Source organism: Amblyraja radiata, chromosome 28, assembly GCF_010909765.2.
Source record: "Amblyraja radiata isolate CabotCenter1 chromosome 28, sAmbRad1.1.pri, whole genome shotgun sequence".
In the NCBI taxonomy this organism is placed as follows: domain Eukaryota; kingdom Metazoa; phylum Chordata; class Chondrichthyes; order Rajiformes; family Rajidae; genus Amblyraja; species Amblyraja radiata.
In genome coordinates this window covers 23,861,398-23,933,486 of record NC_045983.1, presented here as the reverse complement: position 1 = coordinate 23,933,486, position 72,089 = coordinate 23,861,398, and the positions used below count along the sequence as shown (strand labels likewise).

General features: G+C 42.1%; 3 protein-coding genes across 4 annotated transcripts; all 3 read left to right on the top strand.

The window, feature by feature from the left end:
* Positions 1-9,392: 9,392 nt before the first annotated feature.
* On the top strand, positions 9,393-14,118 carry LOC116988997 (fibrinogen-like protein 1-like protein). The gene is made up of 4 exons (XM_033046099.1): positions 9,393-9,446; positions 11,848-11,906; positions 12,045-12,121; positions 12,912-14,118. The coding sequence occupies exons 3-4, from the start codon at positions 12,049-12,051 to the stop codon at positions 13,520-13,522; spliced, it is 684 nt and encodes a 227-aa protein (XP_032901990.1). The 5' UTR covers positions 9,393-9,446; positions 11,848-11,906; positions 12,045-12,048; the 3' UTR covers positions 13,523-14,118.
* A 15,284-nt stretch (positions 14,119-29,402) lies between these two features.
* On the top strand, positions 29,403-35,112 carry LOC116988996 (fibrinogen-like protein 1-like protein). Of its 2 annotated transcripts, none has more exons than XM_033046097.1 (4): positions 29,403-29,482; positions 32,911-32,969; positions 33,108-33,184; positions 33,929-35,112. In XM_033046097.1, the coding sequence occupies exons 3-4, from the start codon at positions 33,112-33,114 to the stop codon at positions 34,537-34,539; spliced, it is 684 nt and encodes a 227-aa protein (XP_032901988.1). In that variant the 5' UTR covers positions 29,403-29,482; positions 32,911-32,969; positions 33,108-33,111; the 3' UTR covers positions 34,540-35,112. The 2 variants fall into 2 exon arrangements, with proteins under 2 accessions (XP_032901988.1, XP_032901989.1); XM_033046098.1 differs by lacking the exon at positions 29,403-29,482 and adding an exon at positions 32,502-32,519.
* A 6,997-nt stretch (positions 35,113-42,109) lies between these two features.
* Positions 42,110-67,956, top strand: LOC116988995 (rRNA-processing protein EFG1-like). The gene is made up of 3 exons (XM_033046096.1): positions 42,110-42,300; positions 50,475-50,548; positions 67,497-67,956. Exons 2-3 carry the CDS (start codon positions 50,497-50,499, stop codon positions 67,802-67,804), a joined length of 360 nt encoding a protein of 119 aa, XP_032901987.1. The 5' UTR covers positions 42,110-42,300; positions 50,475-50,496; the 3' UTR covers positions 67,805-67,956.
* Positions 67,957-72,089: the final 4,133 nt, after the last annotated feature.

Sequence of the window (72,089 nt, the reverse complement as noted above, 5' to 3'; positions counted from 1 at the left end):
TATTTTTTCCCCCTACATTCTTCCTCTATTTGCGAGGCCTCCCTTTAACTGAAACACTCCACTTGATCGCTCTCTACCGCAGGGATTTGCTCCCACATGATGTAATTGTTTAGAATTTACAGCATGGGAACAGGACCTTTGGCCCACCGAGTCCACGCCAACCATCGATCAACCGTACCCAATTTCTCGTTCATTCCACTTTCGCATCCCACACACTAGTGGCAATTTACAGAAGTCAATGAACCCACAAACCTGTACGTCTTTGGAGGTTTGCTCCTCTGTTCTGCTGGTCACAATAATTATGAATTAACCACGCCCCCCCCCTTCGGTCTCACGCACATGGAATTAGCTCTTCTATATACACGGTTTAAAGACCCATATCAGGTTTACCACTTAATTTCCAATTCATCTCACCCCCAATCCAAAAGAAAATCACTCCACAGTTCATTTTTTAAAGAAAGCTTGCCTTAAGGGGACTGCAAAGAGTTAATAATGTTTGCTACATACACTCAGTAGTATATAAGTCTGTATATTTAATTCAAACATCAACATAAAATGGATTTGACGCAAATGTTCACTGTCACCATTTTAATATGGTAGTAAAAACAGACGAGAAACATGTAGAGAGTTTATAATAATGTCGACATGTTAGTGAACGACAGTCTTGTGTTTGAGTGATGTAAGCCAACCTGTGCCCTGACAGGGATTACACCAGGCACCTATCTATTCCATCCTACCATTGACATATTATTTGAGGAAATTCACACCATGCCACACATTACCATTGCGGGTCAACCTAATTTCAGTGTTTAATTACAACAGGCAGATTACTTAAACAATCTTAAATATTGTCAGATAATTTATTAACCTGGGGGCTGTAAGTGGAAACAAATGGAAAGTATATTTAGAACATAAACCATGAAAAGTAATTGCTTTACCCAAAGAGTGACAAATGTTTGGAATAATAGAAGAGTCCAAATGAAATCATGATAGTTGTAGACTCACGAGTCACTAAGGTAAACGCACGGGCGACTACGTTCTTACAACGTGTTTTAAATGTCTCAATTTTTAACTTCAAGAGTACATTTTACTCGTGGAAAACTTTAAACATGTTTGAATTTTTTCAAGAGTTATCAAGTTTCACGGGTACCTGCCGTTAGCGCCACGAGTCGCTAAGTTGCTTCCACGAGTTCCGACATTCCCGCTACGTTAATTGTACGTGATTACAAGTTAAATTTGTTTTAAACTCGGGGTACCTCGTGGGTCAGCTCGCACAGTGTGACAGGGGTTTAACTCAGCGGGTCAGACAGCATCTCTGGAGGAAAGGAATAAGTGATCTTTTGGGTCGAGACCTTTGTTCAGTTTAGCTTAGTTTTTATAAGCATGAAAACATGACCTTCAACCCACTGAGTCCATGCCGACCAGTGATCACCCGTACACAATGTTACAGTTCTATCCTACACGCTGGGATATCCAACAATTTTACAGAAGCGAATTAAGCTACAAACCTGCATGCCTTTGGAACGTAGGAGGAAACCGGATCACCCAGGGAAAACATCCTTAGTCTTGTTGGCGTTGAGCTGCATGTGATTCAGTCCACTCCACTCAACAAAGTGGTGTGTTATGTTTATGCTTGTACAGAAACATAGAAAACAGGTGCAGGAGTAGGCCATTCGGCCCTTCGAGCCTGCACCGCCATTCAATATGATCATGGCTGATCATCCAACTCAGTATCCTGTACCTGTCTTCTCTCCATACCCCCTGATCCCTTTAGCCACAAGGGCCATATCTAACATCTAAATATTGCCAATGAACTGGCCTCAACTACCTTCTGTGGCAGAGAATTCCAGAGATACACCACTCTCTATGTGAAAAATGTTTTCCTCATCTCAGTCCTAAGATTTCCCCCTTATCCTTAAACTGTGACCCCTTGTTCTGGACTTCCCCAACATCAGGAACAATCTTCCTGCATCTAGCCTGTCCAACACCTTAAGAATTTTGTAAGTTTCTATAAGATCCCCCCTCAATCTTCTAAATTCTAGCAATGCCAGGAAAGTACTTTCATTGACTCAGTCAGGCTCCACCAAGCTGCTTAATTGTACTTATCTTCTACCTGCACTTTCTCCAGGGAGGTAACGTACCTGAACAGTTTCTTCCCAAATGTTATCAGGCAACTGAATGGTCCACTCACCAGCTAGAGTGCATTCCTGACCTGCCAGCTACCACATTGGAGATTGTTTAACTATCTTTATTTGGTCTTTATTGAGCTTCAACGATATTTCTTGCACTAAATGTCGTACCTTTATCCTTTATTCGCTGTGATGGCATTTCAGTCTCAGTCACAGAGGCCGATGTCAGGAAATCCTTCGGAGGGGTGAACCCCCGAAAAGCACCTGGTCCTGATGGTATACCCGGTCGTGTTCTAAAAACCTGTGCGGACCAACTGGCGGGAGTTTTTACGGACATTTTCAACCTCTCACTTCTGAGGTCTGAGGTCCCCACCTGCTTTAAAAGGGCATCAATTATACCAGTGCCCAAGAAAAGTAAGGTGACGTGCCTCAATGACTATCGACCAGTGGCACTAATGCCGGTGGTGATGAAGTGCTTTGAGAGGTTGATCATGGAGCAAATCAACTCCTACCTCGACAAAAACCTGGACCCACTGCAGTTCGCATACCGCCACAACAGATCAACGGTGGATGCGATCTCGCTGGCCCTCCACTCCGCACTGGACCACTTGGTCAACAAAAACTCATATGTCAGGCTGTTATTCATTGATTATAGCTTGGCATTTAACACAATCATCCCCTCCAAACTGGTTAGCAAACTCGCAGAACTGGGTCTCTGCGCATCCCTCTGCAACTGGATCCTCGACTTCCTCATCCACAGACCACAGTCTGTTCGTATTGGTGGAAATGTGTCAGCCTCAATAACAATCAGCACGGGAACACCTCAAGGCTGCGTGCTCAGCCCCCTGCTGTACTCATGACTGCGTAGCGAACCACAGTGCAAACTCCATCATCAAGTTCGCTGACGACACCACTATTGTGCGGCGTATCATTGATGGGGATGAGTCAGAATACAGAAGAGAGATCGAGCAACTGTCCATATGGTGCCAGCGCAATAACCTGGCCCTCAACACCAGCAAAACCAAGGAACTGATTGTGGACTTTGGAAGGAGTAGGAGGGGGACCCACAGCCCCATTTATATCAACGGGTCGATGGTTGAAATTCAAATTCCTGGGCGTGCACATCTCTGAAGATCTTTCCTGGTCCGAGAACACTAACGCAATTATCAAAAAAGCACATCAGCACCTCTACTTCCTGAGAAGATTACGGAGAGTCGGATTGTCAAGGAAGACTCTCTCTAGCTTCTACAGGTGCACGGTCGAGAGCATGCTGACCGGTTGCATCGTGGCTTGGTTCGGCAATTTGAGCGCCCTGGAGAGGAAAAGACTACAAAAAGTAGTAAACACTGCCCAGTCCATCATCGGCTCTGACCTTCCTTCCATCGAGGGGATTTATCGCAGTCGCTGCCTCAAAAAGGCTGGCAGTATCATCAAAGACCCACACCATCCTGGCCACACACTCATCTCCCTGCTACCTTCAGGTAGAAGGTACAGGAGCCTGAAGACTGCAACATCCAGGTTCAGGAACAGCTACTTCCCCACAGCCATCAGGCTATTAAACCTGGCTCGGACAAAACACTGATTAATAATAACCACTTTCTGTTATTTGCACTTTACCAGTTTATTTATTCATGTGTGTATATATTTATATCATGGTATATGGCCACATTTATCTGTTTTGTAGTAAATGCCTACTATTTTCTGTGTGCTTAAGCAAAGCAAGAATTTCATTGTCCTATACAGGGACACATGACAATAAACTCACTTGAACGTGAACTTTATGTGTGCACTGTGGATGGCTTGATTGTATTCATGTAAAGTATTTCCTTCATCTGGATAGCACTCAAATAAAATCTTTTTACTGTACCTTGGTACAAATGACAATAATAAACTAAGATTGTAGTCATGTATGCTAGGACTCTCCTGTATTGCAGCAAAACAAAGCTTTTTGTTGACTCTCCGCACATGAAACAATATGCTATCATGGCCTGGGAGATACGTGTCCATGTTATAGAAGTGTTCAACTCAAGTTTAAATTGGGAGAAATCTAAAATTGGCTGCTATTGACAGTCATAATTTAAACCTAGCAAACAAAATATCCCCAAAGAACTTCTAATTCAATGCTGGTAAAAAGAACTATTTTCTTCCAAATAATATTGCTGTTTCTTCAAATTAATCAGCAGTTTAATATTTGAAATATTTGAACTTGTTGAGTAACTTGAATCCTTCCTGATACCACAGAGCCTTTTTTCATTGTCCTCAAAAATGTAATACGTTGAGATTTTTTATCAAGAACATCAATTTATTATCATTAACGCCCTCCTGCTTATCCGGAAGCATCTTGATGTTTCATGACCATGGCAGAAAGGAATTTGCTCTCGTTTTTGTGGGGATTTTAGAATCTAACAAATTTGCATATAAAGGACATCAATTGTCAACTAATACATAAATAACCTGATCTTTGGGCAAAAGTTGATTCACAATTGGCTGTGCTATGCATTGTTAACACTTGTCTTTCACTGAGTGAAATGGTTTGCACCTAAAATACTTAGAATTGTACAAAAACAAGCGCCATCTTCCTCTTATTTAGAGATGTGGAGGTATTTGAATTCCTCTCTTGGAACCAAGAATCTGAATGGAAGCAGTTTGGACTTCTATCAGAACTGTAACCAAACTGTACTGAGGAGCTTGCTCCAGTGTGTACAGATATTACCACATGCTCCATAAAAGTGATTTAGTTCAGACAGAAACGAGGATGTTTAATCTTGATAAAGCAAACTACAAAACCATGAGGTCTGAGTTGGTTGTAATAAATTGGGAAAACAGTTCAGATGATATGACAATAAACCGGGGTGGAAAAGTGGTACAGCGGTAATGTTGCTGCCTTAAAGCCCTGTCCCACTGTATGAGTTCATTCAAGAGCTCTCCCGAGTTTTTAAAAAATCAAACTCGTGGAAGCATGTAGAATGTACGTAGCGGGTACATCAGAGCTTGGGACGTCTCTTAGCGGCTCGTAACGCTAACGGCAGGTACTCGGGAAACGCGGTAAGCTCGAGAAGGCTCGTGAAGATTTTTCAACGTTGAAAAATGGCCACGAGAGCCCCGAGTACCTGCGAGCGGCCATTACCGTAAATCTCCAAGTTCGAATCAGGGCAAACTCGGGAGAACTCTTGAATGAACTCGTACAGTGGGACAGGGCTTTTACAGCACCAGAGATCCTGGTTTGATCCTGACTACGGGTGCCATCTGTATGGAGTTTATATGTTCTCACTGTGTCCGTGTGGGTTTTCTCTGGTTGTTCTGGTTCCCTCCAACATTCCAAAGACATACAGGTTTGTAGATTAATTGTCTTCCATAAATTGAATTGTCCCTAGTGTGTAGGATAGTACTAGTGTGCTGGTGATCGCTGATCAGAACGGACGCGGTGGACCAAAGGGCCTGTTTCCATGCTGTATCTCTAAACTCCAAAGTAAAGTCTAAACCAGCAATAATTAACTTTAAAAAATACATTGTTTATGGCTAATATGGGGATGAGTCTGGCCATAATAACAAGACAACCATTTTAGGTGCAAGAATGGCACAGGGTCTGATCCTATATGCATTCACTTGGCGACTGGCCTTTGCGTTTCTTTAGCCTGATTTGAACATCAATCAGATATTCAATTCAAGCCATTCCCAGTTGTTTTTTCTAATAAATGCTTGGTGCCTTAAATGTGATGAAGAAGGGAGCGTTTGCACCCATCAGGTCCAAGCTCAGAAATACCTTAGCAGTCACCTTTGTTTTCTATAGTCCAGCAGGTTAATATCTTTCTTGTACCTGCCACCTCTCATTTGATTCTTTATGCCACTTACCTGTAGAAAAGGACAATTTTACTGGATTTATTTAAGCTACAAGATGACACAGGAGAATCTGGCAAAAAGGACAAAGTCCAAAGGAGAATGTTCGAGCTACACAGAGACAGCATTCGAGGTCAGGATCAGATTAAGTCACCAGAAGCGTGAGGCCACATCACTAATGCTGTGTCACCATTAAAACTGAGCACTGAACTTTTTTTTCCGTTTATTATATTGTTTACAATGTACTATGTTTACATATTCTGTTGTGCTGCTGCAAGTAAGAATGTCAGAATGTCTCTGCCTCAGAGGGCGGTGGAGGCGGGTTCTCTGGATGCTTTCAAGAGAGAGCTAGATAGGCTCTTAAAAATAGCGGAGTCAGGGGATATGGGGAGAAGGCAGGAACGGGGTACTGATTGAGGATGATCAGCCATGATCAGATTCAGATTCAGATTCAGATTCAGATTCAATTTTAATTGTCATTGTCAGTGTACAGTACAGAGACAACGAAATGCATTTAGCATCTCCCTGGAAGAGTAACATAGCAAATGATTTGAATAAATAATAATAAGTGATAATAAGTGTCCGGGGGGTGGGGGGGTGATTGGCAGTCACCGAGGTACGTTGTTGAGTAGAGTGACAGCCGCCGGGAAGAAGCTGTTCCTGGACCTGCTGGTTCGGCAACGGAGAGACCTGTAGCGCCTCCCGGATGGTAGGAGGGTAAACAGTCCATGGTTGGGGTGAGAGCAGTCCTTGGCGATGCTGAGCGCCCTCCGCAGACAACGCTTGCTTTGGACAGACTCAATGGAGGGGAGCGAGGAACCGGTGATCACATTGAATGGCGGTGCTGGCCCGAAGGGCCAAGTGGCCTACTCCTGCACCTATTGTCTATTGTCTATTGTCATTGTTCTATTTGGGACATATGATAATAAAACATTCTTGACATACAAGGAAATGAAGACAATAAATTGATAAAAATGTCGACGTGCTACATTTTAGGGGAATAAAATTAATAAGGCTAAATGTTTCTGGTAAAGTTTAAAATTAGGTTCAAGTGTTTGATCTAGTGACTAATCTGGATATTTTTAATAGAGTTGCCAGGAAGGAAATATATATATATATTTTTTTTAATTTTAGGACCATCCATGCTTTCTTTCATATTTTTAAATCTGGAGGCAATTGAATCTCACATTTGGAACCAAGAGATGGATGGCAGCAGTTTGTACTTCTATTGGGCTAAGCATCATCACTGAGGGTCCGTTTGCACTTTGTATTGCTGTCACCACACAGGCATGCTTAACTACCTTGAATATCTGCCATGTATTGTGATTCCAAAGCAGCGGTTCATTTCAGCTGGTGGTGCTCATCTGCCAGATTTTTATTTATGGTTGAGCTCTGGTGATGAAGAAGCCATATGACCTTCATCGGATGGGTGCTGAGTACAATAATTGGGATGTCATATTGAGGCTGTATAAAACATTGGTGAGGGTAACACCTGGAATAATGTGTGTAGTTCTGCTTGACAGACTATAGGCTATGATTAACCTAGAGAGGGTGTAGAAAATACTTAGAAGGATGTTACCAGAAGTGGACCACTTGGGTTATGAAGAGAGACTGGATAAACATGGACTATATAAGGTATGTAGTCATATTGGCTTGGGAATACCAGCCTGGATTAAAGAAGATATTTGAATCTTCTTTAATCCAGGCAAAAATGACTTTACAAGTATATAAAATCATGAGAGGCGTAGAAAAGATAGATTGTCACAGTCTTTTCCCAGGGTAGGGGAGTCTAGTTCAGTTTAGTTTATTGTCACGTGTACCCAGGTACAGTGAAAACCTTTTTTTGCATGCTATGCTTTCTTTCATATTTATAAATCAGAGGCAATTGAATCTCACATTTGGAACCAAGAGGTGAATGGCAACAGTTTTTACTTCTATTGGGCTAATCATCATAACTGAGGTTTAAAGTGAGAGGTGAAGAATGTAAAGGGGATCTAACAGGAATTGTTTTCATAAAGAGATTGGTGAGCATGTGGAATGAGCTGCTGGAGGAAGTAGCAAACGTGAGTACAATAACAATACTTAAAATATATTTGGAAGGGTATGTGAATCAGAAAGGTTTGAAGTTTTATAGGCTAAATGCAGGCAAACGGGACTACCTCAGGAAGAAACCTGGGTCAGCGTGGACAAGTTGGGCCGAAAGATCAGTTTCCATGCTGTATAACTCTATGACACTATGTAATTGGCTGGTATTTGTATGGACCAAATATTACTTGCCACTTGTCAGTCCATTGGCAGGCATGACTTGCTTAATGTCATGAGAAACCTAAGGTTGGGCTCTGGAGGTCTTTGGGCAGAGAAAACCTGGAGATCCAAGTACATTGTTCCCTGAAAGCGATGACATAGATTGATAACATGGTGAAGAAGGCAAATAACCTTCATCGGATGGGGTACTGAGTACTGAGTACAAAAGTGGGGACGTTATATTACAGCTATACAAGACATTGGTGAGGTGACACCTGGAATACTGTGTACAGTTCTGCTTGTCATACTGTAGGTAGGATGTGAAAGACAAAGTTTGAAAGCAGTGTTGAAGACAAGCAGTCCTTTTAAGATCATTCTGCCTCTGGTACCACTGCTCTTGCAAAACCAAGCCATTGAACATAGGTACAGCAAAGGTACAGGCCCACAATGTCTGTGCCAAACATATTACCAATTTAAACTAATCTCCACCGCTTGCATGAGATCTATATCTCTCCCTTCCCTGCACATCATTATCTAATACACTTAAACATCATAATCGTATCTGCATCCAACAAAAAACCTGGCAACACATTCCTGGCACCCACCACTATGCAAAGGTTTTCCCCCTCTAACCTTAAAGCTACACCCAGCAGTTTTTGACATTTTCATGCTGGGAAAAAAGTTTTGACTGACTGCCGCATCTACGGCACTCATAATTTTATTTACTTCCATCAGGTCTCTCCTCATTCTTTGACACTCCAGGGAAAACAATACAAGTTTGTCCAATCTTTCCTTATAGCTCTTTACAGCTAGCATTGTATAATCCAGGCAGCATTCTGGTAATCCTCTTCTGCACCCTCTACAAAGCCTCCAAATCCTTTTTGTAATGGGACGCAAAACTGCACATAATCTTTCAGAACATACTGGGTAACTCAGCAAATGAGCCAGGCAAGATCCCAATAATTCAACTTAGTACAGCCGATTTACCGGTAAAGGGACTGAATGCAGACCCGTTTCTGATGGCGTGAAAAGAATCCCCAAGAACCTCACCCCTGCTACCACACAGACACACACACAAACTCAGTTTACAATCCCTGCTCTGGTGAAACCTGTTTGACTGGTGACAGCAAGAACGTCAACGCCTCCATGAGATGTCACTCAAAATCAATATAAATTACCAACCTCTTCAAGATATAACACACTTTCCAATTTGGGTGGCTGGAGTCCTTGCAGAGAGTAAGTAACCCTCCATAGTCTCTCCTATTCTCAGCTGTAATTAGCAATGTGTGTAAAGAATAATCTAGTCAGATTCTGAGCCTAGACCTCCATACCTGACTGTGGATTCCTTTTTTTTAATTTCAGGATTAATAGAAATATTTTTGTTTAGACCTAAGATCTGACCAGCACACTTTTGCTAATTTTTGAATGATGTCTTTTTTTTAAAGTGAATAGTATTAAAGTAATCTTTACACAAAGAAAGTAGTGATGAAGTATTTTAAAAGAGTTACATGCATACAAGTAATTAAGTACACTTGAATTATCCCATAAAGCTCTAAATTGAAATAAAGCTAAATATTTGAGGAGTAATTTGATGTACATTGAATGATATGAGAAAACTATTTAATCAGGAACAAAGTGTTAGGCTACAATAAATTATTGATTAATGCAAATAAATGTTGCAATGGGCTTTTTGTTAATACTGGAGTACAGGTTATTAAAGATAATTAATTAACAAAATAGCAACGTCGTGCAAAAAAAAGATATTTCAAGCAGTAAAATATCTAAAGACACTTCTCAGGAGCATTATTTTTCTTTCCCAAAGACGTAGATGATTGTAGGTTAAGTGGGTTGGTATAAGTGTAAATTGTCCCTAGTGTATGCAGGGTAGTGTTAACGTGCGGGGATTGCTATTCGGCGTAGACTTGGTGGGCTGAGGGGCCTGTTTCCATGCTGTACCTCTAAATTAAAATTAAATTATCAAAATATGATACTAAGACACAGCAAGAGATATTAAGTGACTAAAAATGTGATTTACATTTTTACATTTAAAAATACATTTTATGCAACCAAGAATTTATTTTTTATGCAATAGAAAAGGGGGCAAAGCTAAATTTAGAGTCAGGGGAGCTGGAAGTGCAACATCCTATGATGCAGGTTTTATAATTGGAGTTCTACAAGAAGTCATATTTAGTAGGCTGGAGGGTTGGAGGGTTGCTTTTGTGACTTGGAAGCCTGCGAACAGTGGCACACCACAAAGATCAATACTGGGGTCCTTACTGTTTGTTACAGGTTCTATACATCCTAAAAAACTGGGCAATAACTTATCCTACATTCATTATTATTCCTGATATTTCAGGCCTCTGGATTACTAGTCTGGTAAATTTAAGATAATGTTTTAAATTAATTATCCGTGCAATCCCAGTTATTTGCCCACAATTTTACTTTTTTTTCGTTTGGAGTACAGTGACTAGAACTGGCTGGATTGCAATTATAAAGAGTTAGAATCAGTTAGAATGCAATGGTAAAACCCAGCGCTCCACTAACACAATTTCAGGCAACTCCAGGTGGCAGTGTGACATCATCTGGGCTTCAGAGCTTCTAAATGTAAATTGCAGTATTTTAAAGTGTTATATGTTTTAAAATTGAAACCCAGTACCCGATAGGTATCTGCTTCGGTACATTTAGCACTTCTTTTATTCTAGAATAGCCAGTCCCACTCCTCCTTCCACTGGCACTGGAAACAAAACAAAAACTAATAACATTCGGATCACGAGAGGGAATGAATTAAAAAGTTAGATTATATTTACCAAACTAGTAATCCAGGCATCTGGAATTACAGTAAGAAAATGACATTGATGTAGAAGGGTGTAAAAGTATGCTTGAGTGTCAGCAGAAACTCAATGAGTCAAAGGGCCTGATTCTGCACTGTCTAACTATGTCTCCATGACTTCCTGAACAGAAACTTTAATATATGTTCAAATGCCTGCAGGGAATAACAAGTTGCTGAATGAAAGGTTATTGAGGATATTGGGTTTAATAATCCCATATTTAGATTTGTGACAAATGAAATTAAAGCTGAGACTTCTATAGGAGAACCGTTACAAGGTTTCTGATTTGGTGCCTTGTCAAAGATTGAATTTGGGTTATTCATTGATGGTTCAGAAAGATTGTCTTGAAATGATGTGCAGCAACATGCCCAAGAAATTACTTACGTGCTTTTGATGACCAGGTGCCAATACTGAAACGGTAATGTTTATCATCTGTAAATAAAAATGGAGCAGAGATTGTAAGAAACACATACGATGTGGAATGGCTCTATACTAGTGTTCATTATGAGTTCCTAAAATGTAAATTATTTGCTTACAAATGTAGATGCCGTGCCGATTAATTCATGATTCAATGGTCAGAACATTATGTAGAAAGAGGATACATTGGCCAGAATTTTTCTTAGACACTATTATTGTATGTCAAGCAAATATGAAAGATAATCTTCACTATATATTATAGAGCACCCTGCCTCCAATAATATATGAGGGCAGATTAAACATCCGGTAAACAATTCTCTCGCATTTGCATTGCACTTCTTCTGAGGGTGAGCGAGTCATTTATCTTTGTGCAACTATCATTTCCTCCACAGGATTTCCAGGAACAAAGACAGAAGCAATCATTGTAAAAGCTAGAACTACAACTCGACAGGTAAGAATGCAACTAGTTCCATTTAGCCGGAACAATAGCACCGACAATCTGTATGTGTAAATATAATTTATGTACTTAGATTTTTTGAATGACCTTCCCTCTGAAGTGTCCAATATCTTAAACATGTTCTTTTTCCAGAAAAATGGAGCAAGGAAACTACTTCTGCATACATCTCTTACTCTTACTTATAGTGGTGGCCACTGAATCGGCAAAAAGTAAGAAATATTACTGCAAATATTAATACTAACATTGATATTTCTGAACTTTCTACTGATAATTCAGCAAGGTAATCAAGCATGTTCCAGTCTAATCAAACAGAATGACTTAGTAAAGTAAATCATTCTAAGATTGGTTTCCCTATCATTTTACAATCAAAATAATATGGTATAGAATGTTCCATTGGAGGACTGTCAAATTCATTCTTGGGTCCCTGTTGTACATGAGTAGGTAATATGGCATATTGCATTCAATTACATGTTTCTGGGAACAATCCTCAAAATGCACCCATATAACACTGAAGACAGAAAGAAGAAAAGTGGTTCAGCATTTGGGGGGAAAAATTCACATTAAAATAAAATAATTACTTATTATGTATGGGAAGGTCCATTGGATTCATGCCAGCTCCTAGCAGGGCACACTTGTCAAACCCATCCCCCTCTCCTTGCTTCCTTGTATTCCTGCAGCTTATTTTCTCTCACATCCCCATCAATTTCCCTTTGATACTTTTGCCAGTTACATGCTCTATGCGGCAACATTCAGTTGCGAACAGACGTACCAACAAATAATCTGGGACTATTTTCATAGTGAACATAAATATCAGAGGGACTTAATGAAAGAGTTAGACTTAGAGATGATAATCTTTAACGTTTAATTGACGTTGGCCTTTCTAATTTATAAAAATGAACATTGTATTCAATGTATCCAAGTGGCTGGTAACCTAACCTATCTCTACTAAATACTCTGCATAGATTAAAAAGAATGTTAAATATCTGCTTTTTATTTTAGTTCCACGTGACTGCACAGAGGTCATTTCTCAAAACCGAAGAGCTGTTACGGGGCTTTATGCCATTCAGCCCACAGGATCCCCTCTTCTTGTGGTCAACTGTATCATGAAAGGCAAAAGTGGCTGGACTGTGATTCAAAGCAACAGCAGGGCTAGCAAAATCATCTGGAGACTTGGTTGGATCACTTACAAATACGGCTTTGGTGATGTGTTGACCGATCATTGGCTGGGTAATGAGTACATCTATTTACTGACAAAGCAGAAGGCATATAAACTGAGAATAGAATTCATAGACAATAGAAGACGTACCTTATATGCAGAATATGAATCATTTCAAATTGAGTCTGGGAGTGGTCGCTACACTATCAGACTTGGTCCATTCCGAGGAAATGTTTATGACCGTATGACCAAGGCACAAACTAATAACATAATTGATAACCAGAAATTTAGTACACAGGATTGTGATTATGATAACTCTAGGGGTAATTGTGCAACTAGGTATGGAGGATGGTGGTATGATAACTGTGGACAAGCAAGACTTAACAGCAAGTACCCATTTTGGAGTGGAATAAATATTCAGACTGTCAAGATGATGATACTACCAACATGTTAACTGGGGTTTTGTAGCAAAATCATTGCTTGCAATTATGATTTGTTTAACAATCAGACTAATATCTCCACATTAAGGAAAATAATTGCTATCATTACATAATCCCAATAAACCCAAGCCATTTGATTCCATTTTAGTACAATGTTTCTATCCAAGTAATCTGTTAGAAACCTTAGATAAGGAGCACTCCGAGAATTTTCCACTGCTACTTTCCTCATTCAAATCCATCTATCATTGCAATAATAATAGTAATAAATCTTCTCAGTGCACTACATATTTCTGCAGTGTTCATGCATTATTAATCTTTCACAATTGATCTAATTATGCAGCAGTATCAGCTTCTGCAAAAGACTAAGAAATTGTGTAATAAAGGTATTTGTGAATCTTTTTTGAAAATCCAAGATATAATGTAAGGTGAAGTGTAATTTTGTAATATGTAGCAATCTGTAAATTTACTGATTGGACTGAAATGACACTGTAATCCAGAAAATAAACTTTTTCATGGTTTTCTGCAGATTTGCTGCATATATTCATCAGAACTCTTACATGTAAAATTGATTACTGTGATCTTACTCAATAAACTAGCTTTAGCTGAAGAATTGTGGTTGTATTTTCAGATACTACAAACATTTCTTGTTATTTAATTGTTGTTCGTTTACATGTCTGCTGTCTCGGCGGAGATATTAGAAGATGGTTGCCATACTTTTGTCTTTGGTTGATGCTGCTGTTGGTGCACATACACTACCCAATAAAAGTGGTGAGAATTACTCTTCTCATTTTGTTGAGAAGTTGAAAGTGCAGCTAACCAGGTAAAAATCTGCCCAGCAGACTCGTGTGAACCACTGAATACACTGATCATTATTGAGTTTTGATCAAAATAATCATTCATGTAAAGTACATTGCAGCGGTACCATAAAGATTTCTGATTTCAGTTCATGCCGTGGATAGACCTACATCTCTGAATAAAGATTTGAAAATTTCTCTTTTAAGGGGCCTTTTCTCCTATTTCTACTTTCCACTTTTTCTTTTTTTTTTATATACACACTTCATGTTTTTCTATTCCCTACTATCTATTTTTCCTCTTTTTCCCCTTTCAATCGTTTTCTTTTTCTTGTCTTGCTTACTTCCTTTTCAAAAGATAAAACTAGAGGTTGTACATAGAATGGATTACGGTATGACATAGTTGGCACCTAAAATTAGGTTCCACTATATTATTTTGTATTGTATTAACTTCTAATAAAATAAACAAACAAAAAAAAAAAAAAAGCCAAGTGAAAAGTCCATACATCATTTATTGATGGCCAATCACTTCCTTGGACCAGATTACCAAATTAAATGTTTATAACATTTATCTTCCTGGGCAAATGCAAAGGTGAGGATACCCAAAGACAAATGTGTTTCGGACTCTCTTTAGCGAATGAATCACAGCAAATTTGTGATGTGTCCATTTCAATAATTAATTCAGAGATCAGTAATGGGAGCCTCATCCAACTAGAGACCATGTTGCAATGAGGTGCATACTCTCATTTACTCTGGACCTGTAATCCTCATTACATCTGAAATGTTTTATGTCTATTATGATAATTGTTTCATTACTCTGCCAGTTATCCATCCATCCATGATATTGGCTCAATTTTTCCCTTCTCTATTAACCTACTATTTTGCAACACATAAACTTGTCACCCTCCTTTATAAAAGGATCCCCACAGTATCCCCAGCGTCAACTTATCACATGTTCACTTCGTTTCATCCATCCTGCCACCTTTTCTGCAACTTTAAAATTATTTTTTAAATCTTTTCCAGTTCTGATAATGGCTCTTCCATCTGAAATATTAGTTCTGTTTCTCTTCGGACAGATTGTGACCGACCTGTATTTTTTAGGAATATCTGCTTTTGTTTCAAAATTTCAGCATATTTTTAAACTTTCATGCACACAAATATTTATATTTCTGCTTTGGGCTTGAAAACTCTAGATTGCAGACAGAAAGGAAATTGCCGGGATTTGGAATAATGGGGAATAACAATAGGTAATCATTCTGGCAATGAAAAACAAAGAGAAATATGTGACCTAAGCTCCACACAATGAGAATAAATTTAAGAGACCGAATCAAATTAATTAACTCCCAAGTTGCACTTTAACTATGTTTAGCTAGAACAGGCTGAAGGGTCCCAACCCAAAATATCACCTATCCATGTTCTCCAGGGATGGCTGACTGATCTGCTGATTACTCCAGCATTTTACTTCATTCCTTGTTTAACCAGCATTTGCAGTTCCTTGTTTCTACTGCCAAATACATAATCCATTTCAACTTTGATTTGTCATCTCAGCAATTAAATTCACTCTGTGTGACACCATGAAACAACCGACAACACTGCCGACATAAAGGGCTGGTGGCTGATAGCAGTTCTATAGGTGTTATTATTAACCTGATAGCAGTTCTAAAGGTGTGCTCCAGATCTAACCATATGTGTTGTTATCCCTGGATAGTTGTAGCTACTGGCATCTACACTGGAACGCTGTCCAGGTCATTTCAGTTAGCTTCATTCCTTCTACTATAAGCACAGAGATGCGAATGATGCTTGCACAACAGACAATGCCATTCATAACTGATGATAGTTGTTGACTGCATAATGTTCAATTCCATCCATAACTTAACAAAATAAGCACTTAGAACTTTCAGGTGTAAACTCTGCTTGAATACAAAGGGAAAGTATACAATTAATGGCAAGCCCCTCAACAGCATAGATGAACAGAGGAATCTTGGAGCCCACAGCGCCAACACAAGTAGAGTGATAATAAAACTAGGTAGAATTTCAATAATGAGGTGGTTTTCAATAATTTTATGTAAACAAAATATAGCAACTGGGAAAGCTGCCAAAGGAATGGCTAAAGGAATTTAGCTTGGATGAGTTCAAAGTGATGCATCTTGGGTAAGTCAGACCAGGATATACACAGTGATCTGTTAGCCCATTGGGTATGCTATGGAACAACGAGATCTTAGACTATAAAACAAAGGGGCAGAATTAGGCCATTTGGCTCATCGAGTCTGCTCCCCCATTCGATCATGGCTGATCTATTTTGCCCTCTTAATCCCACTCTTCTGCCTTCTCACCATAACCTTTGACACGCTTACTAATCAAGAACCTATTAATCTCCGCTTTAAAAATACCCAATGACTTGGCCTCCACAGCCATCTGTGTCAATGAATACATTAACCCAGGATCATTCTCATAAACCTTCAGATTTAGGTCCAAAACTGCTCACAATATTCCAAATGTGGTCGGATCACTGCCGTTATAAGGCCTCCTTCTTACATTCTTGCTTTTACATTCTAGTCCTATTGAATGAGAACATTACATTTGCCTTCCTTACCACCGATTCAACCTGCAAATTAACTTTTTTAGGAATCCTGCACCAGAACTCCCAAGTTCTTTGGCACCTGTGATTTCTGAATCCTCTCTCCATCTCCCAATGATCTGCATGACATGTGGTAAGAAATGTTATCTCGTGGTCCATATTAGTGAACATACTTCAAACTACCACTTCTTTGCTCTTTAATGATTTTACTAAAGTTAAAAAGTTAGTTATTTGAACCAAACTGACATACACAGTTTTCACTCACTTGAAAATAAGATTCTCCTTGCATTCCATCAAAGGGTACTCAACATTCCAGTACCTAATTGACTGAACAGTCAGTTTGTTTTTGTTTCTTTACCCTATCTGAGTTTTCCGATGAGATCTTATCAAATTTCTTACGGTGAGAAACTGACTGAATTGCATTCAAATTAATGAAAATTCAGCAAATTTAGATCATGCTAGCTCCTGGGAACATAATTCGACCCAGCAGTTTCCATTGTCCTATTTCCTTGTGGTGCTGCAAATTATTCATTCTGTCAACATCTTTTTAAAAGATTTTTGCCACAAACCAAAATCGTGTAAAGCTGGAGTAACTCAGCGGGTCAGACAGCATCTCTGGAGAAAAGGAATAAGTGACGTTTCGGGCCGAGACCTATGTTCAGTTTAGCTTAGTTATTATTTCAGAGATAAGCATGAAAACACGCACTTCAACCCACTGAGTCAATGCCGACCAGCGACCACCCGTACACAATGTTACAGTTCTATCCTACACGCTGGGATATCCAACAATTTTACAGAAGCCGATTAACCTACAAACCTGCGTGTCTTTGGAACGAAGGAGGAAACCTTAGCACCCAGGGAAAACCCACGCGGTCACATGTTACGAGGCCTGGACAAAGGCTCACCACCCACCGGAGGCCCAGCCCGACCGACCGCTCTCGCCACCGACCAGAGGCCCGGCCCAACTCTCACCAAACAAAATCAAGATATCCAACACAAATTTCTCATTCGATGTTAATAAGAAGCATTTCCTTCTTGGCAACATTGCTGTTTCTCCAAATTAATCAACAATTATCAAATATTGGAACCTATTGCGTTCCTGAAATCTCACAGCCCTTTCACACTGTCCATAAAAAATGTAACCCGTTGAGATTTTTAACCTAGAGCACAAATTTATTTTCATTAACTTCCTCCTTCTTATCCAGAACCATCTTGATGACAATGACATATGATAATGACAATGAAGACTTGCTCTCGTCTTTGTGAGTTTGGAATCAAAGCAATTTGCAGACAAAAGGATTCCTTAAGTGTCAACTACTACTTAAATCTATTCTTTGGCCAAAAGTTGATTAATGGGTGGTTATGCTTTGTGGATATTCTTTTGTTGATGCATGTTATTTAAGAGTGCTACAAACTGCACCTAAAATATTCACTCAGAATTGTACCAAAAAAAAAAGACCATCCAGTCTCTTCTTAATATTTTAAAATCCTTCTCCTCAACTCTCTTCCTAGCTCCTTAAATTCTCCTTTCGGGATCTCTTCACTTTTTCTACCTATGTCATTGGTACCTATATGTACCACGTCCTCTGGCTCCTCTCCCTCCCATTTCTAGATATCTTGGACACGTCCCAGACCCTGGCACCAGGGAGGCAAACTACCATCCGGGTCTCCTGACTACGTCCACAGAATCGCCTATCTGGCTCCCTAACTATAGAGTCCCCTATTACTATTGCCCTCCTCTTCTTTTCCCTACCCTTCTGAGCAACAGGGCCGGTCTCTGTGCCAGAGGCCCAGCCGCTGTTGCTAACCCCAGGTAGGCTGTCCCCCACAACAGTACTCAAACAGGAGTACTTATTGCCAAGGTGTACAGCCACCGGGGTACTCTCTAGCCCCTGCCTCTGCCCCTTGCCCCTCCTATCCGTGACCCACTTGTCTGCCTCCCGTGGTCATAGAGTGACCACCTCTCTATAACTCCTCTCTATGACCTCCTCACTCTCCCTGACCAGACGGAGGTCATCGAGCTGCTGCTCCAGGTTCCTAATACGGTCCCTAGGAGCCCCATCTCGATGCACCTGGCGCAGATGTGGACGTCTGGATGGCTATCAGACTCCATGGCTTCCCACATCTGACATCCAGAACAATAAACTGCCCTGGCACTCATACTCCCCCCTTACCTTAATTAAGGTAGTATCTGGGGTTACTCCCAATCAGCTGCTTCCTCTAGTCCGCTTCCACCAATCAGCGGCTTCCTCTAGACCGCTTATTTTGAAGTGTGATGGAACGTTGCAGAGTGGGTACCCCAACCGCTCCTGGGCCTCTGTGGAACAAAGCCCAGCGCTCCGTTTTTAAACTCACCGCCCGGACGTCGCACCCGCCGCTCCAACCGCTCCTGGGCCTCTGGAACCTGGAGACTGAATGGAAGTAGTCTGGACTTCTAACAGAACTGTCACCAAATATAAATGATGTGGTGTGGTTCATCATCAGCACAATTGTAATCTGGCAATTTAGACTACTACTTGCTTTGCCATTGCCATCCTTGTCTAAAACATCCTCCGAAATTTCCACCACCTCCATCGGGATCACACCACTAGCCACATTTTCCCATCTCCATCCTTTCCGCCTTCTGCAGAGACCATTCCCTCCGCAGCTACCTGGTTAACTCATCCCTTCCCACCCAAAGAACCCCCTCCCCAGGCACCTTCCCTTGCAACTGCAGAAGTTGCAACACCTGTCGCTATACCTGCCCCCTTGACTCTGTCCTTTCAGGTAGAGCAGAGGTTCACTTGCACCTCCTCCAACCTCATCTACTGTATCCGTTGTTCAAGACATCGGCGAGACCAAACTCAGACTGGGCAATCGTTTCGCGGAACACCTTCGCTCAGCCCACGTGAACCAACCTGATCTCCCAGTTGCTGGATACTTTAATTCTCCTTCCTATTCCTACAGACCTTTCTGTCCTCGGTCTCTTCCATTGTCAGAGTGAGGCTAAATGCAAATTGGAGGAACAACATCTCATATTTTGCTTGGGCAGCTTACAGCCCAGTGGTATGAATATTGATTTTTCTCACTTCACGTAGCCCGGCATTCCCTCTCTCTCTATCCCTCCCCCACCCGTCGAATTAGCTTATCATTTTCACCCTACAAAGAGCTTACAATGGCCTGTTTCCAATATCATACTACATACTTTTTTGCATATCATTAATTCATTGTTCTTTATCTCTCCACATCATTGTCTATATCTGTTTCCCTTATCCCTAGCCAGTCCAAAGAAGGGGCTCGACCCGAAACGTCACCCATTCCTTCTCTCCAGTGAGGCTGTCTGTCCCGCTGAGGTACTCCAGCTTTTTGTGTCTGTCTTCGGTTTAAACCAGCATCTACAGTTCCTTCTTACACCCTCCAGTTTAGTGTTGATTCCTGCTGTGATTATTTAATTGAGTGCGTCCATGCTTATCTCTGCCTTACTGAAAGTAACTGGAGCATGAGTGTGCTGCCTATGACTGTTCGGCTGATTTCCAGTAAAACCAGGAATAAACGCCACAGTCAGCTGACAAGAAGATGTGAATGAAGAGATCCTGAATGCATAAAAAAAAGAGAAGTCACACATGGTGAAGGCAAAGGGTGAAACGATTAGTGTCTCTTTGTGTGCAGACCCCAGCCTGTGTGCGCAGTGTTGTCCACATTTGTTCTCTTGGATTTTCTAAATTAGCTTATCAGAACCACCTTGCCTGATTTCATTTGTTGCTGGCCAGATTTGTCCTGGTCTTTTCTTGCTCCTCATTCCCCTCCCCTACAATCAGTCTGAAGAAGGATTCCAACACGAAACGTCACCTAGCCATTTCATCCAGAGATGCCGCCCAACCTGCTGAATTAATCCAGCAGTTTATGTCTATGTTTGATGTAAACCAGCATCTGCAGTTCATTTTTATTACAGACTCGACTAGTGGGACCCGTTGGGTCCCATGTTCACACAGGAGGGCTGGTCCCCCAACGCAATATTCCATCTCTCCACCAATTCCAATATTGGTGGACAGTGGCGGGGGGGGGGGGGGGGGGGGGGGGGGAGGGTTGTATGGAGTGCAGGTATTGGTGTTGTTGGCTGCAGGGACTACTGGTCTCCAGAGGGCTAGTATGGACATTGTGGGCCAAATGGAATCTTGGGGTGGCAGCTCAGTCCCTCAAGCCTGATGTGCTGGCAGCTCACTCACGGCTGGTGGTCTGGCAGTTGACTCACGGCTATTCCTTGAAATTCCATTTCAAGCAGAGTGCAAGGCCACCAAATTCAAATCCATTTTCCTACTATTTCAAGCAGGGTGCAAGGCCACCAAATTCAAGTGCAGTTTCTTACCTCTTCGAGCAGGGTGCAAGGCCACAAAATGCAAGTGCCGTTTCATACCACTTCAAGCAGGGTGCAAGGCCACCAAATTCAGGTTCATCTAAAATCAATGTAGTGCAAACAGGAAGTTGTCAAGTTTAGCCAAACAACCATTTGTACTGCCTTTTTGGTGATGAAGTGCTTTGAGAGGTTGATCATGGAGCAAATCAACTCCTACATCGACAAAAACCTGGACCCACTGCAGTTCGCGTACCGCCACAACAGATCAACGGTGGATGCGATCTCGCTGGCCCTCCACTCCGCACTGGACCACTTGGACAACAAAAACTCATATGTCAGGCTGTTATTCATTGATTACAGCTCGGCATTTAACACAATCATCCCCTCCAAACTGGTTACCAAACTCGCAGAACTGGGTCTCTGCGCATCCCTCTGCAACTGGATTCTCGACTTCCTCGTCCACAGACCACAGTCTGTTCGTATTGGTGGAAATGTGTCAGCCTCAATAACAATCAGCACGGGAGCACCTCAAGGCTGCGTGCTCAGCCCCCTGCTGTACTCACTCTATACCCATGACTGCGTAGCGAACCACAGTGCGAACTCCATCATCAAGTTCGCTGACGACACCACTATTGTGGGGCGTATCACTGATGGGGATGAGTCAGAGTACAGAAGAGAGATCGAGCAACTGTCCATATGGTGCCAGCGCAATAACCTGGCCCTCAACACCAGCAAAACCAAGGAACTGATTGTGGACTTTGGAAGGAGTAGGAGGGGGACCCACAGCCCCATTTATATCAACGGGTCGATGGTTGAAAGGGTCAAGAGCTTCAAATTCCTGGGCGTGCACATCTCTGAAGATCTTTCCTGGTCCGAGAACACTAATGCAATCATCAAAAAAGCACATCAGCACCTCTACTTCCTGAGAAGATTACGGAGAGTCGGATTGTCAAGGAAGACTCTCTCTAACTTCTACAGGTGCACAGTCGAGAGCATGCTGACCGGTTGCATCATGGCTTGGTTCGGCAATTTGAGTGCCCTGGAAAGGAAAAGACTACAAAAAGTAGTAAACACTGCCCAGTCCATCATCGGCTCTGACCTTCCTTCCATCGAGGGGATCTATCGCAGTCGCTGCCTCAAAAAGGCTGGCAGTATCATGAAAGACCCACACCATCCTGGCCACACACTCATCTCCCTGCTACCTTCAGGTAGAAGGTACAGGAGCCTGAAGACTGCAACAACCAGGTTCAGGAATAGTTACTTCCCCTCAGCCATCAGGCTATTAAACCTGGCTCGGACAAAACTCTGATTATTACCAACCACTTTCTGTTATTTGCACTATCAGTTTATTTATTCATGTGTGTATATATTTATATCATGGTATATGGACACATTTATCTGTTTTGTAGTAAATGCCTACTATTTTCTGTGTGCTTAAGCAAAGCAAGAATTTCATTGTCCTATACAGGGACACATGACAATAAACTAACTTGAACTTGAACTTTTTACTTCAACCCAAAGCCCCCCCAAACAACCATTTGCACTGCCTTTTTACTTCAACCCAAAACCCCCCCAAACAACCATTTGCACTGCCTTTTTACTTCAACCCAAAGCCCCCCTAAACAACCATTTGCACTGCCTTTTTACTTCAACCCAAAAAAAACCCAAACAACCATGGTCCGGAAGTGGCGGCGCTGTTGAACAGCTGCGGCTCGCCTGCAGTCCGTCTGTTTTTACTTTTTTTTGTGTTTTTTTTGGTCTTGTTTTAGTTAAATTTCAGTTTATTAGGTTGTGCTATGTGTGGGGGGGGGGGGGTGAAACATGGTTTTGTGTCTACTCCTTTGGGGGAATGCGACTCTTTTTGTCGTATCCCCCTTCTCTGCCTCCGTCTGCGCTGAGGCCTAATGGCGGAGCTGGAGGCCTCCAACTACGACCGACCTCGAGGCTCCGGAAGCAGAGCCAGCCAGGGCTCACCAACGCGAGGCTGGCCGAATTTGGAGCTGTGAGTGTGTTCCGGTGGCGGCGACCCGACTCGGGGCTGAGGCGGTGCTCTGGTGGCGGCGGCACGACTCGGGGCTGAGGCGGTGCTCCGGTGGCCGAGGCGGCGTTCCAGCGGCGGCGACCTGAATCCGGGGCTCGGCCGCGGGCCAGTGGACGACATCGTCGGGAGCTCGCAGATCACAGGCTGGTGACCTGTTTTTACGGAGCTCCCGCAGCAACAGCTGCGTCCGCTGGACTGGAGGGCGGCCGCTTCAACCACCCCGGGCCGCGGAGCTTGAACCGGCCCGTTCGCGGAGCTCGGTTGAGCCGCGGGACTGACTACCATAGCCCGGTGGGGTAACAACATATCGCCTCAGCACAGAGGGAGAATAAGGAGGGAAGAGACAGTGACTTTAAGACTTTGCCTCCATCACAGTGAGGAGGTGCCTGGTGAACTCACTGTGGTGGATGTTAATTTGTGTTCATTGTGTGTTTTGTTATTTATTATTATATGTATGACTGCAGGCAACGAAATTTTGTTCAGACCGAAAGGTCTGAATGACAAATAAAGGATTCTAATCTAATCTAATTTGCAGTGCTTTATTACTTTAAACCAACCATATTTTCATTTTCAAACCACATTAAGTGCACTCACAGTTGAGTAGACATGTGTTCAATGTTATTCAGAGCTCAGAGAGACGTGAACCTCTCACTTCCTCCATCTTGCAGAGACTGAGTGAGGCACACCACTTCCGGGATTTATAGTCCCTCCGCCCAGCAGGGGCAGTAGAGAGAATGGCAACATTTAAAACATTAATATATCTCTGATTTTTCATTGATGGGAAAAATCCTCCAGTCCAGGCAGGCGGAGGGGGGCTCTGAGCGAGGTGGCCAAAAATGACGGCCGTAGGTGGTGGCGTTCTCTCGGAAATCACAGCACAGCGAGCCAAAAGCGGTCAAGATCTTACTTTTAGTAATATAGACTAGATTAAGTGGGACCCGTTGGGTCCTATGTTCACATGGGAGGGCTGGTCCCTCGACGCAATATTCCACCTCTCCACCAATTCCAATATTGGTGGCCAGTGGGGGCTTTCTGGAGCGCTGGTATGGGTGTTGTTGGCTGCAGGGACTACTTGTCTCCAGAGGGCTAGTATGGACATTGTGGACCAAATGGATTCTTGGGGTGGCAGCTCAGTCCCTCAAGCCTGATGTGTTGGCAGTTCACTCACGGCTGGTGGGCTGGCAGTTGACTCACGGCTATTCCTTGAAATTCCATTGCAGAGTGCAAGGCCACCAAATTCAAATGCAGTTTCTTACCTCGGCGAGCAGGGTGCAAGGCCACAAAATTCAAGTGCAGTTTCATACCACTTCAAACAAGGTGCAAGGCCACCAAATTCAGGTTCAGTTTCCTACCACTTCAAGCAGGGTGCAAGGCCACCGAATTCAAGTGCAGTTTCCAACTACTTCAAACAGGCTGCAAGGCCACCAAATTCAAGTGCAGTTTTATACCATTTCAAGGAGGGTGCAAGGCCAACAAATTCAAATGCAGTTTCATACCATTTCAAGGAGGGTGCAAGGCCACCAAATTCAAATGCAGTTTCATACCATTTCATGCAGGGTGCAACGACACCACATTCAAATGCAGTTTTATAATCCCTCCCCCTCCCACCGGAAAAGGTGTGGCCTTCATGGCGTGATTGACAGGAAACAGATACTCAACATTTTTTAAACACTAATAACACTTTATTTTTATTTTTTTTTATTTTTTTTTTAATTAGAAGTACGGTAAATTACAATAATACACAACACATATATCTTAATACATTTTTTGTACCGCTTCATTTTTTTGAGCTTTAAGAAAAAGATAGAAGTAAGGAAAGTAAAGAAAGTGCGCAAGAGTCGTGAAGTGCAAGAGAGTGTTGGGAAAAGAAAGCCCCTTAGAAAAGAAGTTAGAGAAGGAAGTAAAGTAAGAAAGTAGACCCTAGAAAAGAAAGAAAAAGAAAGTAGGGACAATCGCTCTATTATAACATTAAACTCAGCAGAAAGGGGACTACCAACCAAGTCTGTTTTTGTTGTTTTACCTCCCATTGCCAGGTCCTGATACCATATATTTATTTATTTATTTTTAAAATTACTATTGCACCTCATGCTTGTAATAGGTCCATAAACGTAGACCACGTCTTTTGGAATTGGTCTGTTTTACCTGCTAAGAGGAATCTCATCTCTTCCAGATGTAATGTTTCAAACATATTTGATGTCCACATTTTTATTGTTGGTGTGGGCGCATTTTTCCAAAATTTAAGTATGAGCTTTTTTCCCCATTACTAGCCCTTTTGTTTTCCATTGATGGGATGAATCCTCTGCACCTGATGAGTGGAGGGGGACTGAGTAAGATGGCCAAAAATCACAGCTGTAAGTGGTAGCATTGTATCCAAAATCAATATAGTGCAAACAGAAAGTTGTCATGTTTAGACAAAGAACCATTTGCAGGAGTTTCAGGTGTTAAAATTCAATGCTGATAAAAATAAATATTTCCTTCTGTGCAACTATTAAAAATATCCAGTTTAGTCAGTAGATCAAACACTTGAACCTAATTTTAGACCTTACTGGAAACATTTGACAGCCTTATTAATTTTATCCCCCTAAAATGTAGCATGTCGACATTTTTAGCTTTGCACATCAATTTATTGTCTTCATTTCCTTCTTGTACGTCAAGAGTCAAGAATGTTTTATTGTCATATGTCCCAGATGGAACAATTGCATTCTTACTTGCAGCAGCACAATAGAATATGTAAAACATAGCACACTGTAAACAATATAATAAATCAAAAAAGTAGCTCAGCAGGTCAGGCAGAATTCCTGATGATCATGGATAGGTGACGTTCTGGTACAGCACCTGGAAACAAAGGGGAAGCCTCCATTGTGTTCGGAAACGTGGCCGACGGGCAGGACTTCAGGTCAGAATGAAGCGCAGGGGACTTCGGCCCCCTCTCCCTACTATCCTACTAGCTAATGTACAGTCCCTTGAAAACAAAGTGGAAGACTTAAGGGCAAGACTGCTTTATCAAAGGGAGCTGAGGGAATGCTCTGTGTTCTGTTTCACAGAGACATGGCTCACCCCCAGCTCCCCAGACTCAGCGGTCCAGCCTGAAGGGTTCTCCATCCACCGCATGGACCGTACCCTGGCATCTGGGAAAGGGAGAGGAGGGGGCTCATGGTCAACTCTGCGTGGTGTTCAGACGTGGCAGTCCTGTCCAACTCCTGCTCTCCACACCTCGAACATCTGACGGTGAAGTGCCCGTCCCTTCTACCTCCCAAGAAAATTCACCTCCGTTATCCTGACCGCGGTCTACATCCCACCCCAGGCAGACGTCTGTCTGGCACTGGAGGAGCTGCACGCCGTGGTCAACAGACACCAGACGTCTTACCCCGAGGCATTTACCACCATTGCTGGGGACTTCAATAAGGCGAACCTCAAGAAATCACTCCCCAACTTCCACCAACATGTCTCCTGCTGCACCAGAGGACCTAACACCCTCGTCCACTGCTACACCACCATCAAGAATGCCTATCGTTCTATCCCTCGCCCTCACTTTGGCAAGTCCGACCATACTGCTTCCATTCTTCCTGCCTACAGGCAGCAATTAAAGAGCGCACCCCCAGAAGTGAGGACAGTACAGAGCTGGTCGGGGGGGGGGGGGGGGGGGGGGGGGGGGGGGGGGGGCAGAAGAACAACTACAGGACTGTTTGGAGTCTGTAGACTGGGCAATGTTCAAGGACTCGGCAACGGACTTGAACGAATATGCCACAGTCGTTACAGACTTCATAAAGAAATGTGTGGAGGACTGCATCCCTACAAAAACCTTCCGAGTGTTTCCCAATCAGAAACCTTGGATGAACTTTGAGATCCGCTCTCTTCTAAAGTCCAGACACAGGGCATTTACCTCCAACGATACAGTGGCCTACATGAAGACCAGATACGACCTTGGTAAGGCCATCAAAAAGGCCAAAAGGGACTTCTGCTCCAAGCTGGAGGATGAGACAGATGTTCGGCAGCTGTGGCAGGGCCTGAATGCAATCACCTCCTACAAGGCGAAACCAGGAGGCAGCTCGAATGTCGGTGAAACATCACTCCCTGACGAGCTCAATGCGTTTTACGCACGCTTTGACAGGGAGAATACTGATGTGCCTTCCCGATTCCCCATTCGCTGTGATGGCATTTCAGTCTCAGTCACAGAGGCTGATGTCAGGAAATCCTTCAGAGGGGTGAACCCCCGAAAAGCACCTGGACCTGATGGTATACCCGGCCGTGTTCTAAAAACCTGTGTGGACCAACTGGCGGGAGCTTTTACGGACATTTTCAACCTCTCACTTCTGAGGTCTGAGGTCCCGACCTGCTTTAAAAGGGCATCAATTATACCGGTGCCCAAGAAGAGTAAGGTGACGTGCCTCAATGACTATCGACCAGTGGCACTAACGCCGGTGGTGATGAAGTGCTTTGAGAGGTTGATTATGGAGCAAATCAACTCCTACCTCGACAAAAACCTGGACCCACTGCAGTTCGCATACCGCCACAACAGATCAACGGTGGATGCGATCTCGCTGGCCCTCCACTCCGCACTGGATCACTTGGACAACAAAAACTCATATGTCAGGCTGTTATTCATTGATTACAGCTCGGCATTTAACACAATCATCCCCTCCAAACTGGTTACCAAACTCGCAGAACTGGGTCTCTGCGCATCCCTCTGCAACTGGATCCTCGACTTCCTCGTCCACAGACCACAGTCTGTTCGTATTGGTGGAAATGTGTCAGCCTCGATAACAATCAGCACGGGAGCACCTCAAGGCTGCGTGCTCAGCCCCCTGCTGTACTCACTCTATACCCATGACTGAGTAGCGAACCACAGTGCGAACTCCATCATCAAGTTCGCTGATGACACCACCATCGTGGGGCGTATCACTGATGGGGATGTCAGAATATAGAAGAGAGATCGAGCAACTGTCCATATGATGCCAGCGCAATAACCTGGCTCTGACCTTCCTTCCATCGAGGGGATTTATCGCAGTCGCTGCCTCAAAAAGGCTGGCAGTATCATCAAAGACCCACACCACCCTGGCCACACACTCATCTCCCTGCTACCTTCAGGTAGAAGGTACAGGAGCCTGAAGGCTGCAACAACCAGGTTCAGGAATAGCTACTTCCCCTCAGCCATCAGGCTATTAAACCTGGCTCGGACAAAACTCGGATTATTAACAACCACTTTCTGTTATTTGCACTTTATTTGCAGTTTATTTATTCATGTGTGTATATATTTATATCATGGTGTATGGACACATTTATCTGTACTGTAGTAAATGCCTTACTACTTTTCTGTGTGCTTAAGCAAAGCAAGAATTTCATTGTCCTATACAGGGACACATGACAATAAACTCACTTGAACTTGAACTTGACTCTGCTTCAGTCTAATGAATGGTCCCGACCTGAAACGTCACCTATCCATTTTCTCCCGGGATGCTGCCTAACCTACTGTATTACTCCAGCATTTTGTGTCTTGGCATGTCTTTTATGTTTACATGTTCTTTACTTCTGAGTTTGGAAACAAATGCTCAAATAATTTGCTGACAGGAAGACTCCTCAAATGCCAAACGATAGATAAATAACTAGTTAACTGTCAGATAGTCTGAAGAAGGGTTTCGGCCCGAAACGTCGCCTATTTCCTTCGCTCCATAGATGCTGCTGCACCCGCTGAGTTCCTCCAGCAATTTTGTGTACCTTCGATATTCCAGCATCTGCAGTTCCCTTTTGAACACAACTGTCAGATATTAATTGGTGGAGAGTTCTACATGTCCACCAATCTCTATGTGAAGAAAAATCAGAGCCCCTTTAAATTCTTCCTTTGTCATCTTAAACCTATGCCTTATAGTTTAGATTGTCCCTAGATAATGCATATTATTAAGTTCGGCAAAACTGCACATAATCTTTCAGAACATACTGGGTAACTCAGCAAATGAGCCAGGCAAGATCCCAATAATTTAACTCAGTACAGCCGATTTACTAGTGAAGGGACTGAATGCAGACCGGTCTCATGATGGGAAAGGAATCCCCTACTACCACGCAGACACACACACAAACTCAGTTTACAATACTTGCTCTGATGAAACCTGTTTGACTGCTGATAGCAAGAACATCAACGCCTCCATGAGATGTCACTCAAAATCAACATAAATTACCAACCTCTTCAAGATATAACACACTTTCCAATTTTGGTGGCTGGAGTCTTTGCAGAGAGTAAGTAACCCTCCATAGTTTCTCTCCTATTCTCAGCTGTAATTAGCAAGGTGTGTAAAGAATAATCTAGTCAGATTCTGATCCTAGACCTCCATACCTGACTGTGGGTTCCTTTTTTCAAATTTCAGGATTAATAGAAATATTTTTGTTTAGACCTAAGATCTAATTGCTAATTTTTGAATTACGCCTTTTTTTTTTAAAAAGTGAATAGTCTTAAACAAAGAAAGTAAAATAACATGGTTAATTTTTTTTTTAGTGATGAAGTATTTTAATAGAGTAATGCCCCTGTCCAAGAGCGGAATTCGCTATCAAAACTTGGAGGGGGCGGGCAACATTTTTTGGGCGGCACACTCACACACAAGCGTGCGAGGCTTCGGAGGCTCAATCCAGCGATAAATGCAGCTCAACTCTGCCTGTCTCACCGGGTTAACTACAGCCCTGTCTGGACTGACGGGACACCAGCGCTACTTCTCCGCGCTGGCCATATTTCCCGCAAGTCCAGGCCGGGCTGTACTGTAAGCTCACCTGGCGGGAGGGACAGGCAGAGTTAGCTGGGTTTAGCTCTGCTTCTCTGCGCTGGCCCGTCTGACTGCAACCAAAGATCCAAGATCCTATAGCGGAGGATCTTTGCTGCCGACTTCTCTGGCCACCCGTGTGGGGCGGGGGGGGGGACAGGAATAGCAGGAGACCCGGCCGGGATCATCCTGGCCAAAGATCTTAGATCCTGGCTGCGAATGAGGTGCAGGTCTGTGTCACGTCTCCCTCCTCCAATCACCGCGCTCTATCCTCAGTCCCACCCCCCACCCCTCTCCACCCTCCTCCAATCACCGCGCTGAATCATGTCCCGCCCTCCATTGCCCGCTGACCGACGTCTCTCTCCTCCAATTGGCGCCCTCGATCACCGTATTTTAAAATCCGGATTACAAAAACTTGGGTTTACTGCCCCTGCCCCTGTCCCACTTAGGAAACCTGAACGGAAACCTGAACGGACTTTGCGCCCCACCCAAGGTATCCGTGCGGTTCCTGGATGTTGCAGGTGGTTGCCGGAGGTTGCAGGTAGTGGAAGCGGGAGACTGTCAAAAACCTCTCGGAATCGCACCGAAACCTTGGGTGGGCGCAAAGTCTCCAGAGGTTTCCTAAGTGGGACAGGGGCATTACATGCTTACAAGTAATTAAGTATACTTGGATTATCCCATAAAGCTCTAAATTGAAATAAAACTAAATATTTGAGGAATAATTTGATGTACATTGAATGATATGAGAAAACTATTTAATCAGGAACAAAGTGTTAGGCTACAGTAAATTATTGATTAATGCAGATTAATGTTGCAATGGGCTTTTTGTTAACGCTGGAGTACAGGTTATTAAAGATAATTAATTAACAAAATAGCAATGTCGTGCAAAATAAAGATATTTCAAGTGGTAAAATATCTAAAGACACTTCACAGGAGCATTATTTTTATTTTCCAAAGACGTACATGTTTGTAGGTTAATTGTGTTGGTATAAGTGTAAAATTTTCCCTAGTGTATGCAGGGTAGTGTTAACGTGCGGGGATTGCTATTCGGTGTAGACTTGGTGGGCTGAGGGGCCTGTTTCCACGCTGTACCTCTAAATTAAAATTAAATTATCAAAATATGATACTCAGCCACAGCAGGAGACTAAAAATTTGATTGAAGAATTATATTTTATGCAATCAAGAATTTAATTTTTATGCAATAGAAAAGGGGGCAAAGCTAAGTTTAGAGTCAGGGGGGAGCTGAAAGTGCAACATCCTATGACGCAGGTTTTAAAATTGGAGTTCTACAAGAAGTCATATTTAGTAGGCAGAGTTATTCAGAGGGTAGTGAGTTGGAAGAGGTTACAGACATAGGGAGTAGAAAAAAATGTGACTGATGTAGCTCCATGGACTTCAGTATAATGGTTAGAGCCCAAGGGCTAGTTGATAAATTGGATCCAAAATTGGCTTGATACTAAGAGGCAGCGAATGAAGGTTGGAGGGTGTGACTTGGAAGCCTGCAAGCAGTGGCACACTACAAAGATCAATACTGGGGTCCTTACTGTTTGTTACAGGTTCTATACATCCTAAAAAACTGGGCAATAACTTATCCTACATTAATTATTATTCCTGTTATTCCAGGCCTCTGGATTACTAGTCTGGTAAATTTAAGATAATGTTTTAAATTAATTATCCGTGCAATCCCAGTTATTTGCCCACAATTTTACTTTTTTTTCGTTTGGAGTACAGTGACTAGAACTGGCTGGATTGCAATTATAAAGAGTTAGAATCAGTTAGAATGCAATGGTAAAACCCAGCGCTCCACTAACATAATTTCAGGCAACTCCAGGTGGCAGTGTGACATCATCTGGGCTTCAGAGCTTCTAAATGTAAATTGCAGTATTTTAAAGTGTTATATGTTTTAAAATTGAAACCCAGTACCCGATAGGTATCTGCTTCGGTACATTTAGCACTTCTTTTATTCTAGAATAGCCAGTCCCACTCCTCCTTCCACTGGCACTGGAAACAAAACAAAAACTAATAACATTCGGATCACGAGAGGGAATGAATTAAAAAGTTAGATTATATTTACCAAACTAGTAATCCAGGCATCTGGAATTACAGTAAGAAAATGACATTGATGTAGAAGGGTGTAAAAGTATGCTTGAGTGTCAGCAGAAACTCAATGGTTCAAAGGGCCTGATTCTGCACTGTCTAACTATGTCTCCATGACTTCCTGAACAGAACCTTTAATATATGTTCAAATGCCTGCAGGGAACAGCAAGTTGCTGAATGAAAGGTTATTGAGGATATTGGGTTTAATAATCTCGTATTTAGATTTGTGACAAATGAAATTAAGGCTGAGACTTCTATAGGAGAACCGTTACAAGGTTTCTGATTTGGTGCCTTGTCAAACTGGACCAAGATTGAATTTGTGTTGTTCATTGATGGTTCAGAAAGATTGTCTTGAAAGGATGTGCAGCAACATGCCCAAGAAATTACTTACGTGCTTTTGATGACCAGGTGCCAATACTGAAAAGGTGAAGTTTATCATCTGTAAATAGAAATGGAGCGGGGATTGCAAGAAACACATACGATGTGGAATGGCTCTATACTAGTGTTCATTATGGGTTCCTAAAATGTAAATTATTTACTTACAAATGTAGATGCCGTGCCGATTAATTCATGATTCAATGGTCAGAACATTATGTAGAAAGAGGATACATTGGCCAGAATTTTTCTTAGACACTATTATTGTATGTCAAGCAAATATGAAAGATAATCTTCACTATATATTATAGAGCACCCTGCCTCCAATAATATATGAAGGCAGATTAAACATCCGGTAAACAATTCTCTCGCATTTGCATTGCACTTCTTCTGAGGGTGAGCGAGTCATTTATCTTTGTGCAACTATCATTTCCTCCACATGATTTCCAGGAACAAAGACAGAAGCAATCATTGTAAAAGCTAGAACTACAACTCGACAGGTAAGAATGCAACTAGTTCCATTTAGCCGGAACAATAGCGCCGACAATCTGTATGTGTAAATATAATTTATGTACTTAGATTTTTTGAATGACTTTCCCTCTGAAGTGTCCAATATCTTAAACATGTTCTTTTTCCAGAAAAATGGAGCAAGGAAACTACTTCTGCATACATCTCTTACTCTTACTTATAGTGGTGGCCACTGAATCGGCAAAAAGTAAGAAATATTATTGCAAATATTAATACTAACATTGATATTTCTGAACTTTCTACTGATAATTCAGCAAGGTAATCAAGCATGTTCCAATCTAATCAGAATGACTTAGTAAAGTAAATCATTCTAAGATTGGTTTACCTATCATTTTTACAATCCAAATAGGACTGTCAAATTCATTCTTGGGTCCCTGTTCTACATGAGTAGGTAATATGGCATCTTGTATTCAATTACATGTTTCTGGGAACAATCCTCAAAATGCACCCATATAACACTGAAGACAGAAAGAAGAAAAGTGGTTCAGCATTTGGGGGGAAAAATTCACATTAAAATAAAATAAATTACTTATTATGAATAGGAAGATCCATTGGATTCATGCCAGCTCCTAGCAGGACACACTTGTCAAACCCATCCCCCTCTCCTTGCTTCCTTGTATTCCTGCAGCTTATTTTCTCTCACATCCCCATCAATTTCCCTTTGATACTTTTGCCAGTTACATGCTCTATGCGGCAACATTCAGTTGCGAACAGACGTACCAACAAATAATCTGGAACTATTTTCATAGTGAACATCGGAGGGACTTAATGAAAGAGTTAGACTTAGAGATGATAATCTTTAACGTTTAATTGACGTTGGCCTTTCTGAACATTGTATTCAATGTATCTAAGTGGCTGGTAACCTAAACTATCTCTACTAAATACTCTGCATAGATTAAAAATAATGTTAAATATCTGCTTTTTATTTTAGTTCCACGTGACTGCACAGAGATCATTTCTCAAAACCGAAGAGCTGTTACGGGGCTTTATGCCATTCAGCCCACAGGATCCCCTCTTCTTGTGGTCAACTGTATCATGAAAGGCAGAAGTGGCTGGACTGTGATTCAAAGCAACAGCAGGGCTAGCAAAATCATCTGGACAGTTGGTTGGATCACTTACAAATACGGCTTTGGTGATGTGTTGACCGATCATTGGCTGGGTAATGAGTACATCTATTTAATGACAAAGCAGAAGGCATATAAACTGAGAATAGAATTCATAAACAATAGAAGACATACCTTATATGCAGAATATGACTCATTTCAAATTGACTCTGAGAGTGGTCGCTACACTATCAGACTTGGTCCATTCCGAGGAAATGTTGGTGACCGTATGACCAAGGTAAAACCTAATAACGTAATTGATAACCTGAGATTTAGTACACAGGATTGTGATTATGATAACTCTAGGCGTAATTGTGCAGCTAGGCGTGGAGGATGGTGGTATGATAACTGTGGACAATCAAGACTTAACACCAAGTACCCATATTGGTATGGAATAAATATCCAGACTGTCAAGATGATGATACTACCAACACATTAACAGGGGTTTTGTAGCAAAATCATTGCTTGCAATTATGATTTGTTTAACAATCAGACTAATACCTCCACATTAGGGAAAATAATTGCTGTCATTACATAATCCCAATAAACCCAAGCCATTTGATTCCAATTTAGTACAATGTTTCTATCCAAGTAATCTGTTAGAGAACCTTAGATAAGCAGCAGTCCATGAATTTTCCACTGCTACTTTCCTCATTCAAATCCATCTATCATTGCAATAGTAATAGTAATAAATCTTCTCAGTGCACTACATATTTCTGCAGTGTTCATGCATTATCAATCTTCCACAATTGATCTTCTGTAAAAGACTAAGAAATTGTGTAATAAAGGTATTTGTGAATCCTTTTTGAAAATCCAAGATATAATGTAAGGTGAAGTGTAATTTTGTAATATGTAGCAATCTGTAAATTTACTGATTGGACTGAAATGACACTGTAACCCAGAAAATAAACTTTTTCATGGTTTTCTGCAGATTTGCTGCATATATTCATCAGAACTCTTACATGTAAAATTGATTACTGTGATCTTACTCAATAAATTAGCTTTAGCTGAAGAATTGTGGTTGTATTTTCAGATACTACAAACATTTCTTGTTATTTAATTGTCGTTCGTTTACATGTCTGCTGTCTCAGCGGAGATATTAGAAGATGGTTGCCATACTTTTGTCTTTGGTTGATGCTGCTGTTGGTGCACATACACTACCCAATAAAAGTGGTGAGAATTACTCTTCTCATTTTGTTGAGAAGTTGAAAGTGCAGCTAACCAGGTAAAAATCTGCCCAGTGTCCATTTCAATAATTAATTCAGAGATCAGTAATGGGAGCCTCATCCAACTAGAGACCATGTTGCAATGAGGTGCATACTCTCATTTAATCTGGACCTGTAATCCTCCATTACATCTGAAATGTTTTATGTCTATTATGATAATTGTTTCATTACTCTGCCATTTCCTTTTATCTAAAATGTTTCCTCCTTTGCTGCAAGTTATCCATCCATCCATGATATTGGCTCAATTTTTCCCTTCTCTATTAACATACTATTTTGCAACACATAAACTTATTTGTCACCCTCCAGCGTCAACTTATCACATGTTCACTTCGTTTCATCCATCCTGCCACCTTTTATGCAACTTAAAATTATTTTTTAAATCTTTTCCAGTTCTGATAATGGCTCTTCCATCTGAAATATTAGTTCTGTTTCTCTTTGGACAGATTGTGACCGACCTGTATTTTTTTAGGAATATCTGCTTTTGTTTCAAAATTCCAGCATATTTTTAAACTTTCATGCACACAATTATTTATATTTCTGCTTTGGGCTTGAAAACTCTAGATTGAAGATAGAAAGGAAATTGCCGGGATTTGGAATAATGGGAAATAGCAATAGGTAATCATTCTGGCAATGAAAAACAAAGAGAAATATGTGACCTAAACTCCACACAATGACAATAAGATAAGTAAGACAAATTAATTAACTCCCAAGTTGCATTTTAACTATGTTTAGCTGGAACTGCCGAATAAAACAGGCTGAAAGGTCCCAACTCAAAACATCACCTATCCATGTTCTCCAGGGATGGCTGACTGATCTGCTGATTAATCCAGCATTTTACTTCTTTCCTTGCTTAACCAGCATTTGCAGTTCCTTGTTTCTTCTGCCAAATGCATAATCCATTTCAACTTTGATTTGTCATCTCAGCAATTAAATTCACTCTGTGTGACACCATGAAACAACCGACAACACTGCCGACATAAAGGGCTGGTGGCTGATAGCAGTTCTATAGGTGTTATTATTAACCTGATTGCAGTTCTAAAGGTGTGCTCCAGACCTAACCATATGTATCCCTGGATAGTTGTAGCTACTGGCATCTACACTAGAATGCTGTCTTGGTCATTTCAGTTAGCTTCATTCCTTCTACTATAAGCACAGAGATGCGAATGATGTTTGCACAATAGACAATGCCATTCATAACTGATGATAGTTGTTGACTGCAAAATGTTCAATTCCATCCACAACTTAACAAATTAAGCACTTAGAACTCTGCTTGAATACAAAGAAAAAGCACACTATTAATGGCAAGACCCTCAACAGCATTGATGAACAGAGGGATCTTGGAGCCCACAGCTCCAACACAAGTAGAGTGGTAATAAAACTAGATAGAGTGGCAAAGAAGGTGTACGGTAAGCTTGCCTTCTTCAGACTGAGCATTGAGTCTGGAAGTCATATTGCCTAAGGACTTTGTGTTTAAGAAGGAACTGCAGATGCTGGAAAATCGAAGGTACACAAAAATGCTGGAGAAACTCAGCGGGTGCAGCAGCATCTATGGAGCGAAGGAAATAGGCAACGTTTCGGGCCGAAACCCTTCTTCAGACTGAGGGGGGGTGGGGGGGGGCGAGGAGAAGACAGGAAAAAGGAGGAGGAGCCTGAAGGCTGGGGGATGGGAGGAGACAGCCCGAGGGCTGAGGAAAGGGAGGAGGCAGCAAGGGCTAACAAAATTGGGAGAATTCAATGTTCATGCCCGCAGGATGCAGACTCCCCAAGCGGAATATGAGGTGCTGTTCCTCCAATTTCCGGTGTTGCTCACTGTGGCCATGGAGGAGACCCAGGACAGAGGGGTCAGACGGGGAATGGGAGGGGGAGTTGAAGTGCTGAGCCACCGGGAGGTCAGGTAGGTTCTTGCGGACCGAGCGGAGGTGTTCGGCGAAACGATCGCCCAGCCTCCACATAGTCTCACCGATGTAGATCAGCTGACATCTAGAGCAGCTGATGCAGAGGTGTTCGGCGAAACAATCGCCCAGCCTCCGCTTAGTCTCACCGATGTAGATCAGCTGACATCTAGAGCAGCGGATGCCTAAGGACGTTGGTTAGATCACATTTGATGTATTGTGTGCAGTTCTGGTCTACCCATTGCAGGAAGTATATGGAGGCTTTGGAGAGGGTGCAGAAGTTTACCAGAATGCTACCTGGTTTAGAAGACTTAATGGCACATGGATATGCAGGGAATGGAAGATATGGATTACATGCAGGCAGAAGAGATTAGTTAAACTTCCCAGCCTTGACCCTTGTAAGGATGTCAGAAGTTATGGGGTGAAGACAGGAGAATAGGGCTGAGGAGGGAAGATAGATCAGCCATGATTAAATGGCAGAGTACACTTGGCCAAATGGCCTTATTCTACTTGGGGCCATCTTGGGGAACGGCTGCTAACCAGCAGCCGTCCGTTTAATTCACTTTTTTTTTGTAGTTCTAGTGAGTCCTGTGTTTTGTTTGTGGGAGAAATAGACTTTTTAATGTGGGGGGAAGGGGGTGACTATATTTCTAGGTCCCTACCTGGTCGGTGAGGCAGCTTTTTCTCCGGGCTGCCCCATCGACCCGTCCTCGTGGCCTACCAGCGCGTGTGGAGCGCCTTTTCCTGGTGGGGACCGCCCAGCACCTCGGCTTCGGTGGCGGCACAGCGCTGGAGCGCTATCGCGGAGCGGAGCGGGCGAATCCTTGCCTGGGTCGCCGCGCTGGATCGACACGCTGGAGCTCCGGTGAGCTGTGACCGGCGAGTTCACCACCTCCGGGCTGCGGGTCTGCGGAGCGGAGCGGGCGGCGCCGACTTCAACATCGGGAGCCTGGGAGCTCCAAACCAATGCGTCCTTGTCGGCTTCGGAAGCCGCGGTCTCCGGTAAGGAAGCGGCCGTTCCAGGTGGCCCAGCCGCTGAGAGGACTCTCCCGACGCCGGGGCAACAGCACCCGACGAGAACAGCCAGGAACATCGGGCCTCCGTAGAGGCAATAGTGAAGGCCTCAATAGGCCTGACTTTGGGAGAACTGGGGATGGGGACTGGACATTGTGCCTTCCCCCACAGTGGTAACCATTGTGGGGGGATGATTTTTGTGTGTAAGTGATTATTTTAGTTTGTGTCCAAGATGGCTGTCGGAAGGGAGAGTGTATGCTGGCGCGGTTTAGCTGCCGCTGCTCTCTCTTCACATTGTGTTTTTGATTTTTTTGTCTTTGGATCGAATTCTGTCTTTAATTTGTGTATTGGTGATGTCTTTATTATTTATTTTATTCCGATTATATGTTTTTTACTTTTGTTAAATTCTGTAAGGTGTCCTTGAGACTTTTGAAAGGCGCCCACAAATAAAATGTATTATTATTATTATTATTATTACTCCTAAAACTTATGAACTTATCACATTTGGCACATGTGGGCTAAAGAGCCTGTGTTCATGTGCTGTACATCCCTCCTTTCTTCCAACTTTCTTCCTCCCCCCCCTCCCCAATCAGTCTACAAAGGGGTCCTGACCCGAAACGTTACCTCTCCATGTTCTCCAAAGATGCTGCCTGACCCACTGAGTTACTACAGCACTTTGTGTCTTCTTTCATAAAATAGTATCTGCAATTCCTTCATTCTACTGTACCGTTCTATATTCTAAGGTATTATGTGGAAAGTAGTATTTACGCCACAAATGTGCCACACAATGACTACATCCAACAATGGAGAGACTAATCACTTATGCCTGTTAAGACTGCAGAAAGTGGTGGATATTGCTCAGTTAATGTATAATCCCTACCATCGAAAGGAGCTACAGTATAGGAAGCGCTGCCTCAAAGAGGCAGCTAATATCAAAGATCCACACCACTCTAGCCATGGCCTCATCTTGCTGACAACAGAGGAACTTAAAAACCATTACCTTCAGATTCAAGTTCAGCTTCTTCTCATCAACGATCAGCTTTCAAATACTTTAAGTGTGACCTCAGCAACGTTTTTTACAATTGCAGCATAACGCTCTAACTTAAATACTCAATTCCCTTACCGATGAAGGCCAGATGCCAAAAGCTGCAAGATTGCCAGACAAAGTAGCAAACCTGGTGATTAGAATCACTGTTGATTTCAACGGAGAAAAAAGTGCTCAAAAGAGAATAGAGTACAAGAGAAAAATGCAGTGAATATAAAAGAGCACCATAAAATCATCTAGAAATATATAGAAAGATAAAGATTATTGGTTGAAGTATAAGGTGTAAAGAAGGTAGCCACAAATATAGTGTCTGTATTTGTTATCATTTTCCAAAATTCCAGAAATTATCGTACATTTCCAGCAGATTAGATAGATCAGACACCGTTATACTGAAAGACAGAGCAGCCTTAAAAGGCTGAATAACTGTTAATTGGTCTACCCTTATGCAGAGACTGGTTCCAGGCTATTTAGCCAGAGAAATATCTTCCTTCCATGACTACTCAACATCTTCTTACATGACAAACCCTAGAACATAGAAAATAGAACAACACAGGAGAACACAGCTGTTCAGTTCACAATGTCCGTGTTGACCATGATGCCAAGCTAAACTAATTTTCTCTGTACGTGTTCCATATTGTTCCATTCCCTGCATATCCTTAGGCCTAAATACTGTATTTGCCACCATCACCACTTTGGCAGCATGTTCTTGGCACCCACCACTCACTGTGTAAAAAAACTTATCCCACACATCTTCTTTAAACTTTACTCCTTTGACCTTAAAGTATTGCCCTCAAATTTTTGACACTTCCACCCAGGGAGAAAGGTCCTGACTTCTACTCTATCTATGCCTCTCATAATATACTTCTATACACTTCTACCAAGTCTCCCCTCCGCCTCCGACACTCCAGAGAAAACAATCCAAGTTTGTCCGACCTCCATTTATGGCCAATACTCTCGCAGCTCCCCCCCCCCCCCCCCCCCACCCGCAAACGCGCGTTGGGGGAAACAGACCCAACGGGTCTGCACTTGGTCTAGTGTCCTATAAAGCAGCAAAATGACTTCCTAATTTGACTGATGAAGTAAAGCTTTCCATACATCTTCTCTATCTACTTATGTTGCCACTTTCAGGGAACTATGGGCTTATCCCAAGATCCCTCTGTATATTAATGCTGTTGAGGTTCTTGCCATTAACTGTTCACTTCCCCCTTCCATTCAACCTCCCAAAATGCAACACTTCACACTTGCTCAGATCAAGTACATTTGGCAAGTACATTCATCCTAAAAGGTAGAGTAAAATTGTTCATGATTCTCTACATACTTCATATTAATAATTTGAATATAATAGAGCATGTTAAAATATACTAGCAAAACTGAATCTTGTCAAGTGAGCAAGAGTTGGCCATTCAACTTTATTTTACTGTGGAACTATGATCTTCAAGATTACTGTGTTTGCTCAGGTTGTAAGACCTGCCCAAACATTGTGAATCAGAGAAAATACATAACACAAATACACAACACACTATTCTGTTGCTACCTTCTCGTACCTGACCTGTACCTCTGGAGGTCACTGCTTTATCACGGTGCATCAATCCATTTTATAAATGTGATGGGGATTTCTGCCCCACTACCCTTTCAGGTAGTGAATTCCAGAGTCCTACATCTTCCTCCCTCAACTCCGTCCAAATACCATGACAGTTATTTCAGGTGAAGCAGAGGTTCACTCCTCCAACCTCATCTACTGTAACCTCTGTTCCAGGTGTGAACTCCTATATATCGGCGAGACCACACGATCATTTAGCTGAATACCACCGCTCAGTTTATTTGGGGATTGTGACCACCTTATCAATCATGTCCTGTCCCATTTGTGGAAGAGAGGATGACCCCCAAGTTGACCTCATCGGTCAAGTCAGAACTCATAAAATCATAGTTAAAGCAAACCATTGCTGATCTGACTCTCAGTCAGAAGGGTTTTGAGCCAAAACGTCTCCAGAGATGCTGTCTGTCCCGCTGAGTTACTCCAGCATTTTGTATCTGACAGGCAGCATCTCTGGAGATGTTTTGGCTCAAACCTTTCTTCTGACTGAGAGTCAGGGGAGAAGGGGATTAGAGACATGGAAGGGTAAGGAGTGAAAACGACAGATCAAAGCAGACGTTGATCAATAAAATGTAGAAGGCTTTACTGTTGGCTGAGGGGAAGATAAGAACGAGGCATACAAACAGATGGGACGACAGATGGCACAATGGGCTAAGTGTTCGGCTGGCGACCGGAAGGTGGCCGGTTCGAATCCCGCTTGGAGTGCATACTGTCGTTGTGTCCTTGGGCAAGACACTTCACCCACCTTTGCTTGTGTGTGAATGTGTGTGAATGTGTGTGAGTGATTGGTGGTGGTCGGAGGGGCCGTAGGCGCAGAATGGCAGCCACGCTTCCGTCAGTCTGCCCCAGGGCAGCTGTGGCTACAGAAGTAGCTTACCACCACCGAGTGTGATTGAGGAGTGAATGAATAATGCGATGTAAAGCGCCTTGAGTATTAGAAAGGTGCTATATAAATCCCATCCATTATTATTATTATTATTATTATTATTCCTCCAATATGCGTTCGGCCTCACTCTGACAATGGACGAGGCCCAGGCCAGAAAGGTCAGTATCAAAGATCCTACAGCGGAGCATGGGACTTTGGTCAGTATGGGAATGGGAAGGGGAGTTAAAGTGTTTGGCAACCGGAAGATCACAGATACTTCTTACACATTTCGATCGCAGAGCGAATCAAAGATCCTATAGCGAGCGGGATCTTTGCAGCGAATGGGTCAGTCACGAGAGCGAATCGAGAATGTCCGGAGATTGCCGAGGCGGGAAGGCGAGTGTCCGGAGATTGCCGAGGCGAGTGTCCGGAGTTGCCGAGGCGAGTGTCTGGAGATTGCCGAGGCGTGTCTCCGGAGCTTGCCGAGGCGTGTCTCCGGAGATTGCCGAGGCGTGTCTCCGGAGTTTGCCGAGGCGAGTGTCCGGAGATTGCCGAGGCGGCGAAGCGTGTCTCCGGAGTTTGCCGAGGCGAGGGGCGTCTGCAGGCGGCTGACGGCGAACGTTCTCGCGCGTGGTTTGAATGCCGCAACCGCGCTGTGAGTCAGTTGGAGGGAGAGGTCGCCTGAAGTGAGTACCTGTGACGAGGGGAGAATGTCAGAAATAAGATCATAATTTTTCGGAAGAAGTGACAAACAGGTGAATTGCTCGGTCGAGAATGTGGAAGGGTGAGGGGAGTGGAGTAGATTAGAGGAGGGGGGGAAGGGAAGGAAAGCAGGGAATGGGAGGGGAGGAGAAAGGAGTGAGGAGGGGAGGGAGAATATTAAAGGAGGGCGCAGCAAAACACCGTGAACAGAGGCGTCGACCTGCACACCGTGTGTTTATTTCACTGGTGAAGCTGCAGTGGGTGATGTTAGTCTGGGGACGCTGTAGTTTGACCAAACTGCACTTCCTACGGAGAGAGGCCTGAGTCTGAAGAAGGGTTTCGGCCCGAAACGTCGCCTATTTCCTTCGCTCCATAGATGCTGCTGCACCCGCTGAGTTTCCCCAGCAATTTTGTGTACCTGCACTTCCTACGTGCGTCATAGTGTATGTATTCCGTAATATGAGTGTATTGATGACAAATTAAGGTGGTTAGTTTGGGATTATAACGTGGGGGTGGACACCTCACTCGTGCGTCGTTGGCACGTTTATAAGAATGAGTTGATTTCTAAACAAAACGTGCTTGGGACAAGTCGAAACCTGAACCTCCCCATGTCAGCCAATTGACAAGACACTATTCTGTTACCTTGTCCAATGTTGTTTTTCAGGGCTTAGTGTGAACTCAGGAAATAGATGGCTATTCTGTGATTTAATAAAATATTGGTTAATCCTGTTCCTTATCTGGTTCTAGACTCTCCGATTTCTGGAAATATCTTTTCCACGTCCACTCTATCTAGGCCTTTCATTATCCGGTAGGATCCAATAACCCCCTCCCCTCCTCTCCCCTCTTCTCCTCATCCTTCTAAACTTCATCGAGCCCAGGCACAGAGCCTTCATACATTAACCCAATTATCCCCGAGATCATTCTCTTAAACTTCCTTTGGACCCTTTCCAAAGCCAACGCATCCTTACTCAGATATGGGGCTCAAAACTGCTCACAATATTCCAAACGTGGCCTCACAGGCGCCCGATAAAGCCTCAGCATTACAACCTTGATTTTATATTCTAGTCCCCTCGAAACAATTGCTATCATTGCATTTACCTTCTTTACCGCTGACTCAACCTGCAAATTAACCTTTTGTGATTCCTACATCAGCATTCCCAAGTCCCTTTACATTTCTGATTTCTGAATCCTCTTGCTATATAGAAAATAGTCTACATTTTTATTCCTTCTACCAACGTGCATGATTGTACACGTTGCTACACTGTATTTCATTTGCCACTGCTTGCCCATTCTCCTAAACTGTCCAAATCCTTCTGCAGCCTATCTGGTTTCTCAACACCACCTGCACCTGTCTTTATATTGTTTGCAAACTTGGCCACGAAGCCATCAATTCCCTCATCCAGATCATTAACATATAACGTGAAAAGTAGCAGACTCAATTCTGACCCCTGCCAACCAGAAAAGGTCCCTTTTTTACCAATCTTTGCCTTCTGCCAATCAGTCAATCTTCCATCCCTGCTAGTACCTTGCCCCTAGTACCATGGCAGGAGAATGGGGTTGAGAGAGATAGATCAGCCATCATTGAATGGCAGAGTAGACTCAATGGGCCATATGGCCTAATTCTGCTTCTGGAAGTTATGAACATGAACCATGGGCTCCTAAAACTCGTGTGTGACACCTTCTGAAAATCCAAGTAAACTCTCCTTTATCTATCCTGCTTGTTAACTCCTCAAAACGGATTTGTCAGGCAAGATTGCCCCCTTGCCCCCTTAACAAAATCATGCTGACTTTGCCCTATTTTATCAACTGCTTCCAAGTACCCCAAAACCTCATCCTTAATAATGGATTCTCACAGAAATCAGACTAACTGGCCTATAATTTTTTTTCTTTTGCCTTGCTCCCTTCTTAAACAGTGGTTTAAGATTGTGATTTTCCAGACCTGACTCTCGTGATTCCTGTAAGATCACTACTAATGCCTCCACAATCTCTACAGCATCTCTTTCAGAACCATGGGGTTTAATCCATCAGTTCAGGTAACCTATCCACCTTCAAACCTTTCAACTTCCCAAGCACCATCTCCTCAGTAATAGCTACTGCACTCACTTTTGCCCACTAACTCTTTTGAGTTTTTGGCACAAAATACAGTTTATAAACATTCTTATAAATTGGTCATGATCTGCATTTTGGCATGACTGGATATGATTTGCAATGTAGATGAAAATATTCTATGTGTCTGCCAGGTTCCTGGGCTAATTTAAATCTTCTCCCCAATCTTACTTTGACTGCTTTGCCTTTCATCTCCAATCTTTTGTAATAAAGGTCATTGTAAGTGGTAACTCAAAAGTGGACACTCAAAGTTTAGAGCTCCCCTACTCTACCTTCCCCACGATGCTCCAATCCCTTTCTTTAGAATGCCTTTTTCCCACTGATGGTAGATATGGATGCACTCTATATGTGCGAATGTTTGGAGAGATCAGGGTGTCTCTTGCCCTGGTGCCAGCTTACTTTTTCATTCCACAAGACACCTGAAACCAGCTCTGTTCTCCCAGAGATTTATCTCCAACTCAGTTACTGCTTCAAATGCTCACATTCTCTGGATCCGGTCTATTTTATTGTGTGTCATTGTGATACAGGAGCTAGAATGTAGGATAGTATTAATGTACAGGCTGATCACTGGTTAGCACGATGGACCGAAGGGTATGTTTCCGCTCTGTATCTCTAAAGTCAAGTTTAAACATGAATTTATGAAGCAAGGCAATTGCCATGGTATATATGGGCTTCAGCAAAGCTCTTGACAAGGTCCCATATGGTATGCTGATCCAGAATGTAAGGCCACATGTGATGCAAGGGGTGTTGGTCCAAACTTGATCCAAAATTGGCTTCATGATGGGAGGCAATGACAATCCTGACGTGTTAAGGAGTGGGAATCTTCACTAATTACATAGTATTCAGTTCTATTTACAGTTCCTCTTTCAATGACGTAGGCTGTATCGGATAAAATTTATTGAATGTGATGGTACACAACTGCCAGCCGGGGACCAACTCCCAGAGGGAGAACCTAACATCCTTTGGCATTGCCACCGCTTAATGTGCCACCATTGATGTATCCTGTGGGAGAGGTCTGCATTGATCATCTTCATAACTGGATGAGCTACAAAACTACTGTGACTCAATTAAACCCTATGGCAATACCCTGTAGCCATGTGCAACCTTTGCAAATAGCTCTGTTTTCATTATTTTAGAAGACTTGCCCTCGTCAAGGAAATTCTTAATTCATTACTTTTATTTTACTCCGGAGTGGCGGCGCTGCACTGGCAGCAGCGGCTCATCGGCAGTCCCGTTTTGTTTGTGTTTTTTGTGTTGTTTATTTCGTTTGGTTAGTCTAGTTTTTGGTTCTTAGTTTGTGTTTTGGGGGGGGGGGGGGGGGGTTAAAACGGGTTTTGCAGTCTCTCCCTGCGGGGGAATTCGACTTTTTTGTCGTATTCCCCTTCTCTGCCTCCGCCTGCGCTGAGGCCTAACTGAGGCCTAAATGGAGCTGGCGACCTCGGGGCTCCGGAGGCAGAGCCCGTCAGGACTCGCCCTGAGCTCGCTCCCGTGAGGGCGGTCCGGCTCAGGGCTGGAACAGTGGTCCCGTGAGAGGTTGTCGGGGCGGCCCGACCCGAGGGAGAATCGACGCCCAAGTCGGGGCGGCCCGGCCAGAGGGAGAAGCGACGCCCAAGTCGGGGCGGCCCGGCCAGAGGGAGAATCGACGCCCAAGTCGGGGCGGCCCGGCCAGAGGGAGAAGCGACGCCCATGTCGGGGCGGCTCGGCCCGGGGGAGGTTCGGCGCCCATGTCGGGGCGGCCCAGCCCGAGGCTGAAGACGGTACGGTACTCACGTGAGGGTGGCTGGTACGGTGTTGTGGCGGTGGTGGCCTGAGTCCGGGGTTCGGCCGCGGGCCAGCGGCTGCGTCTGTAGGACTGGTGGGCGGAAGCTTCAACCACCCCGGGCTGAGGTGTTTGAGCCGCGGGACTGATTGTAACATCGCCCGGGGGGTATCGCCTCAGCGCAGAGGGAGAAGAGGAGGGAAGAGACTGCAGACCTAAGACTTTTGCCTCCATCACAGTGAGGAGATGTGGGATGGACTCACTGTGGTGGATGTTAATATGTGTTTATGTGTTTATTGTTGTTTTTATTGTATTATATGTATGACTGCTGCAATTTCGTTCAGACTTCGGTCTGAATGACAATAAAGGCTATCTATCTATCTATCTATCTATCTATCTATCTATCTATCTATCTGATAGTGTTACACATAATTAATTACTGCATGATTATGGTATTGTAAATGATAAGTGATAAATGGTCATACATCTCCATTTTATTTTTTGTTGGTGGTTAAAGTAAGTTTATAGCAGCAATTATGTATAGAAATATTCGTACTCTGACATCATGAATGATAAGTTCCATCTCTTTTTATGACATCAAAATGGGGAACTGCATCTCAAATTCAAATGTTCTCTTTCATGATTTACAAAGGGTGTTTTTCTCTAACATCTGCTTCCAAATTGCCATCAACTATAAACTCCAAAAAAACAACTAATACAATTTTAAAAAAAAACAAAGGTGGGTCAATGATTTTATTTTTTAAATAGCAATTGGTTAAATAGAATATTCCCACTGGTGGTAATTTTTAAAACTTGACCATTCATTATATGTTGATCTTCCAATTAAGGACATTATAAATTTAAGAAAAGCTTCAAGGTATATTCTTCAGAACAGCTGTATAACTTCATAATATATGTAAAATTGATGTAAATGTATTCTCAGTAAATAGGAATAAATATGGAGATGTGAAAAGATTGGATTGGAGCACTTCATGATGGCTGAATCCATTGTTTAAGAATTGAAGCTGCAATCTGCACAACTTGCACAACAACTCCAAATACCTGGTAGACATAAATGCTGGAGAAACTCAGCGGGTGAGACAGCAACTACGGAGCGAAGGAAATAAGCAATGTTTCGGGTCGAAACCTTCTTCAGAAGGGTTTTCTACCTTCGATTTTCCAGCATCTGCAGTTCCTTCTTAAACTCCAAATACCTGTTGTGCCTTTTCCAGGGACCACTTGCAGAAGTCAGGACTTCCTGAGGTGAACCCACGGAAAGCAACTGGTCCGGACTGAATCCCTGGCCATGTCCTTAGGAACTGTGCAGATTCACAAACGAGAGTGTTCATGGACATCTTTAACCTCTCCCTATTCTGTTCTGAGGTACCCACCGGCTTCAAGAAGAGCACAATCATCCCGGTGCCAAAGAAACACAAGATCTCTTGCCTTCACAACTACAGTCGAGTGACCATCCACCATCATGAAGTGCTTTGAGAGTCTGGTTATGGAATGCAATAAATCCAACCTACCATACAACCTTGATCCACTCTAGTTCACCTATCTCCACAATAGTTCCGCAGCTGATGCCATCACACTAATCCCTGGAACACCTGGATAAGAGAGACACCTCAGACCACTGCTTTCAATGCATTATCCCATCCAAGGGTTATGGGGAGAAGGCAAGAGAATGAGATTAGGATAGAGAGATCGAACATGGAGTAGACGATGGAGTAGACGATGTATGACCATGACCCTGATGTAGGGCCAAATAGCCTAATTCTAATGAATTTTTCCAAACTCATCCCCACATTTGTGGAACTTGAAGTCAGCACTCACCTTGCAACTGGACCCTTGACTACCTGACCAACAGACCACAATCAGTGAGGATAGGTGACAAATCATCCTCTACAATAATCCTCAACACTGATGCTCCGCAAGTATGCGTTCCCAGCACCCTTCTTTACTCCTTAAACACCCATGACTGTGCAGCCAAGTACAAATCCAACTGAATTTATAAATTCACGGACAACACCACCGTAGTTGGCTGGATATCAAATAATGACGAGATGGAGCACAGGAAGATTAAGAACCTTGTATCCGGGTGCCAACACCACAAACTTTCCCGCAATGTCAGCAAGAGTGCGATCGACTTCAAGAAGCGAAGTGGTATACATTGATGGTGCTGAAGTAGGATGGTTGAAAGCTTCAAGTTTCTAGGACTTATAGGCCTGTCCCACTTAGGCAATTTTTTCGGCGACTGTCATAGTCGTAGCTGGTCGCCGAAAAATCGGCGACTGGACCACCCTACGACAATGTCTACAACAACCTAGTCGACGTCAAGCTACAGCAAGCTACCGACAACCGGCGACCCATTAGGACGTCCACCAACGACCACACCTACGACAACCTACGTCCACCCACAAAAAGCATCGACAAGGTAAGACAATTCAGTCGCCGGTACCTGTCGCCAGTTGATGTAGGTTGACGCGGACAACCTACGTCACCTGGCGACAACCTATGACAGCACCTACATCAGGAGAAGACAAGCTACGATCATTGACAGCAAGCCCACTGTCGCCGACTGTTGCCGAAAGGTTTTGAACAGTTCAAAATACAGCAGCGACCAGAAAAACGTTACGACTCTTTGGGCGACTTGAGGAGACTATTCATGACCATACAGGGGTCACCCCGCGACCATGTGGTGACAGCCTAGTCGCCTAAAAAATTGCCCAAGTGAGACAGGGGCATAAATATCACCTAGCAACCTGTCCTGAACCGGCCATATCGAAGCAATATCCAAGAAAGTACACCAACATCTCTTGATCCAGCTGGCCCGGCTCATCGGCTGCGGACTGAGGACTCGCTCACCAAGGATGTGGAGGATCCCCCAGTTGGCTTGGCGACCACACCGCGGACTCCAAAATCGCCCTCGAGCCACTAGGGTCGAAAGGGCCTGCGCCACTGAGAGCGAGGAGGACCGTCGAGAGCGACCATGGCTGCCAAGAGCTATTTGGCGGGGGCCCGCTGACAATGAAAGGGGCCAATGGCGATGATAAGCTGTCGAGAACGAAGGTCCCTTCCACTACCTGCAACCTCCGGCAACCACCTTCAACTAGCATCGCAACCGGCTTCGACTAAATAAATAATTTTTAAAACGGCAACCTATGTTTAGTCGCGGCCAGTTTTGAATTTTTTGAAATAATCGCCAGAACATAGAAGAAGAGGAAACCACTTTCGACCATTAGGGAGACTGACAAAAACCTCCGGGAACTGCACGGAAACCTTGGGTGGGGCGCAATGTCTCCAGACGTTTCCGTTCAGGTTTCCTAAGTGGGACAGGGGCATAACATTGTCAGCACTAGAAACGTAGCGACAGTTTTGTAGCAGACGGTAGGCAGTACGTGATTTTCCCGGGTTGTACGCAATACAAAGCATTTCACTGTACTAGGTACATGTGACAATAAAGTATCATTGAATCCTTTCAGTTGCCTTGTTCGATCAGATTTGTTAAAATAAATTGTTATCTATTAAAAAAATTAATTGTTTATTATTTTGTTTTGTTTATTAAATAGAGTATGTACCTTTATCGCATCCGTATTCGTTTGTTCTGCTTCATATGTATGGGAGTATTTCTCTTGGACATATATTGAGATATTAATGCAATTAAGGAATGTGGGTCAGTTTAAGAAATTACGACTGAAGTAAGATTCCCATTATGTTATTGAATGCAAGTAGACAAAATAGCCCACTTCTGCTACTTCTGTGGGATACAATACATACAATACAATACAATTCAATTTATTGTCATTTGGACCCCTTGAGGTCCAAACGAAATGTCGTTTCTGCAGCCATACATTACAAACAAATAGACCCAAGACACAACATAATTTACATAAACATCCATTACATTGCTGTGATGGAAGGCCAAAAAAACTTATCTCTCCACTGCACTCTCCCCCCCCCGATGTCAGAGTCAAAGTCAAAGTTACAGTGCCAGTGAGCGGCAAATATCATATAGCTTCAAGTACAATTGTCACTATGAAGAAAGCCTGCTTCTCTCATGTAACTATATTCTGACCATTCTGTTGAAAATCTTTAAGAATGAAATGTAGAATGAGAACATTTCATTTTGACAGAAGTTTGGTCAACTGATTTTATTTTAAATCTACAGTTTCCATCAACCTGTTAAAGTGATGATGAAACATGTGAAATTCCTTTTGGCAATGCAGCTACTGTCAATTGCAGGTAAGTCAATTGGTGCTCTATTCTAATTTTAATTGTTTCATCAAATTTTCTCTTAAGCTCCTTAATATAGTCATAGGGGAAAAAGTCTGCAAAAATATCAAATAGTGGTAATGTTCATGACTTTCAGTTTAGGTCCCCTTTTATAAAGACATGGATGCAGCTTGACAGCCATTCTTATACGATATTTTGTAAAAAAAATATATGGTTATTAATGTGACCCTGTATATTGTCAGCTTCAATATCACCATTCTGAACAGAAGGAAGGGATAAGTGAAATGAAATGACATGGAAAATTAAACGAATTATGAAGATTATTCCAATTCTTTTTGAGAACTAAAATAATTACTTGCTGGGCAGCATCTATATTTAGGCTATGGAGGGTAGTGGACAGATGATGTTTCTGGTCAGGATCCTTCCTAACTCTGAAGACCGGTTCTGATCCGAACGTCGTCTGTCCATTTCCCTCCGCAGATGCTGCCTGACTCGCTGAGTTCCTCCAGCAGTATGTTTTTCACTCAAGATTCCAGCATGTGCAGTCTCTTATGTAGAATATAGAAAAGGACCGTTTGGCCCATAATATCGTTGCCAACCTCCCCCCCCCCCCCCCCCAACTACACTAATGTGGTAATTGGATCTGACTCCACTATCTCCTGTGACAGTGAATACCAAGTATCAACTACTATCTAAATGACATTTCGCCCTAAATTATCTTTAACCTGCGTCTGCTCACCTTAAAACTGTGCCTTCTAGTTTTTAAACCCCTAAAGTGGAAAAAGGATTCAGAGAATTTACCCATTCTATGCCTCTATCAGATCACTCTTCAGCATCTTTCACTCCAGGGAAAACAAGCATATTACATGCACACTATATCTCCCTATAACTAAAGTCCTCCAATTTAGAAAACACCCTGGGGAATGTCCTCTGCACTCTCTCCAAGGCAACCACATTCTTCCTAAGTGTGGCAAACAGACTGCACATAATGTCCCAAATGTGGTCTAATTATGTTTTGCAAAGTTGCAATATAACCTCCCACTATTTTATTTTATGCCTCGACTGATGAAGAAAAGTGTGCAATGTGCTTTCTTTACCACTCTACCTGCATTCCCACATCCGGGGAACAATGAACTAGAAACCCTTGGTTCCTCCTTAATCAATATATTTATTTGTGCCCTACCATATGTAGTATATGGCCTACTCATATATGACTTTGTGAAATGTTGCACTTGTTGAAATTAAATTCCATTTGCCAATTTTCAATCTAATCTGTATCCTGCTGATGGATAACCTTGTCACGGATAACCTTCCTCATTATTCACAACACCACCAACGTTTGTGTCGTCTGCAAACTTACTTATTCCAGGCAACCCCCCCGAATTGCGTAATAGGCATCATATAAACGTAACACTTACGCAAGCATTCTTTAGGCCCACTGACCCCCGTTCGGTCTCTGCGTCAGAGCTTCCCCGCGGTCTCCTTAAACTCTAGCTTAAGACACCCTACCATGAGATGCAGACACAATAGACAATAGGTGCAGGAGTAGGCCATTTGGCCCTACGAGCCAGCACCGCCATTCAATGTGATCATGGCTGATCATCCCCAGTCAGTACCCCATTCCTGCCTTCTCCCCATATCCGCTGACTCCGCTATCTTTAAGAGCCCTATCTAGCTCTCTCGTGAAAGTATCCAGAAAACTGGCTTCCACTGCCCTCTGAGGCAGAGAATTCCACAGACTCACAACTCTTTGTGTGAAAAAGTGTTTCCTCATTTCCGTTCTAAATGGCTTGCCCCTTATTCTTAAACAGTGGCCCCTGGTTCTGGACTCCCCCAACATCGGGAACATGTTTCCTGCCTCTAGCGTGTCCAAACCCTTAATAATCTTATATGTTTCAATAAGATAGCCTCTTATCCTTCTAAACTCCAGAGTATACCCAGCCGCTCCATTCTCTCAGCATATGACAGACCCGCCATCCCGGGAATTAATCTTGTAAACCTACGCTGCACTCCCTCAATAGCAATAATGTCCTTCCTCAAATTAGGGGACCAAAACTGCACAAGCTATCTAACCTTTCCTATGCCTCTCATATCTGCTTTCATCTATTGCCTACTAGCCTCTGTCCCATACTTACTTCATACTTCTGTACACTGGCCATCTCCCCCTTCTTAATTCTAATGCAGGGTTTCAACCCAAAATGTTGACGCATCTTTTGCGTCCTCAGATGCTGCTTGACGTGTTAGTCAAAAGCAAGTCAAGAATTGCCAGCATTTTGTTTTTTTTGGTGAAGATATCCCAAGTTTTCTTAAGCACGGTTGAAATAGACTTAATTAAGATGATCTTGTTATTAAGAATAATCTGAAATCAATAATTAGGGTGTACTCCCATTACAAATTCCCCATTTGCTATAGATTTTCAAGAGCAGAATTTATACCAATATGATTTATCAACTGGTTAAGTTTCAACATGCAGGTATAATAAACTGCAAGAAATGTATTCTCATTTAATCAGTAGGGACAATGACAATACATATTAAAATCATCCCCTGTCCATGTATTTGATTTAAAGAAGAATAACTCAATGAATATGTATGGTCCCAATATTGAAGATACAAGCTATGTGTGTTTAGAGAGCTTCACATTAAGAACTTATCTAATGTTACTGTAACATTTTGATAATTATCTTCACATTCTGTTTCACAATTTTATTTGTACTCCATTTTAATTTAGAAATATTAAATAAAATTGGAGGTGGGGAGAAAAGAAAAATAATTAGAATAAGAAATTAACACTGAAGGACTTCTGATAGCTTTCAAGTTATAACTTGGTCTGAGTTGGGATTGGGAACAATTCTCAAACCAAAAGCTGTTGAGGTCAGGCAATATCAGAAGAAGAGTAGGGTACCATTGGATCCTTTTTTGTGTGAAAGCTACAGTCTTAGACATAATAAGATGGGACGTGCAAAGTAGTATTCGCTCATTGATTCTTTCTCACTTTAATTTCTAGGGTTTTAAAAATATCTTAGTAACAACCCATAGATGAATAAACAAGTCAAACATTATGGCAACCATTGATTACAAACATTACTTAATTTTATTCCGTTACAGATATTTTATTATTTGAACTGTTTAATTTGTATCTAATATATATGAATAATGTACTTTTCAAATTGTTAACAGGCAGATGTTTATTACTTGGGTTACAATATCATGTGGATTACAATATTTTGATCCCACTGGCCATATCCAGCTTTTTGCAGCACCTAAATGTGGTAAACATTTAAAACCATTCAAGAGCTTTCAGATATATTTCATCAGAAGATCCTCTATCCCACCATCACTGCCACCTTTGATATTCATATTGGTGCCTCACTAATCCTGTCCTATTCTTTACAGTAGATGGATGCTGGACCCCACCAGAGACAGAAGGCAGTTGAAGAGTTTGATTACACCATAAATAGGTGTCATAAATGTTTTATTTTGCCAGTCTTTGTCTCTTTCAGAGAAAGTTCACTCCCCCATAACTTCCTCCCCACCCTTGCACATACTTGTTTTGTGAAATTTGTCAGCAATAGTTTCATCATTTTAGGCAAGTGCTGTGCAATAATGCTTTCATATTGATGTTGGTTGGAAGTGATACATCTTTCTCGGATTTCTCTAGCTTTCAAACTATTATCACGACTGAAGTGCATCTTGCAATTGATAAGATTTAATTTCAAATTTTCTTCAAAAAAATCCTTCAAAATGAAGTGCAAGTTTGAGATATCTAAATATTAAAGTTTCCATAAATATCTACAAAATCTCTCCCCATAAAATCCCAAGTGCCAATTAACTCTAACTTCATGTCCACTAATGAATCCCATGAGTGAATAATAACACTTGAGTCAACTTCCCTCTGCCAATGGTTTGAAGCTTTGAGGCATTTGAAAGCTGTGAATTTGTTCATTAATAATAGAACAAAAATAGTCAATCACATATTAGCTGCCTTTTCTGAGATTGACATGTTCTAAGTACCCTGACAAATGCTTTGTAATTTCATCTAAGACCAAAGCCCAATCCCTTAATGACCATATGCATGCCTCTGTATCTGTCTCTATTTTTCTTCTCTCCCCGCTATCTTCCCCCCACCCCCCCAAACATAGTACCTTCTGTAAAAACAACCTGCCACTATATGAACTAGACTCAAGAGCCAAAAATTTGAATTGCATAGCACAGAAGAAAAGAAAGTTATTGGTTTAAAAGGACCGTTAACTTACAGTGGAATACAGAAGTAACTGTTTCAGATTTGCCTTATGGCATTATGGAATATGACCCAGGACTGTGTCAAGATTTGTTCTACTATGGGTGATGTTTTTCCCAGAATGAAACATTCATGCAATGAAAGTGCAATTAATAATAGTGCAATGTCAACATTTAGCATTGCTTTGTGAGTCTTAGCCATAAAGTGACTTTGCAGAGGCGTTTAGGAGAATGAGGAGGGATCTCATTGAAACCTGTTGAATAATGAGAGGCCTAGATAGAGTGGGTGTGGAGACGATGTTTCCAGTAGTGGTAGAGTCTAGGGCCAGAGGCCACAATCTCAGAATAAAAGGATATTCCATTAGGATGGAGATGAGGAGGAATTTCTTTAGCTACAGTAGTGAATCTGTGGAATTCATTGCCACCTATGGAATCTGCTCCTATGTCTTATGGTCTTATGAAATCAACTTTGTTTCTCTGGGTCATGGGTAAAGGCATACTCAAATTGTATTATTTGATAGTCTGCTCTGCAGCAATCTAGAGGCTGGCTGTTTATTCGAGGCACAGCTCACAATGCACATGGAATCTTCCATGGATCTCCAGTGTTATTTCTGCACTTTTAAAATACTTGCTATGGGCAATTTCCTACTATCCTTTCTTTCTGTGCCCTTAACTAGAGGGTTTCACACATCCTGGATTCCCTCATGGTCAAATACAAAGAGAATGTAATGTTCAACTTCCCATCTTCTGGTAGACAAAAGTGCTGGAAAAACTCAGCGGGTGCAGCAGCATCTATGGAGCGAAGGAAGAATGGAGCGAAGGAAGAAGGAAGAATCGCTCCATAGATGCTGCTGCACCCGCTGAGTTTCTCCAGCACTTTTGTCCACCTTCGATTTTCCAGCATCTGCAGTTCCTTCTTAAACACTTCCAATCTTCTGGGTCATTTCATCTCATTAAAATATGCCATTGATTGCCTTATTAAGGTTATCAGTGTTCTGCACTAAAACTTCCCATTAATCAGTTCAAGCTATCCTGATATTTTGAATGATTATTGCATTCTCAAGCAGTCACTGTAATTCATATTATTGGGCTGCCATATTGACGGGAAGACATGATTGTTAATCTATGTTACATTAAAGTTTTCCACATTACTGTTACGTCTTTTCTTCACTGCTGAGATTTTAAATGAAGTCTGAATTAAATCTGAACTTCAGCTTTAAAATCTCACTGAAATTATGGGTTGGAAATCAGAATGCATTTTGTCCATATTTGGGGCACAGTGATAACTTTTTGTAATCTGGTTGCTCACTTGCAATTAGTGTGGGCATTCACACCATTGTTACCATCAGGATCTTTTCTTCCTTTGCCTATGGTCCTGTTTCTTTTTTAAGACACAATTGACAATTTCATAAGAGGTTGCAATGGGAAAGTACTGCCCAATAATGAATGTTTATTAGAGGGCAAAAGCCTGAAAAGTCTGAAAAAGTTTCTACAGTATATGTTGTAGCTGAGTACCACTTAAATGAAAGCTATACCAAGACAGATCTTATTGGGGGCCATGACTGGGCTTCATAAAATGAGATTATATAACGTATCTGGCATTCCTTTATTCCCAATGGCTGACATGGTGGTTTTCTATTCGGGAAATTGTTTACTGTAAATGGAAGAATAATGCCTTGAATTTTTAGTGCCTTATTTCATGACAGACGACCATGTCTCGTCATTCATCCATTGTCCATGCCAGGCATCACATTTCTCGAGTGGATAACTTAAAAAGATTATAAGTAATTGAAGTCTCTATGAAATGTGATGTGTTCAATGATAATACCTAGTCTTGATTTCAATTATCTTTTTTAAGTGTATGTTTTTCACCAGTCAGTTTATGTCTAAGCTCTCTATTCCATCAAGAATAAAAAATAAAAACAAAACCATAGTGCTTCTAATGACTACCATTCTTTCCTTATTCATTAATTTAATTTGGTGTAATTATACTTCCGTAAAGCACCTCTGCAACCGCATAAATTATCTCTTTTTCCTGCTGAAATAAAGGAATGCATGCTGATCTGCACTTAATTACATATTTAAATTATATTTTGCAAAACCATCTTAAGAGTCATCTTGTCTAATAATCATTGAATTCAAAGCAAATGGCACAATGAACAGTATTTCAAGAGATTATTATAAGATTTTAATTCCAGCTCCCAAATCTTTTAATTTATGATGGGAAGACATGATTGTTAATCTATGTTACATTAAAGTTTTCCACATTACTGTTACGTCTTTTCTTCACTGCTGAGATTTTAAATGAAGTCTGAATTAAATCTGAACTTCAGCTTTAAAATCTCACTGAAATTATGGGTTGGAAATCAGAATGCATTGTGTCCATATTTGGGGCACAGTGATAACTTTTTGTAATCTGGTTGCTCACTTGCAATTAGTGTGGGCATTCACACCATTGTTACCATCAGGATCTTTTCTTCCTTTGCCTATGGTCCTGTTTCTTTTTTAAGACACAATTGACAATTTCATAAGAGGTTGCAATGGGAAAGTACTGACTAGGTCACTAGCCTAACAAATGGTCCTTAAACAGAGTAAACTGCCAAATAAATAATTATGAAATATTTCAAATCTCATTGTGGAGATCAAAGAAATGGGTATGGTTCTTCTATCTTCATCAAAGTACAGGATTGGCATTTGATTGTGTATAGCCTCTAGGAGCCCTAGCTAAACTGAAATTGGGGGGGGGGAAACATGAATTCCAGTTTAAAAGATGACCCTTTTAAGATGGTTGGAATCATATCCAGCACATAGGAATATGTTGTGGTGGTCGGAGGTCTATCATCTCAGCCACAGGACAGCTGTGTGGCAGCTGTATAGTCATAAGATCATAAGAGATAGGAGCAGAATTAGGCCATTCGGCCCATCAAGTGTACTCCACCATACTGCCTTCTCCCCATAACCTCTGACAGCCTAGGACATCTGGTGTCCTAGGTCCAATTACCTTCAGCTGCTTCATCAGTATCCTTGCTTTAATCATAAGATCAGAAGGGATGTTGCACAATGTTCAGCATCATTCGCGACTCCTCAGATATTGAAGCAATCCACACGCAAATGTAGCAAGCCGAGGACAATATCCAGGCTTGATTGGTAGGTGGCAAGTAACATTATTGCCAAACAGTGCAATGACAATATCCATCATGAAAAGATCCTGCTATTGCCCACTATCATTCAAAGATGTAACAATGACTGAATCCCCTACTATTGGTATCCTGGGGATTACCATTGTTCAGAAACTGGATTGGTGTAGCCATTTACACAATGTAGCTAAAAGAGCAGATCAGAAGCTAGCAATCCTGCACCAAGAAACTTGCCTCCTAACTCCCCAAAGACTGTCCACCATTTTTTAAATTAAAGCAGGATTGTGATGAAATACTCCCCACTTAGCTGGATAAATGCAGCTTCAACAGCTCAACACCATACAGGACATAGCAGCGCACTTCATCGTCACCCCCATCCACAACCATTCACTCACTCCACCACCTACATACAATAGCAGCAGTTTGTACCATCTGCAGAAACTTATCGAGATTCCCTTTCAAACCCACATCTTCTGCCAGGTAGAACATTAAGGACAGCAAGAGCATTGGAACACCACCACCTGGAAGTTGTCATCCAAGCCTCATACCTTCGTGACTTGGAAATATACTGTTGTTTCTTCACCATCTCTGCGGTCAAACTCCTGCAAAACCCACATCACTTCAATGAATTTCAAAAACGTTTTAAACAAATTTGCAGCTCATTCCTGGTCATTTATTTGTTATTCTTTTATGAAATAGACCAGTACTTATTGCACATCCCTAACTGATCTTTAAAAAATGGTGGGTGAACAACCTTCTTGATGCTTCCACGGTACTGTTCTGTGGAAATCCAGAATTTGGGCCCAACGACAATGTAGGAACGATGATATGTTTCAGGATCTAGTCAGAGTGCTGTGAAGCGAAGGGTAACCTGGAGATAGCAATGTCCCTCCAGCACCTGTTGCCCTTTTCATGATGATTGAGTGTGGGAGGTGCTGTTATCAGTTGAGACAGCATTTTATCAAATATATTTATCGCATTTTTAACTAGCAGGCACCTCATGAGTTTGTTTCATTCATATCTTGAAATCCTTAATTTCTACATCTCTTCAGAATAACTCATTTACAGCTAGGGTGTTAAAAGTTTGCTTTGAAAAATTTACTTTTCAAATAATCTGACATGCAAACCAAGTGCGGGTTTGGAGGAACTAGATGTGTGATTGGGCTAGAAGATGTCGCTCGGTGTATTTATTTCACTAGCATCTCAATTATTAAGAATCTTCGCTCCTCACCCAAGAGCATTTACTGTGCCTTTATGATTTCTTGCATCAGCTTCTACAAAGAATGCAACAGAATTAGTGAAGCACCAACATAAAATAAAGAATTCATCACCAAAGTATGCAATTTTTAAAGATGCTGCTGGTCACCGATCAAAATAAGCCCTCTCCACCCTTCCCTATAATTTTCTCTCTTCTGGTTGGCCTAATATCTTCCTTCCTAGATTATTTTGTCTGGTTTCTAGATCACTAATTGAACTGCTGCAGAAAAGTTCGAGATTGGTGCATGAACAAACAGTTGGTGAGATCATCAAACTTAACTGCCTTTTTTCTCAGGCTGGGGTCCGGCGTCCATCTGCGATAAAGAATATGACATGTTTAATGAAGCACAATATTCTTCAAAACACCTTTACCAGGCAAGTAAATCATTATCCCTTTACCTAAACAAAATCGCTTACAAAGGCTTCATAATTCTCTATTGTGGACTTTGCTTAAACATGACACCAAGAAGGTACTGAGATGAAGGATGTATTTACCCAGTACAATTTTTTTTTTGCATATTTAGGGCTCTGTTCTCGAAAATATTGCCTGTAATTGTACTCATCTTTCACACATCAGCTTTATTGGGTGTACAGCAATATACAATTAAGTTATATAAGAGTTGTGTTAGTTTTACATTAGAATAAAGTTCCACTGTTGAAATTAATTATTTTATTTTTTCTCGTTCCATCTAAAAACAAAAAATACAATTAAATGTCTCAATCAAGCCAGAATGTTTGGACAGCTGTGGAAAATGTCTGACTGCTATTGGTTTTAGAGAATTCTAACCCAGGCCATCCCTGAGTTATAAATGCCTGATTTATGGATACCCATACATATGAACGAGCTCACATAATAGTCAATTTAATAATCTGACAAATGTATAGATGTTTGTTCCTACGAATGCTGAATTAGTTTCCCCTGTCTCCATTTCAGTAGTTGTTCATTCTTATCTGCCTTATGTGCCATTCATTATAATACAAAGGAGGGTATGGTTACAATGTCGAATTTTTCAACATGGACAAAATTGTCTTATGGACACCTATAAAAATGAAACCCAGGGTGGCATGTAATTTACAAAGAATGTCTGAATAAAATACATTATTTTGACCCATAGGGTAATATTGGAACCCCCACTATCCTTCTTTCCACAATATCCCAACTTCCAGCATCCCCAACACTGATGGATGGTGTTCCTCAAGTTTGTATTTGTCTTCCAAAATCATGCTTTCACACACCCAGCCACCTTATACGTTCTCTACCATTTGCCCTTGAGCATGATCATGCACTTCCCACTAAGAGTTAAAAATTGATCCTGCTCTGTTTTTTGTTTTTGTTTTAGCCTCTAGACATTAAGCAAGGAAATTCATCGCAGACATTGGATTTTTAATTTCAGAAGTAAAAAACTTTTCTAAACAACTGACAGTCTCCGCAATATCTAGTGCAAAATATTGAGTTGAGCATTTCAAAGAGCTGGAAAAGTAAAATTTTATATCGTGGATTTTGAGGAATAAAAAGGAACCCTAATGTAGAATTTGCGTTAGCACAGGCAATCAAAATAATAAACTTTGCACTTTGGCATAAAATAGCACAGAGAATGCTCCATCAGGTGGAGTTGGCGTGTAAGGATGTAAGTTCCAACTGAATCGAAATTATCTACAAAATGTATTTCCCTGTCCCTTCAATTATTTGTATATCCTTTGAAAATTAATTAAAGAACAGTGGATGAGTAAATTAACTCTTTACTGCCAGAATTTAATACCTTTTCATTTTTCTGTCCAGAAATCAGAAAAGCAAATTATGTGAGATATACATTACTTAACTATTACTGTTTAAATTTGGGAGTGTAATAGGGCAATGTTTTGATAGATCTATTTTAATAATGGAGACTTCGCTCGATATGACTGATGTATGATAGTCTCTCATTTGTTAAGGACACTTAAATAAAGAAGTCATTCTTTCACATCACAAATTATGTAACTATACAGTAATGGATTCAGAGGCAGACAGATGATATAAAACAAAATTTAAAAATGTTCGATATTAATGTCAATTCACAAAATCGATACCATTTTATTCTATTTACTTACCAATCACAATAATATTGTGTAAGAAAACTTGTTTGGAACAACTGCTTCAGAGAGTTTTCAGAAGTGCTAATTTACAGTAAAGAAAAGTGGAAATAGTGGACTACCTGTTTGAACCACTGCAGTTATTCAGTAACACTGCTAACTAGTGAATATTAGTACATTGAGGTATTCATAATGAAGAAATAATGAAAATGTGATCTTGAGTGATAGTTTTCCCACACTTGCTCTTTTTGTGCTTAGACTTAGACAGAGATACAGTGTGGAAACAGGCCCTTCAGCCCGCCGAGTCTACGCTGAACAGCGATCACCTCATACACTAACAAATCCTACACACTAGGGACAATTTTGCAACTTACCAAAGCCAATTAACCCACAAACCTGTACGTCTTTGGAGTGTGGGAGGAAACCGGAGCACCCGGAAAAATCCCACGTGGTCACATGGAGAATATACAGACTCCGTAAAGGCAGCACCCACAGATTGGATTGAACCCGAGTCTCTGGCGCTGTAAGGCAGCAACTCTACCGTTGCGGCACTATGCTGCCCCTTTATGCAGAGATGCTGTGGTTTTGGCGATAAAATGCACAACTGATGCATTCAAGAAGACTGCATTGGCTTGGATGATGTCAAACTTCTTAAATAATATTGGCACTGTGACCATCCAGCCAACTGGATAGTTCTCCATCGGGCACATAAATTCTGCCTATATATGCTTTGTGGAGTCTGTGAGTCAATCACTGCAGAATGCACAGCTTCAGATTGATACTGGTGCCAAGGCATAGCGACCTGTCTGTAGTAATGCACATACTCCATACTAGAAGCATGCAGAGAAAAACATCCTCATTTTGATAAACAGCAAATGGAAATGAATATAATTATTAATGAAGCTTAACATTAAAAATTCTGATTAAAGAACATTTTTGAAAATGATTGGAAAATTATGGTGCTACCATAAGGAACTCTGGCAGTGATGTTTAAGGACTCATGTAAATGGTCTAAATTATTGGCATTCTTTCTTGTACTAGGCAGGATTCTAAAGTGTTTTCTCTACTTTTGTTAAGAGTCATTAGGACCAACTCAGTTAAATGCTGCTTAAGGGTAACTGTAATTGTTTCACATGGAATTACGTTTGTATGTATGTTTGGATCAAGCTGCATCGAGATCAGGTGTCATGTTAGTGATGAAACCCAATGAACAATGTGTCAATATGTCAATACCCAATGGCAACTCTTTCCATCACCGCTAATAATTAGGAGTAAAATGATGTGACCATTCTCTGTATAGTCAGAACATACCAGTGAAACTTTCAACCAACTTTGGGATAAGACCTACTAGTGTCTGCACTAGAATAACGTAGCTAAAGAAGCAGGTCGTTTTGGAGCACAATCCTTGGAGAACAAAAGTTTAGTGTCAGGCTCCAACTCTTCTGTTCTATCCACTGCACCAAATTACTTCTTGATCTCTTTTAATTTAATTGAATTGAATAGACTAATGCTTGTTAGGGAAGACCATTGGAAAATATGGACAGGAGAATTTGATATAATTCACAGTGGTTTCTGAGTCAGTATATCATTTCCTTACCTGTAGTGACATCCAGTGGTCCATTTCAGAAATGCATTGTTCCAGGTGTGTTGTTTTTTTACAGATGCTACGAGCATTAGTCATCAAAACAACCTTGAAATCTTCAAGAAGATCTTCTGAAGAAGGGTTTCGGCCCGAAACGTTGCCTATATCCTTCGCTCCATAGATGCTGCTGCACCTGCTCAGTTTCTCCAGCATTTTTGTGTACCTTGAAATCTTCAAAACTACCATGCTTGATCAAAAAAGAATGCAAAATTATGAGGCTTATATTTTGTTCTGCATTGTTAGAATATTGAGGGAATCAAAAGGTATGGGTAGGAAAATGAAGTAGAAGTGGAAGATCAGCCTAGATCTTGTTGTTGATGGAGCAGGCTTGAATGGCCATATGCTCTATTTCTGCTCCTATTACCTATTATGAAGGACCAATGTTTATGGTTGACAGCAGATTTCCCATATTTAGACAGTAAGGAGTGGCTTTGATTTTGCAGTACATGGTGTTTTGGTGTGAGTGGATCTTAATTGTGCTGCACTAATCACCTGATTAATTATAATCTGTATGGAGACAAATCTCAGAGAGATATTCTTTTAAGAATTCTATTAAATACTTTATCTTGCAATCTCTCTTTCACCAGCAGCTGTTCTGTTGAATGTTTCCTGCATTTTCTATTTTTATTTCAGATTTTCTGTATCTGCGGTGTTTTTTAATTTTCTCTCTCTATTTCCTGACATTTAGACATTATTTTTATCCTTGCTGCTCCTGCACCTTTTATTCCATGCTTTTAATCTTGAAGACACGCCTGTTTAATGCAGGGTTTTATCAAATATATTTTCAAAATCATACATCACATCAACCACATGTCCCTCATCCACCCCCTATTACCTCAAATTTGCCTTTAACAAATCTATGCTTGCTTTTGCTAATCAATTCACACATGAAAATCATTGCTAGTTTTGCCCTTATCTTTTTTTTAAATAAATTTCCCATCACAGATCTTAAGCTGATTAACCTTTGGTTAGTAGGTTTATCCTTACACTCTTTTTCTGTAGTCCTTACCATGCCCTTATCCTCCCTCTTAGTCAACTCGACGATGACTTACTTTGTTGGATTCTGTGTAGTTAATGAGGCCAATACGGGAATTGCAGTTTGAGCAGAAGGCGTTAGGGGCGCTCCCGATGTCCGTGCCCGCTGGCAGGAGCCGCTTGAGCACGGGACCCGTGGTGGACCTCGCATGCGGGTACACAGCGGGGCTCGGCGCTGCCTCCCCCCTATCTCCCTCTACCACACCATCTCCCTTCTCCCCATTTCCCTCATCCTCCTCCCCTCACTCCCATTCCCTGCCCCAGCACCTACCCAGGTCGTAGAGCAGCGTCAGGGCCAGGAACTCGGCCTGGTTCTCGTACTCGGCCCAGCCCTGGCTGTAGGCGGCTGAAGCACTCGCGGACATGGGCCTCGGCGGAGCCGGGCTCGCTGTGCAGGGGGCAGAGTGAGGGTGGCGGGCGGCCGAGCCAGAGCTGCCCGCAGAGCAGGAAGTGGAGGCTGTGCTGCAGGATGGTGGCAGCCGGGGAGCCCCCGAGGCGCTGGTACACCTTGACCCAGGCCCCGGGCTTGGGCACGACTCCAGCCCTCAGCTCGGCCGCCGCCTGGGCTCCATTCCAGGCCCTGACTTAATTCTCCGGGCTTGTCCCTGACCCCAGACCAGACTCGTCCTTGGTACCAGCCCAGGCCCAGTCCCCTGGCTCCCCTTCCCACCAATGCGACCTCCAGCCGATTGACAATGGACGCGGCGGATCAGTGCAGCGATGGTGCCAGGAAGGAGCATCGCCATCCCGGCGACGCCCCTTCCTGACTGACAGGAGAGGAGATCAATCTGTGTGCTGGTGACCGACAGCAATCTGCGCATGCGTAGTTTTTTACGATTTTAAACCTTAATAACCTTTACAATATGCCACCGATCGGAATGAAACTTGTTGCACTCGCAGCACATGAGAACAGTGAGTAAGCTGGCAAAAGAATTTAGTGCTATCGCATACCGTTTTTGCGCAAATAGAAAAACCACGCAAACTGGAAGAGCACAAGATCAGAGTTTTCATTATGTATAGATAGTTAGATGACCTGTTTTACTACCTTCATATCAATTTTTAACCCATCCACATTTCTAGTATCATCCGCGGGAAGATATTCAAAAACTGATTCAGTTCAGTCAAGATAATTATGAAGTAGTTCAATCGGGGAGGGCAAACAAAATAATTCACAATAAATATGATAACACCAAAAAGACCAGAGTTCAGTTCTAAAGTTCCCCCGAATATAGAAGGATGGACAGATGAATAGAATAGAATATTCCTTTAATAATCCTTTTTCAGGAAATTACAGTGCCACGACAGCTTCAAGACAAACATAACACCACGCTTTCATACATAACAAGTTAAAATACGTTAAAATACAAGTTAAAATACAATTAATTAAAAAAAAAGTGCAGTTATTTATGCTCATTATAAAGTCTTATAGCAGCTGGTAAACAGGACTTCCTGTATCTCTCCGTTTTGCACATTGGTGCAATCAGCCTCTGGCTGAAGATGCTGCTCTTGATCACCTTCAGGGCATGGAGTGGGTGAGTGGGGTTTGTCATTATGGAACCTAGTTTATTTAGTGTTCTGGCCTCTGCCACCTGCTGGACCGTTCGTTGCTCAGCCCCGACCACTGAGCCGGCCTTCCTGATTAGTTTGTCCAATCTGTTTTTATCCGCTATACGGGCGCCATCTCCCCAACAGGCCACAGCAAAAAACAGAGCACTGGCCACCACTGAATGGTAGACACTGCACAGTAGGGGTTGGCAGATATTAAAAGACCTCAGCCTCCTTAAAAAATACAGTCGGCTTTGTCCCTTCCTGTACACCGCCTCCAGATGGCAGTCAAATTGGACTTTTGCCTTTATGATCCAAGGATAAAATACAAGAGCAGCGCAGTAATGCAAAGATTGTATAAAACACCAGCTAGTACCACACTACTTGAAGGACACGATGGCACTAGAGAGCGCGCTGAGATACTTCACAATGTTGTCCTGGCCGGTGATCTCAAGTTATGAGGAGAGATTTATTAGGTTGAGGGGTTTGTTTTTAAATTATGAGTGGCCCAGATAAAGTGAGGATCAAGGACCTATATCATTTGATATTGAAGAAATGAACTAGAGAGTATAGATTTAAATTAATTTAATTAATTAAAAGAATTAGAGTGAATCAGAGATTTCCTTTCATTCCAATAGTGGGGGGCTGGAATTCATGGCTTGAAAGGATAAAGGCAGAAGGTCTAATCCCAGTTTTTTTGCACTTGGATCCTTAACATATGTACAGGGATATAACAATGTAACTAGGACTGATAATGACTCCTGACTATGTTCAGGGATATGAAGTGGGAATAATCTAAATATATTTCTTGGCCAGCTTGAACACGGTGGGCTGAATGCTCTTTCCGTGCCATAATTTTTTATGGAGCAATATCTCTTCCAAAAGCAATTTGTTCCAAATACAATAAATGAAATCAAAATTTTAGAAAATAAATGTTTTACAATTTAAGGCAACTGTCGGGTTCGGGGAAACTATGCAGTCAGATGATGAGTGTATTGTTTCTTTTGATGCCCTCCAGTTGAATAACTACCCACCAATATTTATTATCTAAGCTCACCCACCAAAATTAGTCAATCAATCAATCAACCTTTATTGTCATCTTGCAAAGCAACAGTTGTACAGTGCAAAATGAGAAGACGTTTCCCAGGGAATACCGGAGCATCGCACATAAAATAAAAACAATAAAAACAATCCAGTCCCTGATAAAACAGTATGAATAGTTAAAAAGTGCAAGTAAAAACAGCAACATTAAAATACAAGTAAAAACAGTCATAAATTGTCCAGGGCAGCTGATTTACGTGGCCAGTGCCAGAGTTATTAAATTGTCAGTGCAAAAAGCAGCAGAATCAGGTGGAGTGACTGTTTAGCAGCACAGCCTGTGGAAGGAAGCTGTTTAGCAGTCTGGTTGTCTGGGCTGATGCTACGGTATCTCTTGCCTGATGGCAGGAGAGCCAGATGTGTGTGGAGGGGGTGCAGTCTGTCCTTTGCTATGCTCAGTGCTTTTTTCAGGCAGCGGCTCTGGAACAGTTCTTGTACCGAGGGTAGGGAGACGCCAATGATCCTCTCTGCTCCCCTCACTACCCTCTGCAGAGACTTCCTGTCTGAGCAGTTACAGTTGGAGTACCACGTGTTCATGCAGTACGTGAATACAGACTCCGCCGTGCCCCTGTAAAAAGTCCTGAGGATGTTGGCGGGGAGTGAGGCCTGTTTGAGTCTCCTCAGGTAGTGCAGTCGCTGATGGGCCCGTTTGACAATCCCAGTGTTGTTCCTGGACCAGATCTGCACTCCGAGGAACTTTATGTTCTCCACTTTCTCCACCGTGGTCACGCAGACATTGAAGTAGATTATAAGTATCTGTAAAATTGTACATTAGTCAAAAATAAAAGCAGTTTTAGGAAAGGGGAACTTCAAATACAAACATTTAAAACATGATAATATCTGGAAATAGGTTCAGAATTGTGTATATAGTAGTCATTTAAGTATTGAAATACATAAACTTCATTCATGACGTATTTTTACATTTTGTTTCCTAGTATTCGAAGTGAAGGCCACAAAAGACATTGAAGACTATTATGAGAAGATGAAAAGGTCTGCAGATGGAACTCCTACTGGTGAATATCATGAGAAGGCAAAGAGAGATCTCAGTGATGAGAAAGAGGAATATGAAGACGATGACGATGATGATGAAGATACTGATAATTATTATGGTGAACCAAATAATAAAGTTAAACGACAGGTGCAAAGAACAAGAAAAGCAGTGGACGAAGAAAGAGAGAAAAGAGAATATGAATATTATTCTCGTGGGAAATTTGCCAGGGATATTGATGACTATGTGCGTTAGTTAGAATTAGAATTTCAATTCTTTGTCAAATGTTCAAAATTTAAATTTGTCAAGAGCACCTATCTAAAAGTTGCAAGAGTAAATAAAGACTTCTACATGTCTCCATTTGCTTTTGTTTATAATACAGTTTACATTAAAAATGTTAAGCTTCATGTTTGTTTAACTATGATCACAATAATTGCAGTTCATTTTGGTTTAGGTTTTCTTGAAACCCACCTATGTTATTGAGGTGTATAGTTCAAGGCATTGTATTAAATCAACAAAAAGCCCTTTCAACTGATGCTCAGTGTTTACAAATCCAAGAAAATTTAGTCAGGAGAAACTCAGCGGGTGCGGCAGCATCTATGGAGCGAAGGAAATAGGCAACGTTTCGGGCCGAAACCATTCTTCAGTTTCCAGCATCTGCAGTTCCTTCTTAAAAATGTATAGTCAAATGGTTTTGCTGCTCTGAAAGCCAACTGAAATTTTCATATGAGAAAAGAGGATTGATTCTATAATACTGCCATGCTCTTGGGTAAGCTTCCTTTATTATGTACTGATTTCTGTAGGGAAGACATCTATAGGTAAAAATATTGTTCAAACCTAAGTGTATGTACACGGTAATTCTATAGTCTTTCGTACTCAGTGCGGTCATATTAGTAAGCTGCAGAAATCATAGACAATTTTAAAATATTGCAACTCTGATACGATGATATATGCTTCTTGCAAATTTTAACCATCTGTTGGCAGACAGTGGAATCACCTCTCCATTCCTGATAATATTCATGAACTGAATTGCCCAAAGTTGCAGGAACCAACTTGTAGTGAACAAGTACACTCAAGAATCACCGATTGCATCATGGCTTGGCATAGCAATTCCAATACACAGGAATGCAGGAGGCTGAAGCGAGTGGCGGACTCCGCATGGTCCTCAAAAAGGTGCCATCTATCATCAATGAGGCCAGTTCATTGGCTATATTTAAGAGTGCGTTAGATGTGGCCCTTGTGGCTAAAGGGATCAGGGGGTATGGAGAGAAGGCAGGTACAGATACATGGATGATCAGCCATGATCATATTGAATGGCCTACTCCTGCACCTATTTTCTATGTTTCTATCACACTAACAGGGTAAGACCCCTTTCTTGCTGCTGCTGTTCGGCAGTAGACACAGACGCCTTAAGTCCCACATTGCTATGTTCAAGACATACTTTCCTACAACTATCCAGTTCCTGAACTAACCTGCAAAACTCTAATATTGACAATCCATTTCAGCAGCTATCTTGTTTTGATAAGTAATTTAAGAATATAGAACTAATAATGATTGCTGACAAAAATGAACGTGTGGTTGAGAACCACATCACAAAGTAATACAGTGCAGAATCAGGCCCTTCGTCCCAACTTGCCAACGCCGACCAACATGCCCCATCTGCACTAGTCCCACCTGCCTGCATTTGGCCCATATCCCTCTAAACCTATCCTATCCATGTACCTATCTAAATGTTGCGATAAAGTGTGCCTCAACTAACTCCTCTGGCAGCTTGTTCCATACATCCAGCACACTTTGCGTAAAAAATTTAACCCTCAGGTTCCTATTTAATCTTTTCCCCTCACCTGAAACTTATGTCTTCTGGTTCTTGAGTCCCCTACTTTGGGCAAACAACTCTGTGTGTTTACCCGATTTATTTCTCTCATGATTTTATACAGCTCTATAAGATCACCTGTCATCCTCCTGTGCTCCAAGGAATAAAATCCTAGCCTGCTCAACTTCTCCCTGTAGCTCAGGTCCTTGAGTCCTGGCATCATCCTCGTAAATCTTCTCTGCACCCTTTCCAGCTTGTCAACATCTTTCCTATAACATGGTGACCAAAACTGAACACAAAACTCTAGCCTCACTGACGTCTTATGTAACTGCAGCATGACTTCCCAACTCAATGACTAATGAAAGCTAATATGCCTAAAGCTTTTTTGACCACCCTATATACTGTACCTCTGACACGACTTTCAAGGAATTATTCACCTGCATTCCTAGATCCTTCTGTTCTACAACACTCCCCAGAGCACTGCAATTCACAGTGTAGGTCCTGCCCATGTTAGACTTTCCAAAATGCAACACCTTACATTTCTGTATTAAATTCCATCAACATTTCCCCAACAACCTGTCCAAGCGATCAAGATCCTGCTTCATTACGAAACTGATGCTTAATCGAACCAACAGAACTAGAGCCACCAGATTCAAACTAAAGGGATAAAAGGCCAAACGCGCTGGATTTAACTCAACAGGTCTGGCAGCATTTCTGGAGAACATGGATGCCCGAATATATAGATCGGCATCTGAATGGAACTTTGCGAACCGTCCAATTTCCATTTAAACCTGGACAGATTTGCGAGGGGGCGGTTGGATCGGTTGTAGAATTGTTCATAATCTAATCCACAATTGAAGATACTATCTTCAGGAGAACCCAGAACATTTGGTGAAAGGAGCTCAATGCAATGCTCATCAGATGCTGCCTGACCCGCCGACTTCCTCCAGCGCCTTATGTCTAGCTCAGTATTCCAGCATCTGCAGCTTCTTCTGTCAGTATGCTTGCTTGCGAAGTTGGAGGAATGCTTTACCTGTCCGGTTGGTAATCGTCTGTCGGTTTCAGTCGATCCCGCCAAGCCCGCATGTTTCCCGGTATTCCCTCCTTTCCACTCTCAAAGGATCCACGATGTTTCCCGGTTTGACGGCTATTAGTCAATATCCCCTTATTCCTTTATGCTTGTTCTTTATTTTCTTGCTTTGTTTAAACCCTCGCATTATTGGCGATTTCCTTTCTTTTTCATCGTGATATTCGTGTAATGCACAGCACTGTTTAAATTCCACCGTCTAAATAGTCTCACACAAAAATCTAATGAAAATGCTACCCCCCCCCCCCCCCCCCCCCCCCCACCACCACCACCACACACACACACACACAATATTAGAAAAATCAAGGTAAGGATGAGGAAGACTAGTTTGGCCATTTTGTTTCCTTGCACTCAGCGGAAGTGCCCAGTTGTCTGTATACTTTATCCGAGTATAAATAATGAGACATGGTCTGTCTGAAGAAACGTCCCAACCTGAAACTTCGCCTGTCCGTTCCCTCCCCAGACGCTGCCTGAACCGCCGAGTGACTTCAGCACTCTGTGTTTTGCTCAAGATCCCAGCAACCCGTGTCTCCATTGGCCTTGAAGCTGATTTCTACGCTTCCTCAAACATGTTGAATGTCTGTTGTTTCGGGGTCAGGGAAACCGTAATGTAAAAGTGTGGTCTGATAGATCCCCACGCAATCTCGGGACCACGTTCAGCGATTTGTTAACTGGAAGCCCCAGGTGCTGGAAATGCAAAATTTAAAATAAATAAATATATGAAATTACTTAACAGGTTAGGCAACGACTGCAGCAAGAGAAACTGTTGACGTTTCGGGTCTAAGACCGTTGAGTTTTCATTTTCATTTAATGTTTCTAATCTATCCGTAACTTTGGATCTAAGGTTTAGTTTAATTGGTAAAGATATCCGAAAGCTGCAGGAGGCGCCCAACCGCAAAACGACGAATTTAACGAGTGGATTGCAGTGGGTGCTGTAAAGGAAAATAAACCCTTTGTCTTCGACTGGAAACGTTGACTGATTCTCTTTTGAACAGATTTTTTCCAGAAATACACTTTATTTAGAATGAGAAATATAAAACAAAAACGATGCATTCTCATTGTCGATCCATTCAATAGTGTTGCTGGGTTGACTTTAATTTATTGTCATTTGTGTACCGAGGTACAGTGAAAAGCTTTTGTTGCGTGCTAACCTGTCAACGGAAAGGCAACATATAATTGCAATCGAACCATTCACGATGTGCAGATACATGATAAAGGGAATAACGTCTATAACGTTTAGTGCAGGATAAAGCCAGTAACACCAGTACTCAATAGTGTTTGCACCAGGGACGGATTTACGTATAAGCTTCACAAGCTTAAGTTTAGGGCTTCGAAATCTAGGGGGGCGTCGGCCTCACGTATAAAACTTTTGACATAGTGGCTTTGTTACAAAACCTACCATCAGTGGTGCTGTGCTTGCGATTCCGGAGGCTTTGGTGGTGTTGGGGGGGGGATTAAAATGCAGGTGAGGTTTATATTCGTTGTCGGAGAGGAATTTGCTCCAAAGATCCTTGGATCTTTGATTTGCTCGGACTGCTACTTAAAGACCTGGTGCTGAAAATCCGTTCTACGCAACTAAAAACGCCTACACCATCACGGATCGCAAGTGCAGGACAAAGCAGAAGTTATGTCGTTTATTT

Bases quoted from the DNA above. Each gene is read 5' to 3' on its own strand.
- LOC116988997 (XM_033046099.1), top strand. From the start codon at position 12,049: ATGGAGCAAGGAAACTACTTCTGCATACATCTCTTACTCTTACTTATA. The intron at 12,122-12,911 runs GTAAGAAATATT...TTTTTATTTTAG, and splicing joins GGCCACTGAATCGGCAAAAA to TTCCACGTGACTGCACAGAG.
- LOC116988996 (XM_033046097.1), top strand. From the start codon at position 33,112: ATGGAGCAAGGAAACTACTTCTGCATACATCTCTTACTCTTACTTATA. The intron at 33,185-33,928 runs GTAAGAAATATT...TTTTTATTTTAG, and splicing joins GGCCACTGAATCGGCAAAAA to TTCCACGTGACTGCACAGAG.
- LOC116988995 (XM_033046096.1), top strand. From the start codon at position 50,497: ATGATGAAACATGTGAAATTCCTTTTGGCAATGCAGCTACTGTCAATT. The intron at 50,549-67,496 runs GTAAGTCAATTG...TTTGTTTCCTAG, and splicing joins GCAGCTACTGTCAATTGCAG to TATTCGAAGTGAAGGCCACA.